The sequence below is a fragment of the Sorghum bicolor genome, chromosome 3 (assembly GCF_000003195.3).
Source record: "Sorghum bicolor cultivar BTx623 chromosome 3, Sorghum_bicolor_NCBIv3, whole genome shotgun sequence".
Lineage (NCBI taxonomy): Eukaryota > Viridiplantae > Streptophyta > Magnoliopsida > Poales > Poaceae > Sorghum > Sorghum bicolor.
In genome coordinates this window covers 58,623,798-58,692,952 of record NC_012872.2, presented here as the reverse complement: position 1 = coordinate 58,692,952, position 69,155 = coordinate 58,623,798, and the positions used below count along the sequence as shown (strand labels likewise).

The 69,155-nt window shown below is 46.4% G+C and overlaps 7 protein-coding genes across 17 annotated transcripts in view; 1 reads left to right on the top strand and 6 right to left on the bottom strand.

Annotated features, from left to right (window-relative positions):
- LOC110433795 (mitogen-activated protein kinase 8) overlaps nt 1–3,662 on the bottom strand; it is a 6,150-nt gene extending 2,488 nt beyond the window's left edge. The window contains exons 1-4 of one of the 5 annotated variants that reach the window (XM_021456396.1): nt 3,046–3,662; nt 1,122–1,530; nt 544–671; nt 375–434 (exon numbers count right to left, since the gene is read on the bottom strand). In XM_021456396.1, the coding sequence (XP_021312071.1) occupies nt 375–434; nt 544–671; nt 1,122–1,530; nt 3,046–3,096 (648 nt within the window). In that variant the 5' untranslated portion in view covers nt 3,097–3,662. Of the gene's footprint in view, nt 1–374; nt 435–543; nt 672–1,121; nt 1,531–1,953; nt 2,590–2,627; nt 2,792–2,821; nt 2,968–3,045 lie in introns of those variants that run through there. The other 4 variants (XM_021456399.1, XM_021456395.1, XM_021456397.1 and 1 more) reach the window with 4 other exon arrangements.
- On the bottom strand, nt 17,337–19,638 carry LOC8061824. Of its 4 annotated transcripts, none has more exons than XM_002456055.2 (3): nt 19,358–19,638; nt 18,869–19,287; nt 17,337–18,808 (listed from the first exon to the last, which is right to left on the bottom strand). In XM_002456055.2, exons 2-3 carry the CDS (start codon nt 19,141–19,143, stop codon nt 17,686–17,688), a joined length of 1,398 nt encoding a protein of 465 aa, XP_002456100.2. In that variant the 5' UTR covers nt 19,144–19,287; nt 19,358–19,638; the 3' UTR covers nt 17,337–17,685. The 4 variants fall into 4 exon arrangements, with proteins under 4 accessions (XP_002456100.2, XP_021311359.1, XP_021311360.1 ...); XM_021455684.1 differs by having other exon boundaries at nt 18,869–19,223; XM_021455685.1 differs by having other exon boundaries at nt 18,869–19,210.
- LOC8061823 (eukaryotic translation initiation factor 3 subunit D) lies at nt 26,046–28,199 on the bottom strand. The gene has a single exon (XM_002456054.2). The coding sequence runs from the start codon at nt 28,079–28,081 to the stop codon at nt 26,327–26,329; it is 1,755 nt and encodes a 584-aa protein (XP_002456099.1). The 5' UTR covers nt 28,082–28,199; the 3' UTR covers nt 26,046–26,326.
- LOC8061822 (cold-regulated 413 inner membrane protein 1, chloroplastic) lies at nt 29,806–31,679 on the bottom strand. 3 transcript variants are annotated; one of them, XM_021457220.1, is made up of 6 exons: nt 31,333–31,679; nt 30,980–31,075; nt 30,771–30,835; nt 30,482–30,554; nt 30,181–30,363; nt 29,806–30,018 (listed from the first exon to the last, which is right to left on the bottom strand). In XM_021457220.1, exons 1-5 carry the CDS (start codon nt 31,509–31,511, stop codon nt 30,198–30,200), a joined length of 579 nt encoding a protein of 192 aa, XP_021312895.1. In that variant the 5' UTR covers nt 31,512–31,679; the 3' UTR covers nt 29,806–30,018; nt 30,181–30,197. The 3 variants fall into 3 exon arrangements, with proteins under 3 accessions (XP_021312895.1, XP_021312894.1, XP_021312893.1); XM_021457219.1 differs by having other exon boundaries at nt 29,806–29,985; nt 31,333–31,678; XM_021457218.1 differs by having other exon boundaries at nt 29,806–30,363; nt 31,333–31,672.
- Nucleotides 32,994–35,057, bottom strand: LOC8060142 (cold-regulated 413 inner membrane protein 1, chloroplastic). The gene is made up of 5 exons (XM_021457221.1): nt 34,851–35,057; nt 34,642–34,737; nt 34,480–34,550; nt 33,844–33,919; nt 32,994–33,440 (listed from the first exon to the last, which is right to left on the bottom strand). The coding sequence occupies exons 1-5, from the start codon at nt 35,012–35,014 to the stop codon at nt 33,272–33,274; spliced, it is 576 nt and encodes a 191-aa protein (XP_021312896.1). The 5' UTR covers nt 35,015–35,057; the 3' UTR covers nt 32,994–33,271.
- On the top strand, nt 39,920–43,485 carry LOC8061821 (probable receptor-like protein kinase At2g42960). 2 transcript variants are annotated; one of them, XM_002458227.2, is made up of 8 exons: nt 39,925–40,267; nt 40,624–41,407; nt 41,478–41,582; nt 41,962–42,081; nt 42,163–42,333; nt 42,435–42,564; nt 42,646–42,855; nt 42,979–43,485. In XM_002458227.2, exons 2-8 carry the CDS (start codon nt 40,740–40,742, stop codon nt 43,063–43,065), a joined length of 1,491 nt encoding a protein of 496 aa, XP_002458272.1. In that variant the 5' UTR covers nt 39,925–40,267; nt 40,624–40,739; the 3' UTR covers nt 43,066–43,485. The 2 variants fall into 2 exon arrangements, with proteins under 2 accessions (XP_021312229.1, XP_002458272.1); XM_021456554.1 differs by having other exon boundaries at nt 39,920–40,267; nt 42,435–42,855.
- On the bottom strand, nt 44,507–49,923 carry LOC8061820. Its single transcript, XM_002456051.2, has 8 exons — nt 49,778–49,923; nt 48,559–49,261; nt 47,507–47,695; nt 47,348–47,439; nt 47,126–47,185; nt 46,911–46,980; nt 45,179–45,382; nt 44,507–45,082 (listed from the first exon to the last, which is right to left on the bottom strand). Exons 2-8 carry the CDS (start codon nt 49,237–49,239, stop codon nt 44,702–44,704), a joined length of 1,677 nt encoding a protein of 558 aa, XP_002456096.1. The 5' UTR covers nt 49,240–49,261; nt 49,778–49,923; the 3' UTR covers nt 44,507–44,701.

Genomic DNA, 69,155 nt, shown 5'->3' with positions numbered 1-69,155 from the left:
ACTGTAAATGCTAATTCCCACACCGAACCAAACACTGCTACAGTTAATCTGTGATTTTCTCTGAAGGCAATGCCTACTAAAAGGTAGAAATCCCATCTAGAAATATTAAGTTCTGAAGAAAAATGCAGCTTCTGAACAAACAATTTGGAAGGAATAATCCTTTAGTGTGCGGCCTGGTAATTAGCAAAATGGGAATCAGATGAGGTGAAACACAAAAATAACAGTCAGCTATGGAACACTGGGTGTTAAAGGCATGAAGCACGGAACAGCACAATATGAAACAGAGTACATCTTGCTCAATGCTGCCATAATGCATGCTCTGAAAGAAGTAGAACTGCTAAGTGACCCTATACTGGAATGTGAGGAATGTTTACCTTAGAAAAGAAAGATCCACACAGTTCAGGGGCCCTATACCATCTTGTAGCAACATAATCCTGAAAATTTTGCAAAACAGATTATTATAATTAAGTGGTGAAATAGAGTATGAATATATCCTGTTAAATAAATTGTAGCGTCAAATCTGTGAGGCAGTGTCTTACATACCGTCCAGAATACTGTTGTAGGAGTGTCATTGAACGCCACTCTTGCCAATCCAAAATCACATATTTTAAGTTTACAGTTAGCATTGGCCAATATGTTCTTTGGCTTCAAATCACGATGATAAACATTAGCTGCAATCACATAAAACGCATGTATCAGTTCTGTTTTTTTCTGGAAGATATAGCTAATGAGCATGCAGATAGAAACCAATGTAGTTGATATGGCTCAACCACTAAAAATGGATGGCACCTAGTAATTACAATAGCTTTGAAAGTATAGTGAGTGGATACAAGTAGTCTATGTATCAGATGAGTGTCCAAATATATTTATAATAAAAATCAAAATAGAAGAACAGAAACAATCAACAACAACAGTTTTATAGTTAATAGATTAATGCTAAAGTGATATTAATGTGTGAACACGCTACTCTGATCCTCCATGCAAATAGTACTTGTCCCCACTATTATTCAAGAGAAATGATTCCAAGACAGGTAAATTGTAGTATGAGGTATGACAATCATAAAGATAAAAAAACTGTACTCTAACTAAGACATCAATTTGCGAAAGAAAAAAAAGCATACCAGTATGAATGTATTTCAGTGCACGGAGCATCTGATAGAGAAAGAACTGATGATGCTCTCTGGTTAAATCATCATTTGCCTTGATGACTTGGTGGAGGTCTGTATCCATCAGCTCAAATACAACATAGATATCTTTGAAGTCCCTCCTTGATGGAGGCAGCATTATATGCTTGATCTCAACTATATCAGGATGGCGTAATAGCCGAAGTAGTTTGATCTCACGAAGGATCCGGGCAGCATCAGATAAGTGCTCGAAGATATTGTGTATTTTCTTGATTGCCACCTTGTCACCGGTATGTTGGTCAATAGCTGAGCAAACAACGCCATAACTTCCTTTGCCAATGACCTCTTGGATTTTGTATCTGTTAGCATCACCGTATTCACTGAAGAAGTCCATCTCTGACGAACCCTGAGCAAAGTTTAACATACTGAGTCAACTCTGTTCAGCAAAGCACTACTAATAAACAAAAACATATAGACTTATAGTGATTAAATTAGAAGGACCAAATCAACTGAGTAGAAATGTGGAATCTGCTCGAAGAACTAAACCCAATGTCAGATCCCAAGATTTCGATAGTGTGGACAGAAGGAATAGCATTAGAGAAAATTTGGATTGTTTATTGGATGATCCTAGGGTAGATAATACATGCTGTCCTTAGTAATTGCAAGAAACAACTTTCATGAGAATACCAGATTTCAAAAGTATAAATAGAATACTCAAGATAAAAGTGAACGAGAAAACCAGATTATGTGAAGCTTGGTACCCTTCCTAATTCCTACCCAAATGACCACTGAAACATATCTGTGTTCAACTAACTCAGGAAGACATTACCAGGAACTGGGCACTGATAGTTCTTGTTACACTACACCTACCCTCCAGCGCAAACCTTCCTTTGCCTCCAGCAATGAGCAGAGCAGGGCTGATCAAGTGTGAGAGACAAAAATAAGACTGGCAGAAGTCGAAGAATGACTCTTTAAGGGAGAGTTCCTGGGCATACAACCATCTCAATCGACATGCCTCCGGAGTGGGTATAGAATATATTGATAAGCTAATCCACTAGAACAAATTAAGTTATTTTCTTTCTTCAAAGGAAAAGAAAGTCGACAGAGGCCACAGAATGGATTAGGATAAACACAAACTACTCAGCGAATCTAATTCCTCATTTGCGATACTCTCCTCTATGACCCAACTGAATCAGCTTTTTCTGGCGTGCCATCACGGATTAACTGGGTGGGGGACAAGGCCTAACCAGTCCTTTAAGGAGCAATTTGTATTCGACCCAGTTGGAAAAGTCGCGAAGGATGCCACTTCCTTTGGAGGGTAGAAAAGAGGACGTCGCCCAACACCGGAAGAGAGTTCAGATAAAAGGGTTCAGATATTATCAAGAAAAAGCGTCCACGGGCAAATCCAACAGAGAACCTCCCTCTTGGGAAATTCAGAAAACTCCCGATCCAGGAAAACGACGAGACTCAAAAATTCTCTTTGGCAAACGCAAACGCACGAACCTGGACTGTGTGTGTGTGTGTGTGGCGACTCCACAACTGAAATCGAAGTTGAGCTCTAGGCGATCGTCTTTCCGCAACGAAGACGAGGAACAATTGCGGAGAAGGCAAAAACGGCACGAGTAATAATAATAAATAAATCCTTATGGTTCCGTGCACATCCATAGGACCAGGAGATTTTCAGGCAAAGAAGGCACCTTTTTTATTTCACATCATCGTCAACATAGGTGACGATTTCAGAGCTGCCGTCGTGTTGCAAGGTGCAACCCCGGCAGCGGCAGGCCAACGCCAACCGATCTGAAACGCCAACAACCCAACCCAGACGACCGCGCGTCCACCCGTACCCCAACCACCCCCCGCCCGCACGAGAAAGAAACCAAACTCCCACCGACGGCGAGACGAGAGCGGCTGCCCCCCTCACCTTCCTCCGCTGCTGGTGCTGGTGCTGGTGCTGCTGGTCCGGCGCCTGCATCGCTCCCCGGCCGGTCCCGCCGCGTCAGCGCTCCTCCGCCCGCGAGGCTACCCGCATTTGCCCCGGCGCGCCGCCGCATGCGACGCCCGCGCTCCCGCACGGACGCTAGAGTGGAGATCCCTGGCCCTCCCTCCCTCCCTCCCCTGGAACCTGGATCGAGCCCCCGCGACGCTGCCCAGCCGGGACGCTCGCCTCGCCCCGCGCTGTGGCCCCCGCCTCGCTCGCTACGACTGAGCAACTCGCGGCGAGGGTGGGGGTGGGAGAGTTGTGGTGGTGTGGCCCCTGTGTGGCGTCCGATTCCTGATGGTGTGGTGAATGGTGATGCTGCTGCCGCACCGTAGCGGTGGGGGTTGGGGTTGGGGTTGCGTCGCAAGCCAAGCGAGGTGGCGTTAAAACGGACGAGACGAGACGAGACCCAGGAGGCCCGAGACCCGAGGCCCGCTCCGCCTCCGCGCTCTCTCTCTCTCTCTCTCTATCGACCGACCTCGTGCCGTGCGAGCGATGCGATGCATGCGAGCGACCTGGCCCTGGCCTGGGGGCAGAGGAAGGAAGGAAGGAAGGACAGGGACGCAGGCTCTGGTCGGGTTCGTCTCGCCTCGCCGGGGGATTCCGTGATTCCGCCCGTGACTGCGGCTCTACACCGTTCCGTTTTTTTTGATTGATGGCAGCGGGGCTGTGGGGCTACGTTCCGTGGCCCGCCATGTGGGGACGGATGTCCCCACCTGTCTGTCTGGCTCTGGCCACCCGATTCTGCCGAGCCAGGACGAGCAGGCTGTGGCGTGAGTAAATGTTGAATAACAAGCAAGCTCGTGAGTTAGGGCCTTGTTTAGTTCATCCTCAAAACAAAAAAGTTTTCAATATTCTCGTCACATCGAATTTTGTGGCACATGCATTAAACGTTAAATATAGACGAAAACAAAAACTAATTACACAGTTTAGCTGTAAATCACAAGACGATTTTTTTATCCTAGTTAGTTCATGATTAGATAATATTTGTCACAAACAAACAAAAGTGCTACAGTACCGAAAACTTTTCACTTTTCGGAACTAAACAAGGCCTTAGGCCCTTAGTTATGTTATCTCGTTATAGCTAACAAGTTAAAACCTTAGCTCAACTCAGTTTGTTACTATAATAATAAGATGAGCCGAGCTGAGTCGAGCTGGTCATAAGGCCTTGTTTAGTTCGCGAAAATTCTTAGATTTAATTATTATAATATTTTTATTTGTATTTAATATTTATTTTTAAATATAGACTAATTAAATTTAAAATATTCGTCTACTAAATTATAGTCATACTGTATAATTAATTATTTTTATTTATATTTAATGCTTTATGTAGATTTTGAAAATTTTTAAAAACTAGACAAGGTCTAAATTAAGTGAGATAACGAGCTTTGAGTTTCCGTGCACCTTGTGCGCGTGAGGTACGGTACGTGCTGCGGTGCGCCGACGTGCTGATTCCTACCGCCTGGATGGGCAGCTTGCGCGAGTTTTCTTGGGTTTTCGTGTGGATTTTGCTGGTTTCCTTGGGTTTCCCCGTGGATTTTGCGTTCGAGTTTGACGTTTGTGGAGGTGCAGGACGGTTTGGTCGGTGCGGCGCGGCGGCGAGACCGGTAGCCCGGCACCGGCAGCCAGAGCAGATCAGACGCGCTTTTTTCCAGAGGCTGCCTCGTCTAGTCGCCTCGTCACTCCACCTTTTCCTGTGTCTGTTGTGCACATGGGGATGAGCCGTGAGCGAGTGTGCGTGGAGCGCAAGTTTTTTTTATTCCCCGATTAGAGATCTGGGCCTTGTTTAGTTCGGAGAAGTGAAAAGTTTTCGGTACTTTTTGTTTATTTGTGACAAATATTATCTAATCATCAACTAACTAGGATCAAAAGATTTGTCTCGTGATTTACAGTTAAACTGTGTAATTAGTTTTTGTTTTCGTCTATATTTAATGTTTCATGCATGTGCCACAAGATTCGATGTGACGAGGAATCTTGAAAACTTTTTGGTTTTCAGGGTGAACTAAACAAGCCCTGGATAATGGATATATATAGGCCTTGTTTACGTGCACCTAAAAACCCAAAACTTTTATAAAATTCTTCATCACATCGAATCTTGCGACACTTGCATGGAACATTAAATATAGGTAAAAAAAACTAACTAACTACACATTTACATGTAAATCACGATACGAATCTTTTAAGATTAGTTACTTCATGATTAGATAATGTTTGTTAAATAAAAACGAAAATGCTACGGTGTCAAAATTCAAAAAGTTTTTAGATCTAAACAAGTCCATACTACTCCTATTTTCTTCCACCTAGAAAATCGTTTTCTATATTGTCATCAGCTAGTAGGTTACACGGGGTACGTTACTAGGGTGAAACGACGACATGCAACCAAATTGTTCATCTGTAGGATAGGAAAGCTTCGGGTGCTTTGGGACTTGCTTGGGTGTACGTGGACGTGTCTGCCATGATAAGGTCACGCAATTATCGGTTGGTAGATCTGGATTGCAAGCTAGTACCTTTTCCACAGAATAATACGCTACTGTGGATCGGTAGGGTTCCGTGGGGAGCCCTTGCGTGCATGGCATGTGCGGCTCATCATACACGCATACTACTGTTTGAGTGAAAGACGAACGCGTATCATTGCATCGGTTCGCTTTGCTAAAATTTAGCTGATGCTGTTGTTTTATGCTATTTGTTCTCAAATGAAAAAAAAATTACGCTATATATCGTTTTGCTTTGGTTCTCTCTGCTTACACCTAGTTAATTCTTACCAAAAATACTACTGAAGTAGTACTGAAGACATAAGAGTTTGCGTAAACGAAAGGTGAGGCTGTTGATCCCACGCTGCAGACAAAATTTTTCGGTCTCACCATTGTCCTTCTCATCTGAATGTTATAATCATCCAACTTCAACTTGTGTCTGATAAAACTATAAATGCATTTTGTTCCCTCAGCCGCAATGCATGTTGGCATGGTTAGCTTGACCTTTTGTACTATTAAATGAGGCGCTGGTAACTCTACAGGACACAATGCTCTTTCGTGAAACTACGACCAACATGCTGATTTGAATGCTTGCTAACGTCGTTTGCCGCATTAGGTTGCGAGTGTGACCATCCTAATCCTAGCCATTTACCTTCCTTTTGCCACATGATTCTCGATGCTTGGTTCATGATTATTTCAGTCCATCCCTATCAACACGAATCTCAATGCAAAGTGAACCGCACGCCTAAGTCGCCCTTGAGATAACATATAGCATATATAGTTGTCGCATTCTTCGTTCTCTGTTTTCCCCTTCTTAATTAATTTTACATATAATATATATATATATATATATATATATATATATATATATATATATATATATACATAGATTATCTCCGACTATTAGTACTGTTTTGTAGATTGTACTATTTCTCTATTTAAATTAATACAGAATGACGATATCAGGTCGCAAATATGTGGCGATCTGATCCTTTTTCTTCTCAATGACGACTACTGTATTAATGAGAACTCAATAATGTTATACCCGGTCTTTTTCTCTTCTGGAAAGCTAGTTGTAAATGAGATCTCCTCCCAATAATGTCGCTGTACACTGTGAAAAAGCCAATAATTTAAACAATTATTGCACTTGCTTGATTGCTGAACTATTATTCCCACGATTGTTTTCATGACCTGTTCTTGTGGTTTGTCGTGGATCATATCCCCAAAATAATATGCTTACGCAAGAGTTCATTCTTCATGCAACAAATACCATAAATAGGAGCATCAAATGACCATCCAGTGACGTGGCTCGTCACCAGCCATTAGATCAGTACCGGAGGACTGAGCCACGTCGGATGTGCCCTATATGATCCACGTTCTCAAGTTTCTCCGTTTTCCATCCTGTCGGTCAGTCGGTCGGTGTCATCTGAGTCGATCGTGTTCATTTTGTTTAAGCACGCAACATATATATGTAACACGCCAACACGGTGTAGTCGTGTAGATGACAGCTAAAAGTATTAGGCCTCGTTTAGTTGATGAATTTTTTTGCAAAATGCGACTGTAACATTTTCGTTTGTATTTGATAATTGTCGTTCAATCATAGACTAAGGCCTTGTTTAGTTCCAAAAAATTTTGGGAAATCGACACTGTAGCATTTTTGTTTGTATTTGACAAATATTGTCTAATCATGGACTAACTAGGCTTAAAAGATTCGTCTCGTCAATTCCGACCAAACTGTGCAATTAGTTTTTATTTTTATCTATATTTAATACTTCATGCATACGTCTAAAGATTCGATGTGACGGGGAATATGAAAAATTTTGCAAAATTTTTTAGAAACTAAACAAGGCCTAACTAGGCTTAAAAGATTCGTCTCGTAAATTACAGACGAGTGTAATTAGTTATTTTTTATCTATATTTAATGCTTCATCCATGTGTCGTAAAATTTGATATGATGAGAAATGTTGGCTATTTTGCCAAATAGCTCAGGAAGTAAACACGGCCTTAGTTGTAACACGGCTTCGCACCTGACATTTGCACACAATTTGCACGGCGCAGTCTACCGTCAACTTATTATTACTAGACCTTGTTTAGTTCGTAAAGAAAAAATTTCACGACACTATAGCACTTTCGTTTGTTTATGATAATTATTGTCTAACCATGGACTATCTAGACTCAAAAGATTTGTCTCGTAAATTTCGACCAAACTGTGTAATTAGTTTTTATTTTCGTTTATATTTAATATTCCATGCATGTGTCTAAAAATTCGATATAACGGAGAATCTTAAAAAAATTTAGGTTTTTGAGTGGAAGTACGTAATATAGGTTTTGCGTGTGCTTCTCAGGAACGAAAAATGCACAGTAGCGGCCAATAGCGTCTGCTTGCTTTCCCTAAAAAAAAATAGCGTCTGCTTGCATGCCGTGGTTTCCATGGCACCGGCGAAAATGCAACAACTGTAGGTAGTTGAAGTGGAACCACTCGGAACGCCCCGCTCAGCACTTTAGCAGTAGAACAAAGCGTACGCTTTGGCTCTACCCGTCTACCGTGTGTGCATCTCCCGTTAGAGGATATCATCACACACATTGTTGCACCTATTTCGTATATATTTTTCATTTCGGTAAAACTTGGCACGTGATGGCCGGCTGGTCGGCTATCATGATTCACGAACAGTTTTTTTTTTTTATCCCTATTCCAGCTCCACTTCATCAGTGTCACATGCTGCAGCTAAGCGCCGGCCGGCCGGTAGCTGCGAAGCGGACAAACCTGTGCAGCTGTCGCTGTAATCGAAAAGTGGCGTCCCCAATCCCCATCTCGGCTTCTCAAACCCATCCGGACCGGCCGGGCGGGCGGGCGGCTCTCACAGTCCGGCCGTTGGTTTGCATTGCATTATGGGTTCATAGCAACAAGTCGGCCTTGTCCTCTCGTGCATTTGCAATCTTGTTTGTTTAATTAACGTTATAAGTACGCTGCATTCGCCGTTGATCCGAAGGCGATGTGACGCGATACGATGTGATCGAGTAGTAGTAGTAGTAGTACAGGCTTGAGCTCGCGTGCTGCCAGGCCCTGAAGAGGAAGCCGTACGTGAGGGCGCCGTTTTCCAGGTTGTTGCTTTCTAACCAGATACTGTACACATACTCTATACTACAACTGTACTACAGCAAGCAAGAAGACGCGGAATACTACCGTACGTCTTGCTGAAGTGGACAGGGCGCCGCCCGGCGGCAGAAGGGATACGGCAGCTTTGCTAGGCAAATTGCCGCAACCGGACGGCGGAAATCGAGCAAAACAATGAACCGCCCGCCTCCCGCCTCCATGGCTCCATGAGTCGATGTTTTTTTTTTTTCACGTTTTTCTTCCTGTCGAGCAGGGCTGCCCCAGGAGCGGCCAACTTGTCACCGTGCCGTGGCTACCGTGAAACGGGATAGGAAAGTGGTGACTTGTTGATATTCTTCCCCTGTCGATCGCTCGAGCTGCTTGCTGGTTACGGCTTGGACGTCGCTGAAATGATGATTAATTGCAACATCTGCAATGGTAGCGAACCCCGTCTCTCAGTGCCGTTGGCACCATTAAATATATTTTTGATTGTGCATTTGTTTGATAATTACAAGCAAACTCTGCTAAAATTAGATGAGTTTGACTTAAAGCAAAATTAAAACAATTTACTTCTTAATGATGCATTCAAAATTGGGCAGCACCCCTAGGTACAAGTAAAATATGACACGCCTTGACGGGTGTACTGCAAGCACCACCGTTGTAACTACACAATGCATAGGCAAATAAAGCCGAGGGAAGCAGTTCTTCTCGAGGAATGATAACTACACAATGCATAGCCAAATAGCACCCCTTGGATATGATCAGCCCACTCGCTGTGGCTTTTCTGGCTGCAGCTAGCTGCGACTTTTTTTTTTCTTTCAAAGTTATAGATATAGTAGATAGTAGTTGCATTGATTTTTTATAGTCATAACTGCATCTCCAGCGAGCAGAGTAACTTTGTTAAGACCTAGCTGGTGGCTCTAGGTAGATGGTTCATTTGGAATCTTGTGAAAATATGACTTTATTTAGATCCATTTTTTTTTTGAATTTTCACACTGTAGCACTTTCGTTTTTATTTGACAGATATTGTCCAATCATGGAGTAACTAGGCTTAAAAGATTCGTCTTGTAATTTATAGGCAAACTGTGTAATTAGTTTTTGTTTTCATCTATATTTAATGCTACATGCATATACCGTAAGATTTGATGTGACGAGAAATCTTGAAAAGTTTTTGATTTTTGGGTGAACTAAACAAGGCGTATGTATGATTCCACAACAAATATATAATGAAAGCAACAGGGGGGCAGGCACCAGGCTATGAGGTAATGACTTGAGCAAGCAATTGAGCATTACTACTCAGCAAGCAAGACGTGGACAGGCATAGCAACTCCACCCAAATAATTGAGAACGAAATTAATCTAAAGAGTTGCCCCACGCAAGCCTCTGTCGGTCAGTTTTTATGTATGATTGGCCGATATTTGCTGACATAAACGCAAGAGCTGCACCACTGAGCTACTGTGTGATCCAGAGTTCCTTTCATAGACACCATAATGCACGCCTTTTTCATTGCTCGTGCTGTGGACATGCGAGAAGAATAATGCTAGTAATTGACGAGATCGCAATTCCCTAATCACTAGAAGTCACATTGACTCTTTGAGAGCAACACTACAGAGTCCTGCATCGCTCTGGTATATGGTCCGCACGTACGCGGTACGCCCTTGGCAGCACGCTGGACTGGAATGGATGAGTGGCACGGTGGTGGCTCCCACTTGCCATGGCGGTGTTATCCACTTGACAGGCACGGGACAGGAATGAGGGCCGTGCTGTGCATGATTGGCTTCGGAAACCTCTCGCAGCGTGCATGCTCAGTGGAATTCCATGCTGTTTACCGTTGCAGGCCAACTTGTTAAGCTTAGGGGATGTTTAGTTGGGGCTGGTAAAGTTTAACAGATATTGTAGTATTTTTGTCTTATTTGAAAATTGTATTGTCTAATCATAGACTAATTAGGCTTAAAAGATTCGTCTTGCAAATTACTCTCTAGTTTTGTTTTTTTTGTTTCGTAAATAGTCTATATTTAGAATTTCATGCATGTGTCTAAACATTCGATGTGACGGACGGTAAAGTTTACCGGAAAAACCAAACACCCCCTTAAGCTAGAGCTAGGTCTTGTTTAGTTGCAAATTTTTTTGCAAAATAAACGCTGCATCACTTTCGTTTGTATTTGATAAATATTATCCACTTAGGATTAACTAGACTTAAAAGATTCGTCTGTAAATTATAGACAAACTATGTAATTAATTATTTTTAATCTATATTTAATACTTTATGTATGTATCGTAGGATTCGATGTGACTGAGGATCTAAATTTTTTTTGCAATATTTATTCATAAGAACAAAACAAAGGTAGCAGGCACCAGCATTTGGCAGACGAACTTTACTTCTACTTTATTGGTGCCCTGATTAGTTCCTCTCATAGTGGATTCAGAGGAGGGAAATTAAATAAAGCTTGGTACAGATTTGTAGCTAGTGCATGCAGCTGTAGCAGACGACGACGACGGGGCCGATCAAGTGGCCCGCCCATTCTTCCATGGACTCCATTTCTGGAAGCTCTAATCATCGCGCGCCGGGCGACTCAAGACAAGGTCACTGTCGTCCCTTTAAACTCAATTGATTGAAATCCAATCCAATGAATGGATGCGTGGACTCACTCCTCAACAATTATGCTGATCCCCACCCGGCCCACCTTCATCAATCAAAGTTATTATTTACTAGTACGACACAAAGCAATGCAACAGACCGACAAGACAAAAAGCACAGACCGGCCTAATTGTATAGTTACAGGCCGGAGTACATTGTTTTAACCTCATCTCCTTTCTCAGCAAAAAGGGAAGGGAGAAAACCAACAGAAAAGGACCTTGTATATGCATGCTTTCGGTGATTCCATAAAGCTCATATATAAAAAGCAACAATCTTGTGCTAATAATAAGGGCTATGGATCGGACCGGCTGGGTGCACAACAGCATGGCAACTCGATCTATCTATCTATCCTTTCTTCTGGGCTAAGTAATACTCTACCTGTAAAGTGAAGTAACTAACCTCTGAGTCCACCTCCAGGCACATGGGCCTTGTTTAGTTCCAAAATTTTTTGCAAAATAGGTACTGTAGCACTTTCGTTTGTTTATGACAAATATTGTCCAATCATGGACTAACTAGGCTCAAAAGATTCATCTCATCAATTCCGACCAAACTATGCAATTAGTTTTTATTTTCGTTTATATTTAATACTCCATGCATGCGTCTAAAGATTCGATGTGACGGGGAATCTGAAAAATTTTGCAAAATTTTTTGGGAACTAAACAAGGCTACCACATACTAGCTATGGTTGCAGCTACGTGCCCTGGCGGCAAGTGCAAACGAGAACAGCTTCAGTGGATGGAGTACAGTTCAAAGCTATACAACAGTGACCGTCTGACCGATGGTGTTGCTCTACAGCACACACACACATGAGGCCAAACTGGCAGATCGACCTCAGAGAGCTACCGTTACTAGAGTATTATTACCAGGGTCTTGTTTAGTTTACGCCAAAAACCAAAAAAATTTCAAGATTCTATGTGACATCAAATTTTGGAGCACATGTATAAAACATTAGATATAGACGAAAATAAAAACTAATTGTACAGTTTGTCTGTAAATTATAAAAGAAATCTTTTAAGCCTAGTTAGTCCACGATTGGATAATATTTGTCAAATAAAAATAAAAATACTATAGTGCCAAAATTTAATTTTTTTTTAAAACTAAACAAGGCCCAGAGCTAAACACCCAAACAGCAGCAGCAGCGGCAGCAGCTGATTATTGTTACAGTTCCCCGCTGCGCGCGCGCACGGACATGCACGGCAGCCGCGACAGCGACGGGGTCCGTCCGGCGGCGGCAGCAGCATGCGATGCGATCCGATCCACATCTACGTCGGCCGGCAAGCCTACCCTATCCATAAGCGGACTGCCTGTATGGACAGCATGCACTTAGGCCTTGTTTAGTTCACCCCAAAAAGCAAAAAGTTTTCAAGATTTCCCGTCATATCGAATCTTACGGCACATGCATGAAGCAATAAATATAAACGAAAGCAAAAACTAATTACACAGTTTAGCTGAAAATCGCGAGACAAATCTTTTGATCCTAGTTAGTCTATAATTAGATAATATTTGTCACAAACAAACGAAAGTGCTACGGTATCGAAATCCGAAATCTTTTCGGAACTAAACAAGGCCTTGGCTTGCCCGCTTGGGCGCCTGTTGGGCTTGTACTGTATGCAATGCTCGGCCTGCTTGCCAATGCCCCCTCCTCGGTTTCTTTACAGCCGAATTTGACAACTATCCAGCAGTCAGATAACAATACTGTTTGTCATGGCTCGAGGCACTGTTTGCCTAGCTAGAGCTAGCAGATCTCGGTTCTCAACTAGTGGCACTTGCAGTTGTGCCACTTGCTGTTCCTGTGCCAGTACTGTTTCGCTCTCCTGCCTAGCCTATCCTAGCCAAGAGGAGCGCTTGTTCCTTTGTTGAATGGATCATCTCCTGGGCACGTACGGCGGCGGCTACACTTGCCTCGTTGCCTTGCCTGGACGTCGTGTCTTGTGTGATCTTATGCCGAGGAACGCTAGCAATCGTGACGCTCTTGTGCTGCCTATCCGTCTCTCTGTCCATCGTGTTCATCTCCACTGAACGCGGCGGCAGTCTATATTTGCTTTCGCGCACTTCTTTCTTGGGCCTTGTTTAGTTCCAAATTTTTTTGGAAAAGCGACACCGTAACTATTTCGTTTATATTTGATAAATATTGTCCAATCATGGACTAATTAGGCTCAAAAGATTCGTCTCGTCAATTTCGTCTAAACTGTGCAATTAATTTTATTTCGTCTATATTTAATAGACCATGCATACGTCTAAAGATTCGATGTGACGGAAAATTTGAAAAATTTTGTAAAATTTTTTGGAACCAAACAAGGCCTTGATTAGCCAGCGCGGCACAAATGTTTGGTGGAGCCGAAGACATGTGCTCACGTTGCCTTTCTCCCTTTGATGCCATGCATCATGATTATATTCATGCCTGCGTGGACCTGCACTGCTTCTGGCCTTCTGGGGCTACCGCCCTCCCTTTCCTTTTCCGTAGACCCGCTTATTTTGTCCTACCTGCAACCTGCAACTGCAAGTGAAGTGAGCAAGGTGTTTAGTTCCTAAAATATTTTACAAAATTTTTCATATTCTCCATTATATCAAATCTTACGGCATATACATGGAACACTAATATAGATAAAAAAATAACTAATTATACAGTTTACATATAATTTACGAGATAAATATTTTGAGCCTAGTTAGTCCATGATTGAACAATATTGTTAAATACCAACAAAAGTGCTACTATTTCTATTTTATAAAAATTTTTGGAAGTAAAGAAGACCCAAGTCTCCCCCGCCGGGAGAGAGATTCTAGTATATACTACCTCCATCCTATAAAAAAATATATAATTGTGAGATTCTTATGGAGTTAACATATCTAAGGTTTGATTAAATTTATAGTTAATATTTATGTCTCAAAGTTTAGAATATTGGTGTTTAAATTGTCTGCCATTCGTTTTGGGATGGAGGGAGAGGGAGTACCCGCTTGTTGTTGTTTAGCCTCTTTTCCCTCTATCGGTACAGAAAACTAACGTTTTTTTGAACAGGGAACAAAGTTGTATCCACTCTTCGCTGGTGTCATGGCATTTTCCCTTTCCTATAGCTAGGCTGTAGCTTGGGAACCTCCGCCCATTTCTTCGTTCACTATTCATGTAGTATATATCCATTCGATCCATCCATGATTTGCATGATTACTCGTCTATTCGCCGCACATGGTTCGTATGATGGTTACACACATACTACCCGGAACGAAGCAGCTAGAAATTAACACGAACGATGTGATTTGCATTGTGAGAAGGCAATGCGCTGTACTAGAGGCTACGGCTACCATTACCACACCTGTCGTCGTCACTGCAATCTAACTGACAGTAACCCGCTGGAAAACCAGCAGCTCGGCGCAGGCAAAGCCATGCTTCGTTCTGACCGATCACGCACGCCATCGATCGACGTGTGCTCAGCCCCTAACAAAACATGCGTCGTGGCGATCCAACCAGCCGTCTTCGGCTCTCTGCGCGTCGCCTCGATCGCTCAATGATCGACAACGGGCAATAATGCGTCGTCGCCCAAAAGAGAGCGGATTTGGATATGCACGCCACGCAGCCAAATGTACACACACGCAGCAGAGCGTGTAATCGGCTGATCGCCTAGTAATAATGGACTAAATGGAGCGGCGACGTGGAGCCTTTGTCTGCCAATCGAAAATGGAAAGAAGCCGGCGAAAACAGTTCCTTTGTCAACGAGACAAGACACAGGAGTGCTTGTGCGATTGGTTTCCTCTCGCGGGCTGCCTTCCAAAGGAGAAGAAGGGCTTGCATTTGAAGAGTCCAAAATGGTTTACTACTTCTTATTCTTATCACATACTCCCTCCATCTCAAATTATAAGTCATTTCAAGAATTTTTTGGAGAGTCAAAGCATATAAAGTTTGACCAAATTTATATAGTACAATAATAACATTTATGATATCAACTAAGTATCATTAGATTATTCATTAGTTATATTTTCATAGTATATCTATTTGATGTCATAAAATTTTGTAATTTTTCTATAATTTTGGTCAAACTTGAGATTCTTTAACTTTCCAATATTCTTGGAATGACTTACAATTTGGGATGGAGGGAGTAGCACCCTTTCAAATTGAGGCCTTGTTTAGTTCCCAAAATTTTTTAGGTTGGAGTATCATAACACTTTCGTTTTTATTTGGCACACATTGTTCAATCATAGAGTAACTAGGTTTAAAAGATTCATCTCGCGATTTACAGGTAAACTGTGCAATTAGTTTTTTGTTTTTATCTATATTTAATGCTCCATACATGTGCCGCAAGATTCGATGTGACGGGAAATCTTGAAAAGTTTTTGGTTTTTGGGTCAACTAAACAAGACCTGAGCACAAAACATACGGCACGATTGTATAGGCAGTTTTGCACTTGCTGCGAAAAGACTATTTAGGATTTTAGGATTAAGAAAAAGTCCACTTTAGGTCCCTCAACTTTCACGAAAGTCTATTTTTCATCCCTGAACTCTAAAATCGGGTAAAATGTATCCCTCAACTTCTAAAACAGTGCACATTACATCCCTAATCTGGTTTTGAAAGTGGTTTTGTCCTTTTCTTTTTATTTATTTTGGCTGAACTTTTTAAAAAATCATAGTAAATCACATAAAAATCATAGAAATAGAAAATTCAATTTTGTTGGACTTTAGATGAGTAGATCTATACATTGAATATATAATATGGAACGCTTTAGTACAAAGTTTTTGCTACAGCTTTAGATTCTATAATTAATTAGAATAATTATAGCTACAAATTCTATGGTCTAATTGTGATGAAAGTTGTAGTAAAAATTTCATACTCATTGAATCATGTATTACTTAGTTATAGATTTATTTTGGTTTATGCTTGTTAAATTTTAATAAATCTTAATAAATATATAATTAAGTTATACATAATTTAATGAATATGAAATTTTTACCACTGTTTAAACATACAATAATTAGCTCAACATAAAAAATTTACCATAATTGGACTATAGAAATTGTAACTGTAAATTATTCTAATTAATTAAGAAAAACATAGATCTAAAGCTACAACAAAAACTTTGTACTAGAGCATACTATATTATATGTTCACTATATAGATCTACTTATCTGGAGTCCAACAAAATTAGATTTACTATTTTATGAATTTTATGTGATTTACCATGATTTTACAAAGATTCAACCGAAATAAAGAAAAAAGAAAAAGACAAAACTGCCTTCAAAACCGCTCATAGCCATGTTAGGACGTAATATGCACGATTTTAAAAACGGAGGGATGTATTTTATCCAATTTTAAAGTTTAGAAGTGAAAAGTAGACTTTCGTGAAAGTTGAGGAACCTAAAACGGACTTCTTTCTTAGGATTAACACAAAGTGAAGGCCACTGGGCTTAGCTGTGAGCACAATCTTTGATTCCGGATGGGCCTCCGCTCTCGAGACATTTAGCGGCCCAAACCCATAATAACTAGCTCTATCACTTTTCTTGGCGGAGCTACAGCGTGGGCCACGGACCACCTTATAGATTTGGCACAAAGTGTAGTAACCCTCAGTATTTGGCTGTGGGCTATGCTGGGCTAGCCAAAGGCCGAAGTGCTTCTACTGCCGATCAAGCCACAAAATGAACTAAGGGAAGTTCAAGCAACATTTGCGCGACCTGGATCTTGGACTTCTGGTCTTCTAGGGATGAAAACGGATCGATACGGACGGATATCACTGATATCATATTTTTTTCATATTTTTGGTCGGATTCGGATTCGAATACGGATAATATCAACCATGTCGGATAAGATATGATTGAATGTCGACATCACAAATATACGATTTAAGTATTCGGATACGGATACGGTATCGGATGTTGAATATTCGGACTCGGATACGGATAGATCTAATGGAACTAAACTATTTTAGCCTCTTTTAGTCAATGTGTTTGGAACTTTAGCTACTAAAGTGACTAAAGTTTAGCTAGCTAAAATTTAGTTGGTGGAACCAAACAGGGCCTGTATGTTGATCTTGATGTCCTTTCTTCTTTACTCAAGTTCTATCACGTTTGTCTCTCTCTGTATCAAGTGATTAAGCCCTAGATTACAAAAGTGCAAGCCTGATAAGTAGTGGACGCATTGTTCTTCAACTATTATGAGTACGCAATATTTAAATTCTATGTTAAGAAAGTGTAGACTCACTTTATGAACTCTATATGTCCTTTTTTTAATTATGCTTTGTAATTCATATACTTGTATATCGACATGTTAATTTTGTTTAGACAATGAACCACCATAGCTATAAATCCCGTCTCAGAACGAGAAATAGTAGAGTGAATTGTGTCAGAAACTAGCCGGTGAGTTTCGACAGTAGTGACAAGTGCCCAGCATTTTCAGCAGCCTATATGTCCTTGTCCTTGATGCAGTAGCAGATCAGACTTTGGACAATGGTATCTGGGGATACCGATCCATCATAGATCCTAGACCGACTGTATCTGCTTCCATCTGCAATATTGTACTCCTCAGTGTTTCTATCACATCCATATCCCAAATAGATGGTATCAGCACTGACATAGGGAAATGCCTCTACTGATACCGAAATGGTGCGCTGCATGCCCATGAACACGGCACGTCCATTGAGGCGCTTGACTGGGATCAAGATCCCAGCTTCGAAATCCAATCTATAAACATCATACTCCCTGCATTTGCCCTGGCCAATAGTTCGGTGCACCAGCATGAGTTCTCCACCATTGTCCACCAGGTGAAGGCTATGCATCATTCGGGAAAAATAAATAAATGACTTATTCAGGTCAGCAACCATTGTCAGCCGTGGTGGCTGCTGCTGCTGCTCTGAAGTGTTATTCAGCACCATGATACCTCTGTTGGTGGCACAGTAGAAACGCCCCGCAAAAGGCAAAGCTGAATCTATGTATCCTTCATTTACCACAGTCCAATTGTCGTCACCAGGCTTAGCAAAAGCAAGCTTCATGGGATAGCAGAAGGAGACTGCCACTGTAGAGTCCTCAGTGAGGCCAACGGTCTGCACAAAAGGACCCCGTTGTTGCCGCTCGTCACAGTCTCCACCTCGCACGAATGCGGTCAAAGGGGGTAGATCAATGAGCTGGCGCGTGAGCGGGTTAAGCAGGCGAGCAATCTTTGTGGATTTGTGGAAAAGCAGCAGGAGGCCCTCGGGGGTGACCTTGAGAAACCTGTGCTCCCCCTCCAGTAGCTCCGGGAGGCCCATCCGAATGCACTCGCCGGTAGACACGTTGAGGAAGCGATGGTGGGAGGACCCTGCGAGTGCTTTGTCAAGCATAATCCACCGGCGGGGTAGAAAGCGAGCGTCCAGGCCGCCACCGGCGCGCGGGTCTGGCGAGCACTGCCGCCACGGTTTGCACACGGCGCGGAAGCGGACATAGTCGGCTACATCGCTGGCAAGGGCAATCTCGGCGATCAGTCCAGCTGGCCCGTCCCCAAGGTTCGCCCAGTCCCTTCTTGTGCAGGTGCTGCTGCTGCTGCCGCCACTGGAACAACGAATCCGATGAGCTTTGAACAAACGAAAAGGAATGGAGTCAAGCACACACCTTTTATTAGAGCTGGAGCGGCCAGCGCCGAGAGCCGAGCGCGCGCGCTTGGCCCCCCAATAGCAGTTGGTTAGAGCCTCGAAGCATACGATCGAGTACTTTCGCTTCGCTTCCTGTGATCGAATCTGGGCGGAAGAGCCGTGGCGGCGCGGATGGCGAAGGGCGCTCGGTCGCTTTGCCGCCTGCCGGAAGGGGATTAGGACTCCGGTGGTCCCCGACAGCCACTTTTCCCGCCGGAAGGAGGGGGTTCCAGAGGCATCCGCCAGCTTATTCATCTGCTTCCACCGCCGTCACAAACCGGCGAGATCGGGACTAGCCTTGCGCGGGGACGAGATATAAGCCCTGTTTGCGACAACTTCTTCCACAGATATAAGCCCGGTGAGACCAAGCTTCGAATCAAAGTTGGCTTTCTCCCACAGCTGGCTTGGAAAAGAATCAGGATTGGAAAAGAATCAGAATTGGAAAAGAATCACGGGAAGAGAAGCTTACAGTTTGGCACATCACCGGCACCAAAGATCTTGGCCCAACTCGCCCGAATCTCGGCAGTAGCCTCTTCCCTCGGTCATCATCAGTCAGATGTCGCCCGCCGCCGCCTCCCTGCCCTCGCCTCACCGCCGGCACGTCAGTCGCCGGAGAGAGCCGCAGAGCGCCGCGGAGGAAGAACCTGACAGTGAGGCCAAACGCGGGAGAAGAGTGGCGGCACGAGGAGGAGGACCGCGGTGAACGAGCGCGGGGAGGAGGTCACTGGTGGCGGCGGGGAAGACGAGCGCTGCACGGGGGATTCAGACTTTACACCTTGTAACTTTGCCTCAATCTCCACCCTTCAACTGGCATCTAACGGCTGCACGAATTTCCAGTTTTATTGGCCCACACAAAGGCGAGCATACGCGATTTCAAGCACAAGCTTCAAAGAAAAAATGACTACACTAGTAGCATCTCATTCTCAGTAATAAAACTGAGAGCCAATAATGTAATATTATTTATACATTTTAGCGGACGAAAAAAAGAAAGACAAAAAAACCAAAGCAGAGCGAAAAAACAAATGAAAAAAAAATCTAAAAACCTATCAAGATCTAGAAACTCCTCTTAGTTTACAAATTTATTTTCACTCCGTTCTCAAAAGAATGCAAATCTTATTTTTCGAGAAGTCAAACAATATCAAGTTTGATCAAATATATAAAAAATTATGCTAATATTTATGATACACAATAAGTACCATTAGACTAAGTATAAAATATATTTTTATAATAAATAAATTTCAAAATATACATATTTATATATTTTCTATAAATTTAAAATTATTTGACTTTTTGGGAAACAAGATTTATATTATATTTAGGATAGAGATAGTACTACACATCAGGTTTTTATATAGGCGGTCAAAAGCCTTTCTAGAGTTGGCTACAATAGCCTTCTCCGTGCTTCCGTCAATACAAACGATGATTTATAGACGCGAATCGAAAAGGGGAAGAAAGAGGCTGGTGCACGCCCGCCCGCCTTGTGTGATTGGTGGTTTCCTCTCGCGGGCTACCTTCCGAGTTGTGTTCCGCGACGCGACTTGCCTGGAACCACACCACTTGGAAGATGTGCAAGAATTGGGTCTAAAGGAGAAGAAGGGCTCGTAGTTGTAGTTGTGGAGTCCAAAATGGTTTACTTCTTATCACACATACGGAGTACATACAAAGACAGAAAAGACGGTCCTTTTTTTTGGAATTGAGAAAAGACTGTCTTTTTTTTTTAATTGAGAAAAGACGGTCTTGACATGCAAACAATGGCGACTTGGCGAGGCCAAGGGAGGAGCACCAAACATACGGCACGGCACGATTGCATCTGCAGTTTTGCACTTATGGCCTTGTTTACTTCCCAAAATTTTGGGCCGAAATGCAAAAAAAATTGCAATTTGGCCTTTTGGAAGTAAACGGGCCCGAAATTTTTTGCTACCACTTTCACAGGCCGAAATCGGTGCCAGCCCAAACATCCACGCCCGGCCGCGAGCGGTGTTATACGCGGCCACCCGCACGAACCCTAACCCTATCCTCACTCTCGCCCACCCGCACCGCACACCGGCCGCCGCCCTGCTCTCCTCCCTCCAGTCCGTGCCCTCGGCCGCCGCCTTGCTCTCCTCCCTCGCGTCCGTGCTCCACCACTAGATCCACCCTTCTCATGTACTCTCCTCGCCTGTACCTTGCGAACCATGGCCGGGCATGGCAGTGGCGGCTTCAACGGCGACCAGGGCGCCTTCAACCGGAGCCACAACACTGGATCTGGGGCCGGCGGCGTGACGCGCGACTTCTGGGGCTCCTCCGGTCCAAGCCCCTTCGGCTCTGGCGCTGGTTCAAGCTCCTACCCGAATCCGCACCTAGGGTTCGACGGCCTCGACATCAACGCTGGCGAGCAATGGGCGCTAGACGACGTGGACCACTACGCCGACCATCTCCGCGGCAGCAGGGACCTCATGCCGCCTCCCGTTCGAGCTCCGTCGGTCGGCGGTTCGCGGTGTCCGTTGTTCCGCCCGCCTCGGCAAGCGGGTCCAACTAAGCCTTCAGCCGAGGACGGCTTCGGCGGCCCGCTGTTGCCTGACGGGGGCAGCAACCCCCGATCTGCACGCACGCCATCACGAGGCCGAGGACGCGGTCACCGCGCACACGCATCGGCCGGGAAGGTACAAAACACCCTGCCCCATCTTTATAAATGTTGCATGTTGTATTGTAGTATAAGTTCGATGCTTACAGTGCGTGGTTCAATGCTCTACTTTTCAATGATCTGCTCGTTCAATGCTCTGCATGTGTACCATATTCTTTAAGTTTCAATAAGATAGTTTTTGCATGATACACCACAACAAACACTAACAGAACCGCAAACCAACCCACCCACACTCCCACTGATCAGTTTAATAAGATAGCTGCTTGCTTTCAACATGTTTATGATAGCAGGAGATTTATGCCTTGATTCATAGTCTTCTCAAATTATCAGATTACGTTATTCATGTTATATATAATTTGTGCTCTCGGTTATCACGGTTTAGGTCCACAAGAGCAAAGCAAATTGGACAACCAATAACCTAATGAAGTACTGCGAGTGCTATGTTTTAGAGATGCACAATGGGAATTGCCCTGGAGGCCAAATGAACAAATATGGCTGGAAGGGGTTGAGCAGTAGGTACTATGCTGCAACAGGTTTGCTGCACGATAGGGAACAATTGCAGGGCAAGCAGAGGACCCTTAAGAAGCTGTGGAGGTTCTGTAACCTTGCACGTACTCACACTGGAGTTAACATAGATGCTGACGGGTTCATCCAAGCTACAGACAAGTGGTGGAACGACAACGCTACGGTATGTGTCTCATGGACTATACATTGCAATTCACTTGTACAGCTCCAACAATATGTAACTGTTTCACTGCCTGCAGGAATCCGAGTTCATGAAGATTAGGTCAAATGGACTGCCTCCGTACTTAGATCAGCTCGATCAGATGTTTGCCGGGAACACAGTTGATGGCTCCTCATCGTACGTTCCAGCTGCTGGTCCAACAACTCAAGTGCATGAAGTTACATCTGATGACGAAGGAGCAGATGACGAGGACACCCCTACCCCTATGAGCCTTGGGACCAAAAGGACAGGAAGCACTAGCACAACTGCAACGAGCCCCAACAAGAAGACCAAGAACACATACGCGAGGGTCATGAACCAGCACATGAACTCGCATTTAGAGCTTGCTAGAGAGAGGCTGGAGGTTCACAAGAATGCCCTTCAGAAAAAAGCACAGGACAAGGACGCCGCAAAGACAGCTGTGAACTGGAAAATAGCTGAGTGCTCTAGGATTGCTGAGCATGAGCTTGGCATTTCTCGAGACACGCCAGCCCTGTTGGACGGACTCCTTGCTCTGACTGAGAATGAAGCGCAGATGGATTTGTTCCTTTCGTCAAGTGAGACAGTGAGGATACGAATCATCCAGAAGCTCGCCAGCAACCCTCCGCCGGTGGACCCCTAGAACACCTTCCATCTAATGCATGTAGCAATGGCGCCGTAGTTCCACTGACAGTAGTTGCACTGACAGTGTAGAACCTTTTGCTGGAGATGAGGGCCGATGCTTTTGGTTGTGATGTATGTTGTAGTGCGTACGTGTGTGTGGTTTTATTTCTTTCTTTTTAAGAACTCTGAACTCTATGTTGTGATTGATTTGGAAAGACCTTTGAATGTACTAATTTGTTTGATCACCAATCTTTGTTGCATTATGAATTTGTATGTGGTACTATGGTACTTTTGGGGCATTCTGATAACCTTGATTGTGTTGTACCATATGCTGACTACTTTGTGGTGTAATTGTGGCAGGCTAAGAATTCTTGGTACGATGCACGAAGGGAGGAGTTGCTGCAGCAGTTGGAGAAGGAAGAAGATGAGTTGCTAGATGAGATGATGGAAGATGCTGAGGATGAGTTCATCTTCGGTATGTACCAATATGCAATGCACATTGACAAGTACATGTGTAGAGCTGACTATAGAGTTCCTAAAATGAGTGGCATTGAATGGGTTCATGCTAAGACGGCCAGTGAGAAGTCATGTTACAACATGTTTAGAATGACCCCTACAATGTTCTTTACCTTGCATGAGCTTTTATGTGATAAGTACGGTCTGAAATCGACTACCAAGTCGACTTCTTTTGAGGCTCTAGGCATGTTCTTATGGATGGTTGGGGCACCACAGTCTGTTAGGCAAGTTGAGGACAGATTTGAGAGGTCTTTGGGGACTGTGTCAAAAATGTTCAATAGAGTCTTGACTAGCCTTGTGCAACTAGCAGCAGACATCATTAAGCCAGTTGACCCAGAGTTTAGAACACTGCATCCAAGGCTTAGAAATCCTAGGTTTTATCCACATTTCAAGGACTGCATAGGGGATATAGATGGGACTCATGTCCAATGTGTAGTGCCAAATGACATGTTTGTTCAGCACTTGTGCCGCAAGGGGATCACTACACAAAATGTCATGGCTTGTTGTGACTTCGACATGAGATTCACCTTTGTGAATGCTGGTTGGCCTGGATCTGTTCATGGCATGAGAGTGTTCAATGACTCGACAACAACATATAGCGCTGTGTTCCCACATCCACCTCAAGGTACTGACTAATTGATACAGATGACTGATTGTAACAGTTGATGACATTGTGGCTAACTGCTTGTTTGTGGATGCAGGGAAATACTATCTCATGGACTCGGGCTATGCGAACAAGCAGGGGTACCTAGCTCCTTACAAAGGCAACAAGTACCATCTGCAGGAGTTCCGTGACGGGCCCGAGCCACAAGGTAAAGAGGAAATCTTCAATTATGCGCACTCTAGCCTTAGAAATGTTATTGAGCGGGCATTTGGAGTTTTGAAAATGAAGTGGCGCATGTTGCAAAAGATCTCTCCATACGCACCTCACAAGCAATCCAAAATCATTGTTGCATGTATGGCACTGCATAATTTTATGAGAAGCAGTGGCATAGCAGATAAGCACTTCCATAGGTGTGACAATAATGAGAACTATGTGCCGCGAGAAGCGTATGAGAATCAGCCACCTCCTGAGGTTGTGGAAGATGGTCCAAACCCGATGGCTGCATTCCGTGACTCGCTTGCTTATGCTATGGCAACTGGTTCGTAAAAGTGTTGTGATTCTTCACAGGTTTGTTTATTTGATTCCTGCGGTTTGTGAGTATTTTTTTACGATAGTTTTGAATTCATGCGAGTATCTGCGAATGTTTGAGGACATATATGAGCTGTGATGTTTACTGTAACATTGTTGAGCCCATTATGTGGTTGTAATAGGAAATAAATGTTGTAATAGGATGAATACAGTTTTGTTGTAATAAAGTGTGCATGAACAGTGCCTGTGATTTTGTGTATACTTGAATCTATGCATGTTGTGCATGGTGGGCATGACTTGCAGTTTTGCAAAATTTTTTGGTAAGTAAACAGCAAAAGCAAAATATAAAATGTTAGTATTTTGGTGTGCTGAACATTCTGTTTGGGATTTTGCAATTTTGCAAAATAGTTCAAGAACTAAACAAGGCCTATGACTGCGACGAAAGACTATTCAGGATTTTAGGCTTACCACAAAGTGAAGGCCACTGGGCTTAGCTGTTGTGAGCACAGCCTTTGATTCCGGATGGGCCTCCGCTCTCGGGACAGTTTGCGGCCCAAACATACTGCCATAATAACTACAGTAGCTCTAACGTCCCGTCAGATTTTTAAGTTATACTCGGGAATGTTCTGCGTGCTGTGCTCGAGTACATTGGTTGCGATTGTGTTGTTTTTATTCATGGAATCCCAGAATTCACTGAGAAAAACAAGAGTGCCCGAGCACAGCACGCAGAACATTCCCTCGATGAATTAACCTGAGCTCTTCGACCGGCGCCTCTTCGTCCGCCTTTCACGGTGGCTGTCATTTCTTGAAACCAAAGCACCAGAACAGAACATGGACGACCATATAGAAGATGCACCAGTACATACAGAAAAATTAAACATCACAGCTGAGTTCTCCTCGTCATTTCCTTCCCAAGCCCTCATCCCCTCTAAACCTCTTCGACTAGTAGTACATACAAAGGAAAATGGCTGCCTGCTCTGGCTCATCAGCCTACTACGTAACAATGTTTCCTGCGCACTAAGAGCATCCCCAAGCATCTGAGATTCTCTATATTCTTTCTAAATGATAGAAATAGAGATTTTGATAAAAAATTACTCTCCAACAGTTTTTCTAAATGGTCATCCAAATATAGCCATTGTCTATTTTGGATTTTTCACTAGCAAAATATAGAAGACAAAAATGACTCTCTCGAGTGTAAATGAGATTTAGCAAAACTGTTGAGAGTGAAAAGATATAGAAAACAATTTTTATGCAAATGACTCTCCAAATGATAATTTAGATAATTAGATTTAGAAAGGCTCTTGGAGATGCTCTAATTCAAGTCTAATGAGCAGCACACACGAGTCAGGCAACCAATCGCCCTGGTCCCGGGGGCCTGGGAGGGGAAGCCCCAGGGGGAAGGTACCAAGTTATCAACGTCCTATGCCACGAGAAGCCGTACATATTGGACAGATTCGAAACAATGGATTGCGCAAGCAACAACACTCACGTAGCATCATGTATTCATCCAACACAGTTAAAGCTACTAACAAACATGTGATCGCATATGGCCAAGTAAATGCAAATGCAATCACCAAAACTAAAATCATAGTGAAAACAGAAGCGACAATCCATATGGTAACATGTGAGCCCTGAAGTGCAATATAATTTGGGGGTTGCATTAAGTCGATACAGGCGCATGTGTTAATAAAGAGAAACAACTCAACTCAAGGTTCACCAAACGACAATAGCATAACCTTTGATGGTAGAAACATCAAACCTTGTCAAGATGCTCAGATAGCTAGCCAAGTTAACCTTATTCAAGGCCTGAAGAGACCTCTGTAGGTTGTAACCACTGCCTTCACACAGCAGCAACGTCACTGCTCTTCTCAGCGTCTCCCTCTGCACCTGCAGTTGTTCCAGTAGCCTCCGCTTCTGCAGCAGCATCCATTTCCTGCGCGGTGGCGTCGACGTCCTCAGAAAAAGGACGTACTTGCTCTTCCTCAGGAAGTGGTTCCTCAACATAGTCATTCTCAAACGCGTCATTTGGCACTTCATAAAGCCGGACCTGCGGCTTCACTGGATCCTTCACAAGCACATACTTTCCCTCACCAAGCTTCATGCATACATCCACAATAGACTTCACAATCCCCCACATATTTGCAGTGTTGAGATTGATCTGTGCAGCAAAATCCCTTGGCTTGTACCCAATCACACTGAGAATGGAATGGTTGTAGTGATCACGGGGGTGCAGACGTGACACATAACCCAACTTCATCATGTCTGCACCAGCGAGCAGTGCCTGGGCAGTCCAGCGTGCAAGCTTGTTGGCATTGTTCTTGAGCTCAGTGGCAAGCACAGCACCCCGCTGGGTCTCAAGCTTCTTCCTCCAGTCAACACCAGTGACCTTGGGATCAAACTCATTGAGGGCGTTGAGTGTAAGGAACTGGCGCTCACCGCGTGGATCAGTATTCACAGCATGAACCTCGCAGCGAGCAACCAAGCTTGTCTCATCATCAAGCTTCCAGCGGCGGTAGCGATAAGCAACGGAAGCAGCTTCCTCCCCTTCAGTGGCAAACGGGTTAGGCTCATCGAAAGTGACCTTCTCACCATTGCGGAGCAGCACCTGCTGAGAGAAGTTCTGATTGACGTATGTGGCCTCAACTGCTAGTGAATGCGCAGAGTTGATGTCTTCCTTGGCCTCAGGGAGTGGCTCCTGGGCGGTTTCATTGACAGTGAGAAGATCAAGCTGAGAACCATCACGCTTGTCGAAGAACAACTTGTTGCCAACACGCTGAATGACGATGTCCCAGGACTGGACGCTTCGAGGCGCACACATGAGTGCGGCCAGGATGGTGTCAGTGGCGAATACCGTGGCCGTGTCATTCTCGGCAAGGCGGCGGATGACGGGGTCGTCGGTGGTGGTGACCTTGAAGAAGTTCCGCGACTTGAAGCGCTCGAGGCGACGCTCCGCCCTGGGGGTGACGCGGTCGTAGGTCCGGTCGTAGAACTCAACTGCGCCACAGACGAGGAGGTCCTCGGGCTGGTCGGCGACGGCGAAGGAGAGCTTGGAGAAGGAGGAGAACGGGATCTGCTCCTTCACCGACCACTCGGGCTGGATGTCAACGGACGGCTTGGCGGACGAGGAGGAGGGCCCGCCGCGGTTGAACTGGTGGTGCGTGCGGCGGTTCTGCTGCCAGTGGCGGTCGCGGCGGGCGCGCTCCTTCTCGGCCTCGCGGCGCCGAGCCTCGACCTCCTCGTCGCGGCGCTGCGGGAGCTGGGGCCGCTGCTGGAAGCGCCAGCGGGGCCCGAACCGCGGGTGCCGCGGCGGCGGCTTACCGTCGACGAGGCGGAAGGACGAGTCGTCCGCGGACGCGAGACCGACGGAGTCCTCGAGCCCCGCGAAGTCGAAGACGGCGTCCCGAGCGGCGGCGAACGCCGCGGGGCCCGGCGGGTTGCGGGTCCAGTCGGCGATGCGGCCCAGCTTGTCGGAGCGGGAGAAGGGAGCGAAGGGGACAGACGAGGAGCCACCGCCGAGGGAGAGCGGCGCGGCCGCGGCCTCCGGTGGACCCCACCCGTCGGGGTTGTAGGGGACGAAGCCCACGTCGAAGCCCATCTTGGGCGGCGGCGGCGGCAGCGGCGGCGGTGGTGCTTAGGGCTCGGTCAGATCAGGTTGGGTGTAGGGAAATGCTAGGCGATTACGCGAGGGTTCGAGAAGGAAGAACTAGTGAAGTGTATGGTGTGCTGGATGAGGAGGATTGGGACTTCACGCACGGGCCAAGGCAACCATACTTAAGCCCGCAGTGCCAAATTCGGCCCAAAAAGATTACATCCATGTACTAGTACCTTCAACCCAAGATCAAAGATGAAATAAGTATTCCTTGTCACTGAATAAATCTCAGAAAATTAGTAGTATAGTCATCTTAGGTCTTGTTTAGTTCATCCTAAAAACCAAAAACTTTTTAATATTCCCCGTCATATCGTATCTTACGGTACATGTATGGAGCATTAAATATAAATGAAAACAAAAACTAATTGTATAGCAAATCGCGAGACGAACCTTTTAAGCCTAGTTGCTTTATGATTAGACAATGTTTATCAAATAAAAACGAAAGTACTATAATGTCAAAATAAAAAAAAATGGATCTAAACAAGGCCTTAAAAGGTTTTCTTTTTGACCGAAATTAGTCCCACGTAGGTTGATATGTTACACGAGCAGAGAAAAGAGTGCAAATGTAGTGAGAGGAAGAAAGCGCTATTCAAGATGTCAAACCGTACTTGATATACCAACACGAACCGGACGAGTGGAATACCGACTCGTGAGCTGATGAGAAATGTTAATACATCAAGGTGACTTCGTCACCTAAATTAAACACGATACAGTTTTAATACTGCATCTGCAAATGAGGTTCTAACCTCACTTGCAGATGCAATATTAAAACTGTCATCTGGACTTCAGTTCGGCGCAAGTGACATAGATTGCAGGACCCGGAGGACTGCACATTTTACGTGCAGGCTGCACAAACCACAGAACACCTATTTCTAGGTTGTGTGCTGGTACGCTAGCTTTGGTACACTCTGCTCTCACCACTGAGCATGGAAGCTCTCATACCCGACCAAGCTGAGGAGGCCGCTACGTGGTGGGCTGGTGGCTGCGCCAGCGGAAAAGACTAGACAAAGCCTCAAGGCCAACTGCGGACGCCATTTTCTTGTTGATTATCTGGAACCTCTGGAAGCACAGAAACACAATTGTTTTTCATCGTTGCCCTTCACCGGATCTCCTTAGGCTACGCGCTGACACTGTTCGTGAAGCTGAAGACCAGGTGGAGGCAGGGTACCTATTGCTCAGGCAGGTTTTCCAAGCTTGGTCGCATTCTGTGTCTTCTATGTGATCTTTTATATGTCTTTTTCTGTTTGTTGGCTACACGCCGATGTTGTTGCTTCAAACTTTGTAACATGTTGTTATGCTCCTCTTAATGAAACATGCGTTGACCACCGGATCGAGAGAAAAAAATGTTAACTGAATGTTTACTTTCAAAAAAATTTGCAAAATAGGAATACTAGCACTTTCGTTTGTATTTGACAAATATTATTCAATTATAGACTAACTAGGCTCAAAAGATTCGTCTCGTCAATTCCGACCAAACTGTGCAATTAGTTTTTATTTTCATCTATATTTAATACTCTATGTGTACGTCTAAAGATTCGATGTGACGGGGAATCTGAAAAATTTTGCAAAATTTTTGGGAACTAAACAAGGCCTAACTAAATGAATGTCCATCCTGGTTTCTTGTAACCGGGGAAAGATGAATTTCTGGATTTGACATATCTTGTGCGCTGTTTAAATTGCAGAAAGGTCCAATTGATTCTGTAGCACTCAAAATTTTTCTCATGTTCTATTCCAAATTGATCACACAAGAAACAGAGGAACACTGCAATAGCTAAGGGCAATCCTTTCTTCTCGGCAGACATTCCAATACGATCAAAAGTGATGCAGTTCAACCAAGACTTTCAGGAACACTGCCAAGATGCCAGTAGTTTAATCACAATTAACTGTGATCGAGGAAACAAAATTTACAAACCAATTAATGATTGCACTGTATTCAAACTTATGCCTACAAAAGAAATGATTGTTTTTTGTTTTTTGTTTTGTTTTTGCATTTTTTCAAGTGTTCTCTGCAGACTGAATTTTTCATGTTAGCTCCTGCAATGTACCTTCAGCTTGAGCTGGATCAGAACACCAATGTAAGGCTGGTAACTGTCATGCAGATGATGCTAGATGTGGCAATTATTGATTCACGGTCAAAGGCCTTCCTGAAGCATCTCATCCTGGTGAAATGTTGGAACATGAGATAACCCGCTGTTGCCGCGGCCAGTATTGCTGCACCTTGAGACTTTCTGTTCAAAGATAACAGATGCTCTGTAAGCGAGAGAGAAAAAAACTAGTATAGGTATTTAAATATGCAACTAGCTCTTATTATACTTTTATATATAATAGGCTGAGAACGTTTCGTACCTCAAGTTCATAATAAATTGGTAAGGAGCGCACGTAACAAGCAGCACTGTTGATAAAGGAAGTTCCAGTTCACCTGCAATATAAGTGGCAGGAACAGAGATGTAAACTTTCTGCATTTATTTAGCTAACCACTAACCAAAATTGACTTTAGATCAGTCCTTCTAATTTTCAAATACCACTGGGCCAGCTGAAGAGTGCAAATGGCAATGTCAGGAGAAAGTTGGCTTATGGAATTGTCTTGAGCAAAGTAAATCATTTATTCAGGAGAAAGGACACAGTATTGCTCTACCTGGAATGAAGTATAGCAAACGCAGAAGACCACCAAGAAAAGCAGTCCACCGACCGTAATCATCCCTAAAAATGGATGGTGATGTCAGAAGCTAAGTACACCTGGAGTTATAAGTGTCAATAGTGTGTTCTTTGTTTTTTTTTCCAAAAGTGGTTAAAAGAAAGTAAAAGTAAAAATATTTTCCTTTTTCCCAGATGCTGGCACCTTACCTCAACCATAAGACGACACTAGAAGGAGCTCGTAGAGCAAAGAGAGGCACAAGTAAAGGTTTCCGTATGCTTGTTCCTGTAGCAAGCATCAATGTTCTGTAGAGAAGACAGAGAACAAGCATTACACATTTGTTGATTTGAGGCTTCATAGTACCAGAACACGAAGTGGTGTACATAATTAGGGTATAGCATATCGCTGTGGACTGTGGTGGTTGATCTGAAGTACTTGAAGACTAATAACACCGCTAATAAGGAACGTCATACATGTTCTGAAATCCGAACCAAAGCAAGAACAAGAACAAGAAACTGGGAACCGGGAGCATGCATCTAAGTATGGCAAAGTGGCCACTCACGCGGCGGCCATGACGGAGATCAACTGCATCGTCTCGGCGGAGAGGTGCGCCGGCGTGCAGCATACGATCGCGTTGTCGCCCAGGCGCCTGCACCACGGCATGAGGGCGGCCGACGACGACCTCAGCGAAGCCATGGCGCATCTCTCGTCGCCCATCAGCACGGAGCAGTTCCCTCCCATCGATCAGAGGAAGCTAAAGCACCCAGGTACGTACGGTGTCGCAGGCAGATGCAGCCGAGGACCGTGTCCACAAGAACACCGCAAATTAAATTCCTTGTGTTTTTTTTAAAGCTCTCTCGTAGGCGTCGGTTTCCCCGCCGGCCGACTCGCAGCCGAAAACAACGTGCGCGCGGCCGGCGGCACCCAGAGACAGGCCTCGGCGTGAGCGGCCGTGACGCGACCTGGGGACGGGGCGCCATGCTGTTCGTTGCGTTGCTTCCACCGCCGGGACCGGGACCGGGACTTGGATTTGGCAGATGTGTTGCGGGGCGAGGGACTTTGCCACGGGTGCGCGGCTGCGGTCGCGCGGACCGCGGAGCAGGGACGGTCACGCTTCGTTCGCACGCTGGCTCACGGACAGGTATAGATAACACACGGCACGCCTGCGAGATAATTGCTATTGTAGGACTCTAAACATGTGGTTTCGTTATTATAAGATTTCTAACATCGACTTTGTTAAAATAGGACTCGAAACATTAACACTTTGTTATATATGATATTTTGTGCTTTTAATCATATTTCTCATCTCAAATACTTATATTTTAACATGACTTGACCCTTTTGCCCTTAAGACACGTGTACAGGGGCGGCTGCTGGCGCCACAGCCTGGCTGCCCGTGGCCTGGCTGGCCACCACCTGGACGCATGCATTGTTGCTGTCAGACACTCCATGAGACCATGATCAGACCAATCGACATGCAGTGTAGGTGTGAAAAGCAGTGATTCCTAGTACTGCTACATAACTGAATTTCGCCAAGAAACACTACAGACTTCGCAGCAAAAAATTGCAAATTCTGCACATTGCAATGGTAGCAGTCTGGCAGAGTTTGAAGGTTTATTTTGAGGCCATTGAAGGTAAATATCTCTTTAATTTATCTCATGATACAGAATTGATATTTTCAATTCGCTGTTCGTTTCGCTGAAATTTGGCTTATGCTTCTTCTTATGCTGATTTGTGTGAGAGTAAAACAGTGTTCGCTGAAAGATATTGCTCAAGTAGTGTTGAAAAATAAGGCGAATTGTCAATGTGGACTAGCAAAAAGCATATTTGTCTCGCCAAAATTTCAGCCCATAAGCGGTCACATACCAAAAAAAGAGTGATTAAATTCCACACATTGTCCTAACCATAAAATATGTTCCACTTTGTAGTTCTCGTCTCTACTCTTACTCTCATCTCCTGCCTCCCTATGAAATGTGGAACGTTGCACTATACAATTATGATATTTCAGCATGTTTATTGTAGTAGTTTGTTCAAATATTTGGAACAATAATTAAAAGCATTTTTTAAAAATATAAACAGACAAGAGAGCTGTCTGCTATACTGAAAAGAGAAATAGTTGCTAGATGTTTTGCTACAGCCGCTTTCCAATGCCTTGCTTTAAGCAAAGCAAAATATTTTCATACCCCAATTGCTTCTGTCTGTCAACGATCACAACTGTGACTGTGGAAGGAAACCTTGAGAGCAGTTAATGATAGGATCTCATGTCTACTGTTTTTTCTTTCACGAACGTGCCTGAATACTATTTCATTAAGAGAAGGAGATCTCATGTTTACTTAATGCCTCAGTGGCAGGATCTTGCATTAAAATGTTTTCTAACATCCTGTGCCCAAAGAGAAAGGTTTTGTTACTTTTGGCCCATCTCTGCAGACTGCATTGTGAGGTAGCCCTTCCGGTTGCAGCAAAAACAAAAGGCAGGACCTGGCAAACTTGATCTATCTAGATCAGAACACCAACATCAGGCTGATAGTTGTCATACATACGATGCACAGTGTCGCAAATATGGCCGCCACACTGCCAAAGGCCTTCCTCAGGCTTCCGGCCCCGGTGAAGTGCTGAAACGCGAGATAAACCGCTATTGCCGAGGACAGTACCGCACGGCCTTGAGACTCTCTGTACAAAGATTACACAAGGTATGTGAACAGACTAATTATTGGTACTCCTACATGGCTACATATAGATATAGTGTTGTAAGCTTCAGCTTATCCCTTGCAGAAATTGTAGGTCAATGAAACAGATGGCCAAATACTGAAAAAGCACAAAATTAAAGAGGCCATAGGTCTACAAATCATAAGTTCGATCTTTTTTTGACTGTCATAAGTTCGATCTTTCATTAATAAAAGAAGAAAAAAACTAGCATTTGATTATTTCATTGAACCAAAATGATACACTTGAGAGCACGAGCGTAGCACACTCTTGTACAAGTTTTTGAGGCAAACTGGCCATGCGGTTTACTCTTGTTCTTCCATTGAAGAAAAACTAGCATTAGTTCTTAGACAGGCAGACTGAAACTTACCTCAATTTCATAACTTGGGAAGGGACCATGGCGATGGCAACAAGGAACGTCGTTGATATAGCACGGCGCCATTCGCCTGTAATAGTAAGATGCAGGCACAGACATTTGTCATTTTGCATTTGTTTCTTCCACTAAATCTAGCCTACTGGGTTCTCGATGCTGGAGTTGAAGAAAGTGAACAGCAAAACTAGGAGAAAAGATACTTATTGAACTGTTCATCTCCAACAGTTTTCTAAATGAACTTGCTATTTCTTGTTTATTTGGCAAAAGTAGAAAATAATCACTCCAACAGTTTGGTAAATGGGTTGCCATCTTTTGGCAACTTGCCATTCAGCAGCACCATGCGTCCATATTTGTTAACTTGCTATCCAGCAGATTAGTTGATTTGGTTGTTGGTTGTGGGTCTTCTTTTTAAATTTATCAAGCCCAATTGGCAAACTGTTGGAGACGGAAGAAAATCTCACTTGTCATATGTTTTAGCAACTTGTCAAATCACAAAATTTGGCAAGTGAGTTTTACCAAACTATTGGAGATGCTCTATAGAACAGAAACCACATATAGTGGTACCAACTATTTATTTACTCAATAGGTGGAGACAGAACACGGCAGAGATCACCACCATTCACATTACTCTACCTGTAATGATGTACAGAAAGCGCATAATACCAATAAGAAGACCGATCCACATCAACCGACCATGATCTTCCCTAAAAAAATGCACACGATGTTAATGCCAGAAGCTATGTATGTTCTTTAATTTCCCAAGGCGGACATTTGCTTGTTGGCATCTTATCTTACTTGACGAAGAAGGTGACGCCAGAAGGTGCTTGCAGAGCCACGAACGGCACAAGGATAGATTTGTCCACGGTTGTTCCTGCAGCAACCATCAACATACTGCATGCGCCACAACATAAAAGCACCTGTCAAAATCCCGACGAGGCAGAGAAAAACGGGATATTCATCAGGGGGTGCGAATTAGGATATATATGCTAGCTGCTGACACTCACGCGGCGGCCGTGACGCAGTTCCACCGGAGCGCGTCGTTGCACTGCTGCGCCGTCGCGCAGCACAGGGCGACGCTCGCCAGGCGCCAGCACCGCAGGCCCCCGGACCACCGCGAGGGCGAGGCGCAGGCGCCCCTCAGCACGAAGAACCTCATCGCGGTGGCCATCTCGATCGGAGAAGGCAGCAGGCAGCCAACTGCACGAGGACGATGCGTGCAATGTCTGTCTGATTCGTCTTGTGGGCGTCAGACGAAAACAAAAGTGCTGCGCGGCCGGCAGCGGCAAGGCAGAGAGAGCGACAGGCGACACGGATCGGGGACGCTGAATCGTGCTGGGCTGGTTGTGTGGTGGACCGGTGTGAGCTCGAGCCATGAGCGGGCTCACATTTTGTGGTGGGCTTCATTAGAGTCCAGACTGGGCCGCCTAGTCAAAATAATTCAAGTTATCAAGAATCAAGAGCGAGTTCCCCCTCAAAAAAAGAAAAAGAAAAATCAAGAATCAAGTCTGAGTCAGAGAGGTGGCGCGTACGCGAGGGGTCAATGTCAATGTTGTAAATAAAAGCTTATTATGAGATCCAATCCAATAGCCAATAGGAGTAGCTAGTACACGGCTAGCTACCCTACCCCTCAATTAAGCTCTAGTATAGCTCAACTGGCACATGACAAATTCTACGCTAAACTAACGAAAAGTGCATGTGACGACGACGCAGCGACATCCATCCACATGCATCCGGGGGGATCGACGCTACCTGCAAAAATTCTGCCGCCACATGCATGCACACATCCATCCATCGATATCTCATCTGCGGTCGTCTGCCCCTCACCTACTCCAAGCTAACCTGACACTAGCGATCGACCAAATCAAACCAACCTGCGCGCGACCGGCACGATTTCGTGCACACGGAGAATGTATATATGTATACTCGTGTTTGATGTTTCTCGATCAATTTCCGGAGTTTCCACGACCCAAACATAATTCTATTCAATTTTTTTTTTGAAGAAAATAATTCTGTTCATCTTAAATTAGTTTCTAGCTGGAGCCAAAGCAAACTGCACGCTACGACCACGACTAAGACACTCAGACGTTTTTTTTTCTTTTTTTGGTTAACTCTAACACTCAGTCTCAAACGTTGTAAGTTGTAGCGTCAACATCAAGTTCTTCTAGTTCAACCGATCGAGCAATGTAGTAATGTTTTTCTTTGCCGAAAACGAAGGTTGGTTTGGAAGTTGTTGGATCGACGTGCTCGCCTTGTTAGACCATCATCGTATATAAAAACCACGGAGACCATGTTGACGTCAACGAACCCTGAAGCAGTTAGCGAAAACGACCGACACCTTTCAGGGTTCTGTGCAGGATGTATATTCAATCATCCCAACCGTTCGCTAAATGTAAATAAAAAATAACCAATTATATAATTTGTTTATAATTTACAAGATGAATCTTTTAAGTGTAATTAATTTATAGTTAGACAATAATTATTAAATACAAATAAAAATACTACATTAGCTAAATCTAAAAATTCACAAACAAAACAAGGCCTAATTCATATATACTACAATATACTTCGTGGAGGAAGTACTATATTTATTGCTCAGCTGCCAATTCATTATGGATTAGTATATGCTACGTACTCTCTTCGTCCTTAAATACTGTTATTTCTAGCAGATTTTAGACAGACTAGTATGGCAAACTCTGTGTTATACACTTATACTGTTGTCGCATTGTGTCGGCCGTCGCCTAAAAAACCAGGGGCGCGCGGGCAGGTGACCAAGATGGCCGCAATCGGTGGCCGCACATTTTCCACGGCGGAAACGCTGAAACACAACAATATATTATATGCTACAGTATATAGTAATATATATACTGTATACTAGGCCAGCTAGAAAAGACGCGTACAGGCCACCATGGAGACCTCATGGCTGTCATGTGGACGAATGGCCCACACAAATGATGATTAGTGGGCTAATAATACGGAGTATTTTACTAACAAATAAACGATATATATTTTTTTCGTTTGGCTACTGATGATGAACGAAGCAGCAGTTAGGATTTCTTCGTAAACTTCCAAGCCATGATGATTAGCCAAGCTAGAAAGGTGATGCCACCACGATCCCGTGTCCATGCGTGAACTGCTGCTGCTTGCTTTCTTGCTTGCTGATCACCTTTGTTCTCTTAATTAATTATTAATCGCGCTTAAAAAAGAAGTGTGGAGTGTGCGTGATGTGCTGTGCTTGTTGGTGTCTATGGCGATCATGATGATCAGCTAGGAAGGAAGGCGGCCGGGTACGTAGGATGATGACGATGGTTGGCATCAACAATCAACTAACTAATAACTAACTAACTTTTTTTTGGCAGAGAACAAACTAATTAATTACTTTAAGAAAGTTAGAATGACTTTATAATTTAAGGCGGATACAGTATCTTATTAGTTGAGCCAAACCAGCTAATAATAACAACAACCAATATTATTAACTATAAGCTAACTATATCTTTGCAGCTTGTTGCTGCAAAAATAAACTGAACACTATACTGTAAACATAACTACAAACAGCTGCAGTTGCAGCTAAATATATAATCACAGCCGATCAAGCTGAAAAATCTGTTGTGGGCTTGTAACAGCCGCGCTGGCTGCCCGGGGCAACTGATCGATGTGACAAGGGGACGTATTCAAGCGGCACCGAAAGAAAAAGGGATATCATGAGACCACAGTGCCCTACTCATCCACCAGACGTCGTCGTCTAGCAGCCTGATGGAAACTACTCGGAAGTCGTAACTATCAGTACACCTTGCATCATATAAAAGCGCATGCACGACCTAATTTGCCTTTTAAGAAATGGTCACCACTCATCAGTGGGCTGTTTTCCTTTTCTTTTTCTTTTTCAAAAGAAACGAAAACGAGAGGTTGATTTCATCGATCAGTAATAAACAGAGTACACATGACACGGGTATGTGTGTGTTCCATATTCTATATTTTTTATTAGTTTCATTCGGATTGCACAAAATATATATAATTCTATATCTTCGCCACGCCGTACGTACCTGACCGGTTCAGGAGGTTGACCATCTATCGCTGACTTGTTCTTTTATTTATATGCGCATTTGTTTTAGAACGAACGATTATTCTAAAAGCACATGCATGCACAACATGTGTGGCTTTATATAAACTTATTATTGGCTTCGGTCTATCGGCAAAATATGATGCAAAACAACGCAGGTGAGCTGCCGTTTTCATCGTGAGATCACTTGTGATCTGAGATAATTGTTGTCCTTCAACAGCAACTTATTTCATCTCCGGATGAAAAGTGAAAACAGATCGATACTGTAGAGGCGCGCAGAGTTTTCTAAAACACTAAAAAGACTTTTTTTACAATAGTATGGTTTTAGAAACTAGAAGGTTTGTTCCATCCAAACACCTACTAGAAGATTTGAAAACCAAAATATTTTGCAAAATCGAAGGCGTCATCTAATACTTCAAAAATGCTTCACAACCAAACAAGGTATGAATGTCGTACTTGTGACTAAATGGAGAACAACACACTGTTCATGCTCAAATACACATAAAAGTACATTGTACCAAGAGCCTATTTAAAATACAAGAATTCATAGGACAAATATGAGATTAAAAAAACACATTCTAAGCATTACACGTGGTGCATGCGACGAGGAAGCTTTGTGGTACACACGCACGGTGGTGTTGGGTATTGGCGAGGACGTCCGCATTTCATCATCGGCGCCTTTCTGCGGGACATGCCCTTTTGCGATGGGCAATGTGGAGCACGGGGGGTGGATGTGAGAGATCAAGCCGATCGACAATATATGTAGACATCATTCTTTTTCTCTTTGGAGGTGTTTTCTTTCTTCTCCTACTTTGCTTGGCTAGAATTCGTGGGCGCAAACTTTCCATAGTGGGCTTCCAATGTTAACGTCTTTGGTGTCGTTTCCTTCCTATAGGCATCGTGAGCCTTTTTTTCTTGCTTTGCTTTGCCATTCTGCTCTTGTCTTCTATCCACGGTGGTGCTCCAAGTTATTTTGTTGGTGGTGCTTGGCATTGTGTCAAGTTTGTTTTAATTTGTGTGCTCTGGTTGGTTGCTAGAACTAGTTGATTTTAGAGATGTGATGCCATAAGTTGTTTTAGTTGTTTGGTTAGTTGGGTCATTTTTTCAACCAAGTTGCTTAGTATGAGCAAGTGTGGCCAAGTCGGCACCGAAGTCGTCAAAGTTATTTGAGACTAGTGATGCATTCTTATTGACTATGTGGCTTTTAGGCTTCGTTTCCACTCAAAAAATTGGATTGACACTTGCATTTTTGTTCTTGGTCTAGGGAAAACTTATGTGGTCCCTGTCAAGTAGCTTACCTATCTTATCAATTTGTGAACTGCTCGAAACAATAACCATCCAAATATTTTTTGAAAACCCCCTAAAGGATCACAACCATAAACAAAACTAGCAAAAGAAAAAACAGCTAAAGCAACTAAGACAATAATAGTTGGATTGGAACCTCAACAAGCACCATGTCTATAAGATAAGGTAGATCTGACTAAACTGTGTAGACTTCCGCCTCACCATACACATACTGTTATACTATTCACTGGAAAAACTACGCTATGTGTTTGCCTACGCTTATGTCGAGCTTGAACACCTTATTAGCAACTAATCACATACGTAGAACGACCTTATGTTTTTGTCTGAAAAAAAAACTTCATCGAAAAGTCCCCTCTATCTAAATACTACGCACTATAGCTAGTCTTAAACATGACTATCACGCTGCCGGTGCCGGGGAGCTAAATGTCAAAACTACTAGTAATCGCAGTGTGATCTCGGCGATAGCTGTGGCATTCCCTGTCGCTGTTTTCCATGAGGCAACCGCCGGTCGCCAGCGAAGCAGCGCAAAGCCAAAGCCCCCCTGGACTGGACTGGACATTTGACTTCCCCGGCTCACCCGCCACATGCAGATGCAGGCAGAGGCAACGGGCAGTCCATCCTCAACCGATCCCCACCATTAATCCATCCCTCTTCTACTCTTAATTTTTCTTAATTATTAATTAAATCCACCCTCCTCTTCATGGCCTCCCTCTTTTTCGTCGCCCACCTTTAATTCCAAACACTGCAACCCCTTCTCCTTCCCCTCCCCTCCCCTCCCTTTGCTTCCCCTTTACTCCCTCCCTCTCTCTCTCTTCATGTGAGCAGGTGCGCGCCGTGCTCGGCTTTCCGGCTTCTCCTCTTTCGGCAAGGACCAAAGGCCGCTCGCCCTTGTCCAGGCTCCGCATTCCGGCGTCACTGCGCGCAAGCAAGAACAACAGTAATAAGGCGCCTGCCTGGCTTCTCCGGTGTGTTCTGACTTCTGACTGAGGGGGCGCGCGGAGGGGGAGCTCGTGATGGAGTCCTCGTTCAATGGGGTTTGACGCGAGGTGCTGTGCCAAGGTAATTTCCTCTCGCCGTGCTCCGTCCCTCGTTTAGGCGTCGACGACTTGTCCTGTGCCCTCAGAATTCTGCCGAGTCTTGTTATGGTGTCTTCTGATGTCGACAGGGCCCCTAATTCCTGCACATTGTCGGGATTTTGTTCTTTCGAATTCCCTGTATTTTGTGGCATCTTTGCGTTCGATGTTCTCCGCTATGTGATTAGTTTCCTTGCTTGCCTGTTTCCTCCCCAGCACATGGAAGTGGAACTGTGCGCCGCTACAGCTTTCTTCTGGAGAGACAAAATTGCCCTTTCCTCGCTCATGTGCAACTTTAGGTTCCTGAGTTGGCTAATGTACCTTTTCCCCTTTCTTGTGCAGATAAAGCGGTTGGGATAAGTTTGTAAATTGCTTTGTCAAATCAGGACAAGATTCTGAATTAGGGGGGTGAACCTATCGCATAGTTTGTTCATCAGAGATCAGACACGCCGAAGGATATGTCATCACCTAACAATTCTGTCAGCACGGCGCTGTCAGAGACGACCCCCGTGTTTCAGTTGAGAGTATGGCAGTTGATTGCCATTGCCGTTGGGATAGTCATGGCGATCCTGCTCGTCATTGCGCTGTGCCTTTCGTTCCGGAGGAAAAAGAAGACGCTGAAAGGGTTTGACAACACTTCGCTGGCTGAGATCCCCATCGTTTCTAAGGAGATCAACGTTGACAGAGTTGATGCGCAGACGCAGAGTCTACGTGACAGTGAAGCGCCCTTCGTGCCGGTGCAGGATAAATATGCGCAGACCAAAGGCGCGGGGCAGCTGGGAGAGAGTAGATCCGTCGATGTCGATACGTTCAGCCAGTGCAGCTCAGTGTACAACGTAGAGAAGGCTGGGAGCAGCTCAGTGTACTCTGAAGATTACAGTTACAGCAGCTCTGGTCCAGCTAGGAAAGGTAGCTCACCGTATGCATATTCGGCATCACCGCTGGTTGGCCTGCCTGAGTTATCACATTTGGGCTGGGGCCACTGGTTTACCTTGAGGGACCTGGAGTGCGCAACGAATCGGTTTGCAAAGAGTAATGTTCTTGGGGAGGGTGGATATGGAGTTGTCTACAAGGGCCGTCTGGTGAATGGGACTGAGATTGCCGTGAAGAAGATCCTTAATAATGTGTAAGTTTACAGTCTTGCTGAGTTTACCTTGTATTAACTTAGAGATAAGATCTGATATCTGATTTTGCAGGGGGCAGGCAGAGAAGGAATTTAGAGTTGAAGTTGAAGCCATCGGTCATGTTCGGCATAAGAATCTGGTCCGCCTTCTAGGATACTGCGTGGAAGGGATACATAGGTTAGCATTTCGTCCTTTTGGTTCCTTCTTTCTGCTTAGTTTATTACATTGATGATGAAAGATCATCAAAGCTGCTAGGACCAACATATATAGTTCAACTTCTACGAGTTCATCATGATATATTGATATATGTAGTTCTGTACTAGACTTTATGTCCTGAAGATTCACAGTGGAGTAAGCAGTCAATACCATAAAAAGAAGTTATTTTTCTGTGTTGTATCCAATGCTAGTTTGAGCATTCCCCCTTTTAATTGTTTCATGTTTATTAGTATTTCTGGCCAAAAAAAGCCATTTCAAGGTTCGAACTATAGTAATAAAATAGTTGTGTTTACAAAAGCTTTTCATTGCATATGTTATTGTTCTGAGTATTTACCTGCAGGATGCTTGTCTACGAGTATGTCAATAATGGCAACCTAGAACAATGGCTTCATGGCATGAATCAACATGGTGTCCTTAGTTGGGAAAACCGTATGAAGATTCTCCTTGGCACTGCAAAAGCGTAAGTTTGGAATTTGGATATGTTTCACTTTATTTCCTGAAATCTTGTTTAACATGGACTGCCGGTGTTCATGATTTGCAGTCTCGCGTACCTTCATGAGGCCATAGACCCCAAAGTTGTACACAGAGATATCAAGTCAAGCAATATCTTAATCGACGATGAATTCAACAGCAAGGTTTCTGATTTTGGGTTGGCTAAACTTCTGAATTCTGACAAAAGTCATATCAATACAAGAGTGATGGGAACATATGGGTATAGCTCTGTTTTTATGATGTTCCTTTTCTTATTGTTAGCTCTTCTATTCATCTGGAAAACTGGAGAGAAGTTTCCTAATGTTCTTAATCTGATGCCAGGTATGTAGCACCTGAATATGCGAACAGCGGGATGCTAAATGAAAAGAGTGATATTTACAGTTTTGGAGTGGTGTTGTTAGAATGTGTGACAGCTAGGGATCCAGTTGATTACACTAAGCCTGCAGATGAGGTACGAGTTTTCCCTGTTTCAGAGAATTGGTGTGATTGCATTTCCATTTACTTCTTAAACCTCATCTATTGTTTGTTTCAGGCGAATCTCATAGAGTGGCTTAAAATGATGGTTACCAGTAAGAGGGCAGAGGAGGTCGTGGATCCAAACCTCGAGGTTAAGCCACCAAAACGTGCCCTTAAGCGGGCAATCTTGGTTGGCTTCAAGTGTGTTGATCCTGATGCTGACAAGAGGCCAAAGATGAGTCACGTTGTCCAGATGCTTGAAGCAGTTCAGAATGCATATCATCAAGTACTCATCTTATCCTAATATCTTTCGTTCTCAGTACTATTGGTTTTTTTTATTAACGCAGATCTGTATCATTCTTGGTCCATCTTTTAACATCAGTGCATTTTTTCTCTCTTATCAATGCAGGATCAAAGAAAGCTCAGCCAGGTAGGAAGCATGGATATTGAGTCACAGCAGTCACAAGAGGAGACTTCAAACAGTGCTGATGCCTGAACCTCCGATTCTGAACAATCACAGCAAATAGGACCCTGAAGTCATCTGATAACAACATTGATTTGATCATTGCTCAGTACTTAATAGAGTGAGTGGATCAGGTTTACAGTTTGCGTATACTGGAGGCGGTGGTTAAAATCAACTAGGAGAAAGTTGCTCATTCTTTGTTTTTTTTGTTGTTTTTTGTTTACCCCTGTTTCTGGGTGTGCTTCTATGCTCCCCTAAAGGTTCCATCTCTTTTGCCCTAGGATATGTATAGTTTTCCTTTAGGGGAGCATAGAAGCACCTTATTCATCTTTATTTATCGTCTGAGTTACCAGGAGGGACTAACCTCAGGCATATGAGTTATGACTGTGTAGTGGCTTTATGGAAACTCATTATTACCCTATATGAAAACATAAAACTGCTGCTGTCAATGAAGTGCTAACATCTGGATCCTTATTTTTCTCACAATTTTCACCCTCATCGAAGGTGTCTGTACAAGTAGATGACCGTCCTCGGAAACAAGATGGCACACTACTCTGTCGTCATATTAGTTGATGTCCAGTGGCTACCGAACTAATCATTTGAACGACTGAATATTGTATTCTTGACTGCCGAAATCCGGGGGCAGATGTTTGGTCCTGACACCTGGAAACCGATTGGTTTCTTGTTCCTGCACATGAATGATTACAGGATCCCAATGATTGGTGCCTGCTTGTTTTACAAGTTTTGACACCTTCGATGTGCCCTTTATGAAGGACTCGAATCTATTAATGATTGGCACCTTTGCAGCTGGCTCTGTTACTGAACCCGCACTCCTTGCACTTTCTTTTTGTTCGGCACATCATTCGGTTAGCCTTGTGTTATAAGCATACGAAAACTAACATTTGCTCACTTGATGGATGGTGCTTTAGAGTCCCTGCTTCCATGAGCGTGCTTCACCAAAGCATCTGACTGACTTGCAGTCTTAGGGCTTTTTTTCACTTGTATCTACCTTTATATATAATGAAGTAAATTAGAGTGAAAATGAACTAATTTTCATCCCAATTCATACCAATACACGTGAATTGATCCAAACAAACCTCTTATTGGGTTTTGATCCCTGATCACCAGCTTTCTCTAACCAACTAATCATGCCGTGTCTATTGTCTGGAACAAGTATCCCCCCTTGTTTTCCAGTCCGGCAAGACGAACAGGCAACCTGAAAGACGTGGACGATGGCAACACAACCGCCCGAAGACAGAAACCAACAGAGCTCGGAGCTCCCAGTGGCGAGGGCTTTGGGCTTTCCCAATCGACAACTACCATCAGAATCTTCAGAAACATCTGATCTACCACTGGCGTTTGACGGTCACTGGCACAGCGCTGAACGCTATGCTCTAGACCGTGGGGATGCTTAAATGCAACGCCGCTTACTCCATTGCTCCTACTTAAAATTCAATAACTACTATAGCCGAGATCTCAAGCAACAGATTTGAAATCATGAAAACCGACCTGGTACTACAGTTATATCCAACGTTTTGATGTCAAATTCCTCGATTACAATTCTTACTTAGACCCGTGTCAGTATACCATGTACCCGACTTCTCTTCAGTTCCGGTCTTTGAAACAAGACCTTGCACATTAGCAAATATAAAATGTCCCATCTCACATCTCAGGAGATAAGAATGTACCCTTCATCAGAGGCCGCAGATGAGCTTGGTGAGGAGCCATGCCGGCTAAGGCCTTCCCTGACCTTGCCGTGCTGCTCTGCTTCATGCTGGAACATTGAAACCAGCTGCTGGAGCTCCAGCTTCCTCACCTTCATCTTCTCGCTGTTAACTGGATTTTGTAACCCAAGATACAGCATCCCCACGCCGATTAGGACGATCCCAATAAAGAAGAGAAGTCCTGCAAACAAACCAAAAGCATAGGGAGTATTCTGCGCTCCAGGTATGCCATCGACGTTGATTCCAAAAAGGCCAGTGATTATGGACAAAACCATGCCACAACCACCAAAAATTGCCAGATTATGTGTAACTCGGAGGCTTCTATCCTGCAAAAAGGCAGATGTCGGTGATCCAGCCAATTTACAAATCAACATTGCCACAAGAAATGCAAAAAAGCTTACTTGAGTTCAAGTGAGTCGTACCTGTAACCACGCACGAACAGTGCTCTGCATAACATCCTGAATAGTGAACAAGCGCCCGCGCACAGCTTCTTGCTCTTCCAACATGTCCCTTGTACACTTTCTAATACTCTCTAAAATAGCTCTTGTGGCATTACCCCTCAAATGTCTGAGAAGCTCAAGTAATATCTCTTCCCTTGCATGAAGTGACCATTTAACCCTGATTACCTACAGCAGTGATGTCTATGTTCTTATACATTCCAGCTCGTCAAATATAATAACATGCAAATAAGCTGTGTGCAAAAACCTTAGACCTTCATCGTGGTCTACAGAAGGATATGTATGCTTAATCTGTGAATTATACATTCAGATTGTTATGGCTGGGCCTTGTGCAATCCAGTGACAGGCAGCAATTTACTTGTGTTGCAATTAGTTTGTTAGCTTGTTAGCATCATCCACTGGTTAGCTAGCTAGTTAATTATTCATTAGTTAACCTTATCTCGTAGCTGTTTCTAGTTTGTTAGGTTCAATGGTTCAGTTGGTAACACTTGAAGGATGAGCTATACCCTGTAATTGGCAAACAAGAATCAGAAGATACCCTAAAAGCAGTCGGAGCCTCTAGACAGATGACGACGAGTGGATTTCTTTCTGCTATCCCATCCATTCCTAGTCAATCCATATCACTAATAGTGACAAAACACCCACAAAAGAAAACAAAAGGACTGACAACACAGGCAGAGACAAGGAACAGGTAATGAAATGCATAATTTCAACAGAGCAACCAGGATTTGGCTATTGACTCGATATTAGGACACTTTCAGATTTGATACCAATGTTATGACTGGGATCAATCAGTCTGATGCAACTAAGCCACGCCATGATAGATATCAGAACCTTTGAGCCACTCTCCGAAACTGTCATAGAGTGAGTATTTTTATGGTCAATGAAATGATGAAATACATCTGGTGCTGCCAATAAAGAAAATAATACTAATGGACTAGTACTTCCTTTAATCCTAAATATGCCATTTTTAACTTTGACTATCAATATCTAAAAATTTATATATAATTTTTTACTGAGGAACTCCTGTAATCTTACGCTGATCTGAACATTAATCGAGAAGGTTTAAGCATACATTATTTTGTGAAGCAAAAGAAGAAAAGAAAACTACATCCATCTTAGGCTGTTACAGATCCTAGCTTCACTCCAGAGATGCAGGCTGTGCTAGAAATTGGATGATCAGTAGAGCCCTGTAGACCAGATACAGCCCTGAAAAATCTTGGCATTTATATAGATTGATAACACCAGGTCGACATTCTAGATTCATAGATACTGCTCACCTCTTAATGAAAAATCTTGGCATTTATAATATATAACTCATTTCAAATAAGAAAGTATATGTATGTTTGGGTCACTGCCCACCTCTTAATGAAATAAACGCAAAGCGCATTCTCGAGAAAATATAAGAAAGCATATTTTTCATAGATACTGCTAGTCAAATTTAGTAAAGTTTGACTTAGGATAGACCTAGATGGCCTTATATTGTTTTATCATAGGAAGTAGTCAATTACTGTTAATGTGCAATTCCATAGGAGCAGCCCAATGTATCAAATCCAATTTTTTTAATATTGTTTAAAAATAGTAGTCACATCACGTCAACCACTCTAGTAAACTTTTGGAAATGAGAAAATTTTCAATATGATTTATTGGTAGAAACAAATATTGGACAAAAAGGGGGTCAATATTGCATGCTTACCTGTGTTGCTAACCTTCTGATTTCCTGATTTAGTATGATGCTGATAAGATTAAGATCTTCACGATTTCTCCTGTAAATTTGATATTTTAAACATGTAATACACATTCAATAGAAGCTTGCTAACTTAAAATGTGATGAAAATCAGTTCATTTAGAACATTAGCTAAAAGCCTAAAACAAAATGTTCCGTCAGTTGAGATTGCACAGTCCTCTTACCTATTCACAAATTTCAATTCAATTTCATCTGCTTCCCCAAATACATATTTCCGGAATAATCTGGAATAACAATGTAACAGCAATTTTTAGTAATTTTGTTGCAAGACACAAGTATTTAGCTACAATAAGATATAGGAATAGAGTTTTGCTACCTATTGTTACAAGACCAATGAAAAAATCAATGGCGAAAGATGAAAGGGAAACAGAGATTCAAACTCTCACCTGTCATCCCAACGTGAAAGACGGCTGACCAAATGTGCAATTACTTCATGCACTGATCTAGGTGTTTGGCTTCCACCAGCAAGAAGCAACTCCTGGACAGATTTTCGTAAGCATGTATTAACTAACAAGCTTAAAAACTAAACAATCCAAGTTTGGTACCTGCACTTCAGTCACTCCTAACACATTTAAATTGGATGAAGGGCCTTTGACATGCAGTGTTGTAACAAGAAAATTTTGTGCTTGCCAAGACCTAAGCACAATAGGTATATCTTCCTCTTCATGATTTGGATCTCCGATTGACTGACCAAGAAGCTCAAATAACAGCCCTCCTGCAACTCTAACTGGGACCTGAAAAGCTAACAGAAAATTATATAATAAATATGATATGACAACACATTAATATAGAGTCAGCTAATACATTAAGCTGTTAGAATATTTTCTTCTAACACTGACATATGACGCAAGAGATAAATATACTACAAAATGGTCAGCATCATTGTGGATTCACGGTTCAACAACTAATAATATGGGTATCTGGGAAAATATAGAAATAAGAATATTGGACTAAAACTGCCTTTTTCAGTTAATCTACACTAAGTATCAAGTGTAGAGATACATAAAAAGTAGAAAACTACTTAGTGATGTTTTTACAAATATATACTACACAGCAGATGCAATACCTGGAGAGTATATTATGTTGTTAAGTCAAAGCTGATTTAAACACTCAATTAGGGTGTATGTGATGCTTATGTCACCACAAACTCCACAGTGAAAAGGTCAATCACACAGTTAGCATATGAAAAATATGGTGACACAGAATATTAACAGAGGACATGAACAGTTAGTGATATGTACATCAAGAGTAGTTATTGCAGTTTACAATATGAATACACAGTCTATTCCTTATTTGTTCATTCAACAGATATATAACCATATAGGGGGACTATGATAAAAAAAACTCAGTAGCTACTGTTATGGGAACCTTCAGACACAGAGCTAAAATCATACTGAAGGACATTGACTAATTTGCATAAAAGCAATGTGAAGTTGAAGAGCACATGTACTTACATCAAGTAGAAATTACAAGGAGAGATGATTGTATGCACTCTAGATTCACTGATTCAGGGTATCGAATTGCGAAACAGCAAAGAGCTGATGAATGGTTTTATAGGTATCTTAATTATTAAACAGATGAGAAACAGAGAGAGAACCTCGTAGAGAAGGTACTTCATCCGGTCGCTTATCAGTTTGCTCTCATCTCTCAGTGCAGTTCTGATGGCAGGATGCATCCAGTGAGCACTATTCAACCATGCATCGATTGAAGGATGGCCTGCAGCGACATGACACCACCAAGTAGGCCCCACCGGACGCTGCCAGTATGGAGCAGCAAGATCAGCCACGGTGTAATCATCCTCACTATCACTGATCTCTGTCAATTCATTCTCCCAGCTGGAGTCTGATTGAACCCTGAGGACCAACTCAGCGATCCTACTCCATCCAATGGGCACCCATTTATGATCCAAAATCTCCCCAGCATACAGTGGCCTATCTTTGAGCACTGAAGGATCATTACTGAAATCAGTCTGATGGGGGTTTTCTAACACAATGCTCTCATCCGCTTTCGGCACAGTGATCTGGTGGCCATTCCTTCTTGAGTGCTTCCTCGTGTACATAGTGGGGCCTTTCTCCTGCATCTGCTCCATTGCTGGCCATGATTTGTGCTGAACAGGCTTCCTGTGACTCTTGACCAGCTCGAAAGCACAGATGAGCCCATCCGTCCAGAGCTCGCTCCCTGGAATAGGCTCTTTCCCCAGACTAGGCTTGGTAACACCATCTAACGTCTTGGACATGCTGCTGACCTGAGGCGGCTGCTGCTCCTCTACACCATTCATCTTCCCATCAGATTCTATCTACCTGTGAATGGATAAAAGATGTTTTTAAACTGGTTACAAAATTTAGTGGGTACTGAATAATGAATATCAGTCATCTCTTCAAACATGGGGCAATTATTGAGGAACTGGATTCAAAGGTCCAAACAACTGTTCCAGGGAATTTAAGACGACATGGAAGCAACAGGGTCGTATAATCGTATTATTTATTGTATACTAAACATTAAAACCACAATTCTACCATCACCTAACGACCATTATGATGACAAACATAGCACTAGCAGGATGTATTTTCCTAGATGAGCTGAATACGAATTAGAATTTAGAAGAGGAATAACGAGAATCCAAGCAAATCAAGGCTATAGCCTACAGCTACATGCGGAATTCAGAAAACAGCGCCGGGGGCAGACCCCAGCCACCGCACGCTACGTTTTCTGAGCACGCAAGAGTACAGCGAACTAGCTTCGCAGACGAGAGCAGCAAAAGGAACTTTCGAGGAGACGAAGGCGGAGGGGTCAGGTGTGGGGGCGGTGGTGGTTACCGGAGCGGAAGAGACGACGGCGAGGGAACCGGGTCTGGGACCGTGGGACGTGAGGCGGTGGCGCCGCGGAGTGGAGCGGGCGCTTCCAGAATGGAAATCAGATGCAGCTCTCTTTCGTCTTCCCAACGCCGGAAGAAAATTGAGGCTTGTTTAGTTTTAAACAAATGCAAAATTTTTTAGATTTTTATTAAATCGAATGTTTAGAAGTACTAAATATAAATAAAAATAAAAACTAATATATAGTTTATCTGTAATTTATGAGACGAATCTTTTAAATCTAGTTAGTCTATAATTAGCTTTTTCTAATATTTATTAAATACAAACGAAAATGCTACTGTATCCATTTAAAAAAAAATTTGAAACCAAACAAGGCCTCATTAAAATTTGGTGGATCCGGTATCAAAACTCCCTCCCGTGCGTACTAGAGGCCTTGTTTAGTTCAACCAAAAATATTTTTTTTTTCAAAATTCCTCATTACATCAAATCTTACCAAACATGCATGAAATATTAAATATAGACGAAAAGAAAAACTAATTGCACAGTTTGTCTGTAAATTACGGGAAGAATTTTTTAAGTCTAATTACTCTATAATTGAACAATGTTTGTCAAATAAAAACAAAAATAAATAAGTATTAAAATTCAAAAACTTTTGGTAACTAAAAAAAGGCTTAGATTCCCGACGAGTGGACTTAGGGCTTGTTTGGCACAGCTCAACTTCACTAGTAAAGCTGTTTTTTTAGAAAATAGCTTCATGAGTGACTTTCTTGACGAAGCTGAGCTGTTTTGGAGAAAGTGTTTGGCAAAATACCTTCACCAACTACTTTATGCATAGTTGAGAGAGAAATGAGGGAGAAGCTGCAATCATCTACTTTTTTCAACTTCATCACAACTTATGTCTTTGTGAGAGGGGAGGAAAAACAGCTTCATCCATGAAGCTGTTTTAGAAATAAGTGTTTGGCAAAAAAAAAACAGCTCACAACAGCTCATAAAGTGAGCTGTACCAAACAGACCCTTATTCTTGATCCGACGCCCGTTTGCTATCACGCCCAGGTCGAGGCGACTAGCGGAGAGAGTACTAGGAATCGCGTTTTGCGTGCGGATAGACGCCAAGTGCGGTTTCTCCTCTCCCCTCCCAGCAGCCCCCTTCCCCCCCCACCCCCGCCGCCGGCCCCTGTCCTCCTCGGCGTCCTCGCCAGCGGCAGGACAGGTGAGCCGGCCTCTCCTTTCATCTCCTTTCCCCTCTTCTTCTCCTTGTAAGATCCTTTAGCCAAATAAGTTCTATATAGTATAAGCTTTGGAGAAAGAGAAGAAGAAGCCGGACGACCCTATCTTCGCCGCCTCCGACGGAAGCGCCGCCAACCACCGCCGCGTCCCCGCCCGTGCCGTCCTCCATCTCGATGGTCGAGAGGGAGGGCTTCCTCCATGGGCGAGATCTGGGAGCGCTGCGGGAACTTGCGCGGAGGGTCAAGGCCGGGGCCCTAGATCTCGCCTCCCTACGTTGCCTGCTCTTCAACCTGTGCAGAGCGGGGGCAGCTGGCTCCGGCTCCCGATGCCGCCGGTGCGCCAAGTGAATCCCGACGTCTTCCACAGCGACCGCCACCCCGTCGCCGCCATCGGTCTCTCTGTCTCCACCATCGACGCCTGCAAGCTCCATTCCAAGACGGTGGTCTCCTTCTCGTCATCTAGATCTCGTCCGCCGTCCTCAGCTTGCTGCAGGGCCCACGTTCGTCGTAGTGGGGCCCTCTACCTGTGAGAAGGGAACCCCGCCCGCATGCTTATTTGTGCTTCTCCATCTTTTATCCTTCCTAGTTTATTTTCTTGTTTTTCTTTATTTATTACTTTCGTTCCACTCTTGCATGGCTACAGGTGAGACGCCCGGCTCTTTTGTTCTCTTCCTTTTAGTGCCTGCAAAGTGTCTGTGGTCCTTGTTTCCTTTGTTTCTTGTAGACAGCTACTTCTTCGGCGTTCGTTCGACGATGCTGCCTTCATCTGGGATATCGGTTCAAGCTTCTTCTATCTCTGGCAACGTCTTCAACATCATCCTTCGGTTGCCGGAATATGTCTTCTTCGATGGCTTATTCGACTCCCCTTCAGTGTTCGCCTAAACGGCCTAAACGGCCGATTAAACGGTCATTAAACGGTAAACGGTGGCAAACTGTTTTGTTTAGGGGGTAAACGGGAAATTAAACGGTTGACCGTTTAAACGGTCAAAAAACGGGGAAAACGGTCTAAACGGCCTACACGGAACGGTTGTAAACGGTGTTAAACGGCTGTTTAAACGGCCGTTTAGGCAAACACCAGGTGAATCTAGTTGAATTTTATATTAACAATTTGTATACTTAAATTTATTATATTTATAAATATATAAAATTGATTTGTTATATGCATAAATATGTATATTTAATTATTCTAACATGCATAAACATATATACATAATAAAATAAATGGATTTTAGTTGCATAAATATGTATAAATGATAGAATGATTGATTTTACATTAAAAAATATGAACATTTTTGTAATATTGTGTAAAACCGTTTAGACCGTTTTAATCCGTTTAAACACCGTCTAAACAGTTTAAACGCTAAACGAAGGGTGACCGACTGTTTCCCGTTTAGCGTTTAGGATAACATTGCCCCTTCAACCGTCGCTGTGCGTGGTCATTCCATCTGGGTGCAAGCGTCCTGGACGCCTCTGTGTATTCCCCTCGCTGGCATGCTAGTTTCCCTCGACGCCTTAGTCGACGCTGCTGTTTTTCTTTCTGGTCACAGGACCTCGTTGTATCAAGGTTTCCTTTTGGGAACCTCCTTGTATTACGTTTGTTTTAATATATATATATGTTATGTGGTTGTAAAAAAAAAAGAGGCGACTAGCTTCAGCCTTCAGCTAGTCAAAAAAAGAAAAAAAAACTTCAGCCTTCAGCTCGTTTCGCGACGAACGGCTCCAGGCATTCGGCTCACGCTCGCTAACATCCTCCGAGCCGTCACCAGTGGCGGCTTCAAGCGCCGGGCCGATGCCACTCGACCACAAGAAGGGAAGAACCTGAGATTTTTTTTATAATGAAACATAAGAACATTTTACAAATATAGAAGAGTTATTTCTCCCAATTTACGGACAAGACATAAAGTTTATATGTGTGTTTGGTTCCTAGTCAAACTGAGCCATGCAATGTGTAGTGGCGTCACATCTATAACTCTTATAAAGTTAAAACACTAGATGAATTCTCTCTTCATGCAAAGTGTCCACATCATTCTCTACTAAGTGACCCACTAAATATTGTATCTCTTCATGCAAGGTGTCCACATCATTCCCCATTAAGTCCATATCATCTCATATTAATTACAAAAAATGACCATGTCATCTATATCATGTGAAATAGTTTAAATCTTTAATCTATTAACATACAAGTCATGTACATACACTATTTGTTTCATCACCAATTAATTCTTTTATAATGCTTAGAAATTTTTTACTAGATCTAATACAATAAAAATACATGCAAGTCAAATTTATATGTATACATATATAATATATTAAATATCATATAGTAATGCTATTGTCGAGGGTATCAGTAAGGGGTACCCTCACCAATGCGCATTACGAGATTGCCCGTACGCAGGCCGAGGCCCTCGATTCGACGCTCTGGTCTTACGTGTGCGCTGCCATCGACGGCCGCAACCTCGAAGACGGAAATAGCGTCGAGCGAATCGATCAGGCGTCGAGCGCTAGTTACCGTCGAATACGGAACAGGCTCACGCGAACCGGGAGGCGTCGAGCGCAAGGACGCCGCCCGCCGCCTGACGCGCGCACGCGAGCCGGGGCATTAAATGCGCCTGACGCTTCCCCACCTAACACACAGGTCACGGGAGGCGTGATAGGGAACAGGCATCCGTCCCATCGATCTTTTTGCAGCCTTCCCACCGAACGACCCAGGGCATGTCAGGACGCGGGAAACAAGGATGGGACGTCTAATCGGGACCCCCTCGAGACATTCAAGGTCAGCGCTCCGGATATCGTCACGGTACACGGCGTCCGACCCTCGACCGAACAGGGTTCCTTCCTAGGGACGTGTGGAACGTCGACTGATAACACCATAACCACCCCGCCGGATCTGCCGCTCTGCCGTACGAGCATGCGACCGTTGAACCAGCACAAGACGGCGCACAGAGCAGAATGCAGGGGCACGCGTAATCATCACCAGGCTATTAAGACGGGACGGCTCGGAGTCACGCCGGTACGGAAGCCTCGAGTAGGTCAGCGCTCCATGCTGCTATCGACCCCTACTCTGACATCTACGCATGTACCCTTAGTCACTTCTTGGAACTATAAAAGGAGAGACTCAGAAATAGAACGACAAGGACACTACGCCCATACGCAGTAGAACACACACACCATACCACGCCTGTATTGACCCCTGTACAAGTACTTAGGTGCAAGATAATACAAATCTCCCTCCCCCGCTGGACGTAGGGCCTTCTCTTGCCCGAACCAGGATAAATCTCTGTGTCTTCTTGCATCACCATCTGGAAAAGGGAGCACGCATACAAATTTACTCGTTGGTGTGACCCCCCGTGGGGAAAACACCGACAGTTGGCGCGCCAGGTAGGGGTCCTGCGTGTTTTTCATCGGTTTCCCACTCCTTTCCAGATGGCAGCTCTTGCCTCGCCGATTCCGCGCTCCACGGTGATTTGGTTTGGGAGTCTCGAGTTCATGTCTACGGGCTCCGGCTACGACATGATCTTGCTCTCAGTCAAAGGACCGGGAGGAGCCCGCGTTGCACCAGCTCGGTCGAGGGCCCCAAGACGCCCTCGCCACCACGCCTCCCCGCCCAAGAAGAGGCGCGGACAGCACCACCGCCGCCCCTCTGCCTCATCACGACCGGCAACTCGTGCGAGGCAGGAGGTGGGCCGCGAGCCGGCAACACCATGCGCCGGAACCGCAGGCACGACAGCTCAACATCGCACGACGACGGGAGGGGACGCGTCTCGCGCGCCCTCCCCCACCGCTACTAAGCTACTTCCACACGGGTTGTTCACTCCAAGAAGGGCACTCCCATTCGGATTGGACAACGCTGCGGTGTCGCTCGCCAGAGCAATATGCCCAAATGCTCAGACGAACGTGGAGAGACCAATGGTCCTCCCACGTGACTCCGAGACATTACGACCGACGTCCGAACTGCCGGATTTCTCCTAGGTGCGAGGCCTCCGCCGCCTAGGCCCTAGGCGATACACAATCACCTCACTTAGGCAACGGCTGCTGGAGGAGGGATGTGGATGCATCTACGCCACCGAGCCGGACTCCGACTCCGAGGCTGATAGCTACGACCCTACGAGGGAATGCTATCACGTCGACGGGGCAGTAGAAACTACCGACGAGACGCAGGACGCTGCTGCAGGCGGTCGAGCCCCTGCAGCACGGGAAGACCCCAGGACGCCTGGGAACGACGGACAGGTCGACCCCTCTCCACAAGAAGACAGGGCTGCACAGCTAGCGCAGCTGCGAGAGCTCAAGATGAAGCTCGACGAAGACCGAGAGCGCCTCGTCCTGCTTGAGCAATCCTTGAGTAAGACTTGCCATACCCGCCAGGTGGAAGTGTTCGCAGACGTGCTCGAGAGGTACATCGACAAATCGTCGGAGACGCAGAGCCAGAGCAGCCCGTCAGCCGCTTCTCTCGAGCAGGCCAAAACGTAGTGGCAGCGACGATGCTGCTGCGCAACATGCCAGAGCCATCGAACTCCCAGGCTCGACGCATTCGAGACGAGGTACAGACCCTGCTCCAGGTGGCGACAGTTCAACAAGCCGAAAGCTCAGCTTCTCGACGACGAGGAGTCGCCACTGAAAAGCACGACGAGCCGCTTCAAAACAAAAAGGAGGTGTCAGTCCATCAACAGCCTCCACCTCGAGGTAGAAAGACCGCTCTCGTTCTCCCTGTCGACAATCAGCGTCGACACGATGCGCGGCATGACATCGAAGAAAATCGACGCCGCCGCCACGAAGACGCGGAAGAGCGAGGTTACAGCGCACATCATGGTGGAAGGTACGACAGCGACGAGGACCGGGTGGCCCCCGAGCCACCGGGCCCACGGGTGTTCAGCAGAGCGATCCGCAGCACGCCCCTGCCCAGTCCATTCCGACCCTGAAGGGTCGAGATGGCGGACTAGAGGGGGGGTGAATAGTCCTTTCTAAAACTTAACACACCGGCTAACCGAAATAAATGCGGAATTAAAACTATCGGTCTAGCCAAGACTACACCCCTCTATCTAAGTTCTCTAGCACCTTGAAAAGATCCTAAACAAGCAAGCAAGGTGCTACCTTAGCAAGAGCTCACTTAAACAATTCTAGGAGCAAGGTCACACAAACCTATGCAACTAGTACTTTGCAAACCGGGGGAGCTCCTACACAAACTAGTGAGGCAAAGCGCACCAAGCCTAAGCTCACTAGCAAGCTCAAAAACAAGGCAACCAATGTCAAATTAGAGAGCGCAAATTACTTAGCTACACAAACTAAGCAATGTGACTAACAAGGTTACACAAACCAAATTAGTCACGCAAGGGAACTACTTCTAGCTACACAAGCAAGAAGGTAACTAGCAAGCTACACAAGCTAACTAATTACAAGAGCAACTACACAAGCACAAGTATATGAATGTAAGAACAAGCTTGTGTTAGGGACTTGCAAACCAACGGGAAGAACAAAGTTGACACGATGATTTTCTCCCGAGGTTCACTTGGTTGCCACCAAGCTACGTCCCCATTGAGACAAGCTCCAAGGTTGCCGCCGGTCCTCTTGCTAGTGGTGACCCGCAAGTCACGCTCTCCCACGTGGAGTGCTTACCACAAGCTCTAGCACTTGACCCGGCTGGACCACTTGTCACTCTTCACGTCTCGCTCAACTAGAGTTGCTCTTCGCGATCCCCGCGGGGTGAGCACCGTACCCCTCACAATCTCTTCTCCGGAGCACCGCACAATCTCCTTGCGTGCTTCGACGGAGTCACAAGCCACCAAGCCGTCTAGGAGGTGGCAACCTCCAAGAGTAACAAGCACCACCGGCTTGCAACACGAACACCTAGTGCCACTCGATGCAATCTCTCAATGCAACGCACTAGAATCGCTCACTCACACAATCGGATGAACACTATCAAGCATATGTGAGTTAGAGGCTTCACTAGCACACCCCAAGCATGGACACTAAGTCCCAAGGGTGCTCAGCACCGGCCAAGGCCGGCCACCACTTCTATTTATAGCCCCAAGGGCTAAACTAGCCGTTGCCCCTTCACTGGGCAAAACACGTGGGCACCGGACGCTCACAGGGAGCCACCGGACGCTCAGCGCCCAGCGTCCGGTGCTCAGGTGTCGGCCACGTGTCACTAGCCGTTTGAAAACGACCGTTGCCGCCAACGGCTACCTCACGCTCGCGCCTGACACAGCACCACCGGACGCTCAACAAGTCCACACCAGATCGTGCGCAGAGAGCTCCGCAAACTCGCACGGTCACCGGACGCAAGCCACCGGACGCACCCTGAGCGTCCGGTGCTCACCGGACTCATGCGCAGTGAGGGTCGCCAAACCGCCCGCACACCGGACGCTGAGCACCGGACTCTCTCCGGTGCGTCCGGTGCACTCTGCTGCACCCGACAGCACACCGGACGCTAAAGGCCAGCGTCCGGTGCCTCCGCGCAGAGCGTCCGGTGAGTGTTTCTCAGTGAGAAACACTCCCGTGACTTCTCCAAATTTCCCACCGGCGCAATAGAAAATATGCAGTTATTTTTCTCAAAAGCGCCGAATCCCGCCTCGCAAGCTCGGCGGGAGGGAGAGAGGAACCCACACCCCTCTCAACCCTAGGAACTCCACCTCCTTTGCAAAAGTGCTAACACCAACAAGTGTACGCCACCATGTGCATGTGTGTTAGCTTTTCACAAACATTTTACCAAAGGAGTTAGCCTCTCAACTTGCCACGCCACTCGATCCTAACACGTATGCAAAGTTAGATCGCTCAAGTGGCACTAGATGACCGATATGCAAACAAGTTTGCCCCTCTTGATAGTACGGCCATCTATCCTAAATCCGGTCATAAACTTCTCTACACACCTATGACCGGTGAAATGGAAATGCCCTAGGTTATACCTTTGCCTTGCGCATTCCATTCCATCTCCTCCAATGTTGATGCAACACATGCACCAACCAATCACCAAATGATATGATCCACTTCATATCATCACGTGACCGTATTGGTTCATCGATCTTGACCTCACTTGCTCTTCACCGTTGCCTCGGTCCATCGGCGCCAAGTCTTGCTCAAGCTTCACCGTCACACGCGGTCCCTCGCTTTAAAGCCTCCGACTTGCCCTTCACTCTTGCAACCGGTCCATCAAACCAAGCCTCATCTTGATCTTCTCCACCTTGGTCACATGACTCCATGTCATGTCTCATATGCAATGAGCTCCTTCATCATCATATCATCACCTGTGGACTAATCTCCTGTGTATCTCACATAAACACTATTAGTCCACCTAAGTTGTCACTCAATTACCAAAACCAAACAAGGACCTTTCAGACCCCCGACCAGCATCGCGAAATACAATGGAGAGACCAAACCAGAGTTATGGCTGGCTGATTTTAGGCTGGCCTGCCAGCTAGGTGGCGCTCGAGGGGATGATCGAGCCATCATCACATAGCTACCACTCTTCCTCTCCGACACCGCCCGTCGATGGCTCGAGGAACTTCCAGCAAATCAAATCCACGACTGGGTCGATTTGGTTAATGTCTTCGAGGGAAATTTCAAAGGGACCTACATACGGCCCGGAAATTCGTGGGACCTCAGCAAATGCAAGCAGAAATCAGGAGAAACTCTTCGAGAGTATGCTCGACGCTTCTCGAAGCAGCGCACTGAGCTGCCACACATCCCTGACCATGACGTTATCTTGGCTTTTGTCTCTGGTACCACCAATCGAGACTTAGTGCGGGAACTGGGCCGAAATCGCCCTCAGACCGTCGATGAGCTGATGGACGTAGTGGCAAACTACGCAGCAGGAGAGGAGGCAGTCGGCGCCTTCTTTAGCTGTGAAGGAGGGAAAGGCAAGCGGCCTGTCAATGAAGATGGAACCCCCAGTCGAGGGCTCAAGAAGAACAAGAAAAAGCAGAAAGTGCGGCAGTACAAGCAGGAGAACTTCGACGACGATCTCGTCGCTGCCATGGAGCGGAAGAAGCCTCGAGGCCCCCCAGATGGGGGTATTTTCGATAAGATGCTCGAAGAGCCATGCCCTTACCATAAGGGAGGCGCCAACCACAAGCTCAAGGATTGTCGTATGCTGAAAAGGCATTTCGACGGTCTAGGGTTCAAAAGGGATGAGCGTGGCAACTCGAAGAAGGAGAAGGGCGGCGACAAAGAGGGCAACAAAGACGACGACGGCTTCCCCGCCGTCCACGACTGCTACATGATCTATGGAGGGCCTTCGACATAGTTGACCACGAGGCAGCGCAAAAGGGAACGCCGTGAGGTCTTCACGGCAAGAATGGCGGTACCCCAGTACCTCAGCTGGTCAAGCACCCCATCACCTTCGACCGAGAGGACCACCCCGACAAGGTAGTCGCTCCAGGCGTCTACCCGCTCGTCGTCGACCCTATAATCGTCAACACTCAGCTCTCCAAGGTGCTAATGGACGGAGGCAGCAGCCTCAACATCATCTATCTCGAGACCCTTGACCTCCTCGGCATCGATAGGGGACGGCTCCAGCCAAGCGCCGGTGGGTTCCATGGCGTCGTGCCAGGGAAAAAGGCGCTGCCAGTAGGTCGAATCGACCTACCGGTCTGCTTTGGCTCGGCGGCCAACTTCAGGAAGGAGACCCTCACCTTTGAGGTGGTCGGGTTCCGGGGCACGTACCACGCCATCATCGGGCGCCCGGGCTACGCCAAGTTCATGGCCATTCCCAACTACACCTACTTGAAGCTGAAGATGCCTGGACCCAAAGGCGTCATCACCGTCAGCTCCTCCTTCGAGCACGCTTACGAGTGTGACGTCGAGTGCGTCGAGTACGGGGAGGCGGTCGAGAACTCCACCGAGCTCGTCGCAAAGCTCGAGGCCCTGGCCGCTGAGGCTCCAGAGCCCAAGCGCCACGCGGGCAACTTCGAGCCAGCGAAAGGAACCAAGAAGATCCCGCTCGACCCCAACGACTCCGATGGCAAGGTGCTGACGATCAGCACCGACCTCGACCCCAAATAGGAAGCTGTGCTCGTCGACTTTCTTCGTGCGAACGCCGACATGTTTGCATGGAGTCCCTCGGACATGCCAGGCATACCGAGGGAAGTCGCCGAGCACTCCTTGGAGATTCGAGCCGGTTCCAAGCCAGTGAAGCAACGGTTGCGCCGATTCGACGAGGAGAAGCGCAAGATCATTGGCGAGGAGGTCCACAAGCTTTTGATGGCCGGATTCATCAAGGAGGTTCATCATCCCGACTGGTTAGCAAACCCTGTATTAGTTAAGAAAAAGAATAGGAAAATGAGGATGTGCGTCGATTATACAAGTCTAAATAAAGCATGTCCGAAAGTTCCTTTTCCATTACCACGTATTGACCAGATTGTCGATTCTACTGCGGGATGTGAAACCCTTTCTTTCCTCGATGCATATTCTGGTTACCATCAAATAAAAATGAAAGAGTCCGACCAGCTCGCGACCTCTTTCATCACGCCTTTTGGGATGTATTGCTATGTAACCATGCCGTTTGGGCTTCGAAACGCGGGAGCCACGTACCAACGTTGCATGCTCCACGTATTTGGCGAACACATAGGGCCGACGGTCGAGGCCTACGTCGATGACATTGTCGTCAAATCAAAGCAGCGAGGGGACCTGATCCAGGACCTCGAGATCGCTTTTAGCTGCTTACGCACCAACCAGATCAAGCTCAATCCCGAGAAATGCGTCTTCGGCATGCCTCGAGGCATGCTCTTGGGGTACATTGTATCCCAGCGCGGTATCGAGGCCAACCCCGAGAAAGTCTCGGCCATCACGAGAATGGGGCCGATCCGGGACATTAAGGGTGTACAAAGAGTCACGGGATGCCTGGCGGCCCTGAGCCGTTTCATTTCGAGACTAGGGGAAAAGGCGTTACCGCTCTACCGACTTCTGAAGAAGGTCGAGCGCTTTTCTTGGACCCCTGAGGCCAAGGAAGCTCTAGAAAAACTGAGGAAAACACTGACCTCAGCACCAGTCTTGGTCCCGCCTCAACCTGCAGAACCACTGCTCCTTTACGTTGCGTCGACGGCCCAGGTCGTCAGTGCAGCGGTGGTGGTCGAGAGGCCGGAGGAGGGGCATGCGCTGCCAGTTCAGAGGCCAGTCTATTTCGTCAGCGAAGTGCTTTCGGAGACCAAGGTACGTTACCCCCAAATCCAGAAGATGATCTATGCCGTAATCCTCGCCCGCCGCAAGCTGCAGCACTACTTTCTCGGCCACCCCATCACGGTGGTCTCATCTTTCCCTTTGGGCGAGATAATCCAGAGCAAGGAGGCCACGGGAAGAATAGCTAAATGGTCGGTCGAACTCATGAGTGAGACTCTCACTTACGCGCCTCACAAGGCCATCAAATCGCAAGCCCTGGTGGACTTTATCGCGGAATGGACAGACTCCCAGCTCCCCCCGACCCAGGTCCAGGCGGAACTGTGGACGATGTATTTCGACGGGTCACTCATGAAAACGGGGGCCGGGGCTGGCCTGTTGTTCATCTCACCCTTGGGCGTCCATATGAGGTACATCATCAGGATTCATTTTGCCGCATCCAACAACGTCGCGGAATACGAGGCCCTCGTCAACGGTCTCAAAATCGCCATCGAGCTAGGAGTCCGACGCCTCGACGTCCGAGGTGACTCCCAACTCGTCATCGACCAGGTGATGAAGACTTCGAGCTGCCACGACCCGAAAATGGAGGCGTACTGCAAAGAAGTCCGTCGACTCGAGGACAAGTTCCATGGCCTCGAGCTCGTCCACATCGCCCGACGCTACAACGAAGCAGCTGACGAACTCGCCAAAATCGCGTCGACCCGAGGCACGGTACCGCCTGACGCGCTCTCGAGAGATCTCCACGAGCCATCCGTCGACTTGGGCTCGGGGGCTGGCGTCGATGCCGCTCCCGCCCAGCCAACCGACACCGTCGACACGCTGCTGATGGCAGCAGAGGTGATGGAGGCGGAACAGCGACCCGGTCGACCGTTCGACTGGCGCACACCGTTCCTCGACTGCCTAATCCGCTGCGAGCTGCCAGAAGATCGATCTGAGGCCCACCGTATCGCTCGACGAGCCAAGTCATACGTGATTTACGACGAAGGCAATGAGCTATACCGACGAAGCCCGACGGGGGTCTTGCAGCGTTGCATCACTGTGGAAGAAGGCCGGAAACTACTCAAGGACCTACACTCGGGGGCTTGTGGCCACCATGCTGCTCCACGGACCCTCGTAGAGAACGCTTTCCGACAAGGTTTCTACTGGCCGACGGCCGTAGCAGATGCCATCGAGCTCGTACGCTCATGTCATGGATACCAGTTTTACGCCAAACAGACGCATCTTCCCGCCCACGCTCTTCACATGATCCCCATCACGTGGCCGTTTGCGGTGTGGGGACTCGACTTAGTGGGGCCCCTGCAAAAAGCGAAAGGAGGGTACACCCACTTGCTGGTGGCCATCGACAAATTCTCCAAATGGATCGAGGCTCGACCCATCACCAACATCCGCTCCGAGCAAGCCGTCCTTTTCTTCACCGACATCATACACCGATTCGGAATCCCTAACGTGATCTTCACCGACAACGGCACCCAGTTCACCGGTAGAAAGTTCTTGGACTTCTGCGATCAGCATCACATCCGTGTGAACTGGTCCGCGGTGGCTCACCCTCGAACTAACGGCCAGGTTGAGCGTGTGAAAGGTCCTAATATGGCAAGAGGGGGGGTGAATAGCCTATTTAAAATCTACAAACTCACTAGAGCAAGAGGTTAGTAAACAACAAAGCGAAGCTTTTTGCTCTAGCTCTAAAGGGGTGTTTGCAAGCCACCTATCCAACAATTCTAGTTGTTAAGATCACTAGGCACACGAGAGCTATGTCACTACTTACACTAGAGAGCTATCTAAAGTTTCTATACAAGTAAGTAAGCTACTCTAGTTTGCGGGAATGTAAGAGAGATGGTTTGAACTTTATACCGCCGCGTAGAGGGGATGAACCAATCAATAATATGAAGTCCAATCACCGGGAGAAATCTAATGAATAAACACAATGGAGACAAACAATTTTTCTCCCGAGGTTCACGTGCTTGCCGGCACGCTACGTCCCCGTTGTTTCGACCAACACTTGGTGGTTCGGGGGCTAAGAGGTGTAGCACGAACCTCGTCCTCACTAGGACACCACAAGAACCTACCCACAAGTGAGGTAACTCAATGACACGAGCAATCCACTAGAGTTACCTTTCGGCTCTCCGCCGGGGAAGGTACAAGACCCCTCACAATCACGGGAGATGGCCACGAACAATCACCAACTTGTGCCAATGCTCCTCCGCTGCTCCAAGCCGTCTAGGTGGCGGCAACCACCAAGAGTAACAAGAAAACCGCAGCTAGAACGATCCCCAAGTGCCACTAGATGCAATCACTCAAGCAAATGCACTTGGAATCACTCCCAATCTCACAAAGATGTATAATCTATGAAGGAGATGAGTGGGAGGTGTTTGCTTAGGCTCACAAGGATGTTATGTAGTCAAGAATGCCAAGAGTGTGAGCCCCAAGCCGGCCAAACACGTATTTATAGCCCCTCAAACAAATAGAGCCATTGGCTCTTTCACTGGGCAAAACACGGGGTCACCGGACGCTCTTAAAGGGGCACCGGACGCTCAGACTTAGCGTCCGGTGCTCCAACATCAGCCGCGTGTCAGAGTCTAACGGTAACCTGCAGAGCACCGGACGCTGAGCAAGTTAGCACCGGACGCGTCCGGTGCACACCGGACTCATGCGCAGAGAGCTCCGCAAACTCGCAGGGTCACCGGACGCAAGCCACCGGACGCACCCTGAGCGTCCGGTGCTCACCGGACTCACACCCAGAGAGGGTTGCAAAACGCGCGGACACCGGACTCAGACCACCGGACGCTCCAGCTTGCGTCCGGTGCCTGGCGTCCGGTGCCTAACCATAGCTGAGCCAGGCAGCCTGCACACCGGACGCTCAGACACAGCGTCCGGTGCCTCTGAGCCAGCGTCCGGTGAGTGTTTTCTCAGCGAGAAACACTCCCGCGACTTCACCAATTTTCCCACCGGCGCAATAGAAAATATGTACTTCATTTTCTCGAAAAGCGTGCCAACACCACAACGTGTGTACCAACAAGTGCACGTGTGTTAGCATTGTCACAATCATTTTCTTCAAAGGAGTTAAGTCAGCTCACTAGGTTCTAAAAGCATGCACATGAATAATGACACCTAGTGGCACTTGATAACCGCTTAGCCAAAGAATTCCCCTCTTTATAGTATGACTATCTATCCTAAATGTGATCACACCCTCTATGGTGTCTTGATCACCAAAACCAAAACCCTAAGCAATACCTTTGCCTTGATCTCCATAGGGTTTTGTTTTTCTCTTTCTTCTTTTCCAAGTTGAGCACTTGATCATCTTGTGGTCATCACCATCATCACCATGATCATCACTTGCTCCATCACTTGGCATGTACCAACCTCATTAAGTCTACACACACTTAGTATAGAGGTTAGTACTAGGGTTTCATCAATTATCCAAAACCAAACTAGGGCTTTCAGCGTGCCAACGGCATGATCTTGCAGGGGCTCAAACCGAGGATCTACAATCACCTGAAGAAATTCGGCAAGAAGTGGGTCGAGGAGCTTTCCTCGGTCTTATGGAGTTTGAGGACGACGCCAGGCCGGGCCACCAAATACACCCCGTTCTTCATGGTCTACGGTTCTGAGGCCGTGCTCCCAACGGACCTCGAGTATGGATCCCCTCGACTCAAAGCATACAACGAGCAGTCGAATAAGGAAGCTCAAGAGAACGCGGTCGACCAGCTTGAGGAGGCTCGAGACATGGCCCTCCTCAACTCTGCCAGATACCAGCAGAAGCTTCGACGCTACCACGACAAACACGTACGCAAGAGGGACTTAAACGTGGGCGACCTTGTCCTACGACGACGGCAGAACAATCAAGGACGCCACAAGCTGACCCCGCCATGGGAAGGCCCATACGTGGTGGCCGAGGTCTTGAAGCCAGGAACGTACAAGCTGGCGGACGAGAAGGGGGCGGTCTTCACCAACGCATGGAACATCGAACAGCTACGTCGATTCTACCCCTAGAAGTTCAAAACTTACGTTCCAACGTACACTTTGTACCAAGACTCTGTAAACGAATGCATGAATAAATGAAGTCTTTCCCTCGAGCAACTTCTTTTTGTACCAAGGATTTACAAGTCATAATCTTGACGTTAGAAGGGGGCGCCAACTATGACCCATCAAAGTCAACACCCCCTCGGGGGCTACCAGGGGGACGACCCCCCCAAGCGTCGAAAAAACCAAGAAATTTCCTCTTCTTACTTAGTAAACCTTGCACGATTCGAGTAGCTAAGGCGCCTCGAGCCCCTCAAAGGCCGAGGGACAACGAGCCTGAGAACTCCTACGCCCCCGGGCTACGGAAACTCTACTCACTTCCTTACCCTTGAGGTGATCGAGGTTGTTTTTGACGAAAGATCGAACAGGGAATACAAACGTAGGCGCAAAGAGAAATAAAAGAACCTCGAGCGGAAAGACAAATAAACACTCAGCAATTACAAAAAGATACTATGTCATTTAAAAAGCATATTGACAAAGTATTATACAAGGGGCCCCAGGCACCCTGCGCAGGCTCGCAGGCCTCAGTCCATGGCACGATCCTCACCATCCCCGCCTGCGCCCGAGCCAGTCTCAGGAGGAAGCACCTCAGGCTCAAAAAGCTTAGCCAGCCTTTCCCCAGGAGCCTCCGCGTCGTCGATCAAGGCGTGGAGCCTCTCTTCGTTCCCCGCGTCGGTTTTGGAGATGTCGGTGACGAAGCCGTGGGACACCACCTCCATGTCATAGGAGAAGCCCGAGCAGACAACTGCCATCGCCCGCTTCACCCCGATGTGGAGGGCGTCCCGCACTCGGTCTCTCAGCGTCGCGCCTAAGTAGCACAGCTGGTCGACCAGTGCGTCGCCTCGAGCTCCCTCCCTCGACTCGTCCATAGGCTCGACCTCCCAAGAGGTCGAGAGGTCGCTTATCGCCGTCCACACATGACGGTTCAAAGCAACCTCCGCCTCGAGCTGGGCCTTAGCATTACGGGCCTCGACTTGGGCGGCTAGGAGTTCGTCCTTAAGCCCTGCGAACGCCAACACAAGAAACTTTAGGAAAAACCGAGCACACCTCGAAAAAGAAATCCGACAAAGGAAACGTACCGCGGACGCTCTCCTCCAGGGCCGTGTTTTCGCTGACTAATCTGGTGTTGGCCCTCTCGATCTCTCTGTTGGAACGAGCCAGCTCGGTGTTGGCGACGCGGAGATCCTCGATCACCTTGCCAGCCTAAGCAATGGCCCCACTCTTCTCCAACAGTTCTCCCTTCAGACGTTCGACGTTGTCAGAAAGCCTGCGGGATTGAGCCCGCTCCACCTCGAGATCTTCGAGGGCCTTCCTCTTGGCTTCCTCCGCGGCGCTCCTGGCGATCTCGCCGTTCACGTGCTCCACCTTCATCTTCTGGAAGGACTCTCGGAGGGAGTCCAGGTCGGTCTTGAGAAGGCCCTTCTCCTTGTCCAGGTCCGCAATAACGCTCTTGTAGGACAGGGCCTCCTCCCGGGCTCTGGATGCAGCCTCCTCGACCGTCAGAGCCCCCTCCCGCAGCAGCGTCGTCTCCTCCTCCGCCTTCTTTGAGGCCTCTCGAGCCTCCACCAAGGCAGCCTCCCTCGCCTTCTTCTCCTCCTCGATCGCTATGAGGTCTTTATAAGCCTTGAGGAGTTTCTCCTGCGACTCGAGGAGCTGATCCTTGAGGACGGGGAGCTGCTCCCAACCGCCTCGCGTGGCGTGGATGAAGCTCGACTTGATGCGGGAGGTCTCTTTCATATCCTGCGAGCCGGCGGACGAACAGTCAGAGCACAAAACCAAAAGGCTCCATGGAGATCAAAGACCGAAAGACACTTACAAAATAAGCAGGCCCGAGTCTGTTGTTGATGATGTCCGACAGGAGCCCCACCACGTGCTTCATCCAAAGGCGGAGCTCCTCGACATGCTCCCACTTCTCGGCCTCCTTCTTGTCATCGAGGAAGATGTTGGGCTCGGACGGATCGGTGGAAGCCCGGATACGAATCCGATCGGGCCACCAGTTCTCCATCTCCCGATCAGCCCGTGCCTTGACACCACGGATAAGGTTCTCGACGGTTTCGAGGGAGCCCCCGTGGCGCAAGAACAGGTCGACGAGGCATGGGAACCGCCCGTCGTCATCCACCGTCTTCCAGGTACCGTCCTTGCTTCCCGACGACCCGATCTCATCCTCCTCGGAGGGAAAACGGTCCTCCCACGCCCGACGCTCCCGGAGGAACCCTGGCGCGATCCCGTCCATGCCGTAGATCGTCCTCTTGATCTCGGACTCGGGGTCGGTGGGGGTGCGCATCATACAGGCGAGCGCCACCACTCCGTCCGCTCGCCCCGACTCTGCCCGGATCGCGGCAGGGGCTCCCCGGAGGAGCCACGCTGGGGTGGGAGGGCCGTACACCGGCAAATTTTCCCCCTGATCGTCGGGCTCTTGCGGCGCCGGCGGTACCGGTTGGGCTGGACCTTGAGGCAGGGGCTCGAGCGGCCTTTCCTCTTGGCCCCCTTGCTCCTGCTGCTGTTGCTGTTGCTGTTGCTGCCCCTCGGGCATTTGCTGCTCCTGCTACTGCTGCTCCTCCTGCTGACGTTGCTGCTGCTGCCGCAGCTCCTGTGGCGGCCGCGTCGCCTCGAGCTCCCGCTCCTCCCCCTCTTTCTCTTTCTCCTTCTGCTCCTCGAGGGCTCGAAGGCTAGCAGGCCAGGGAGTCCGTCCCGGGATGAGAGAGGTCGACGCCTCCTCCTCCATAGGTTGGGCGTCCCCAGAGGCCTCGTTACCACCCGACGTGTCGCTGATGGTGATGGGGTCCGCCTCGACCCCCAGTCGGGGGGGCTCGGGGGCTCCTTCCTGCCCCTGAGTTTGGGGCGCCTCGTCACGCGTCGACACCGTCGGAGTAGGCTCGGGACGAGACGGAGCACTCCCAGCGTCGGCCGGAGGTTGAGAGTCGAAGGAGCCTGCGAAATAAAGAGTAAAGGTCGGTCACTGTAATAACCGACGCAAGAACGTCACGAGACCCAGAAACAAACAACAAACCTGGCTCCTTGGAGGCTGCTCCCGCCTTGAGCCTCTTCGCCATCGAGGGCTGGGCCTGCTCGAGCGTCCGCTTTAGCCTAGAAAGAAGGGAACGAGCATGAAAAGACCAGAATACAAGGAAACGCAAGGGAATAGGAGAACAAAAGTCACGACGATGAAGAGCTTACCCACGGGAAGAACAGCTCGCCTCCCAGCGCCCCGACCGGTGGGCCTCGAGCCACCTCGCGCCAAGGCTCCAGGCCCCTCGAGGGCAGGTACTGGCCTTGGCGCAACAGCTCCCGCTTGACGAGCACCGGGGCTGGCGCTCCTGCGGTCGGCCTCTCCCTTCTCGGAGGCCGCGGCCCGACCGCGAGTCAGAGGCCCCGTCGCCTGGAGCCTAGCATGGCCACTCCCCCTGGGCGCAAGGGGAGGGCGCGGCGCGACCTGACCGGCCGTAGGCGCAGGGGGCGTGACGGCCCGCGGGCGGTGGGATCCGCTCGGGCCCTCCGTTGGAGTCTCTGTCCGGGGGACATCGACGTCACCTCGAGGCGGGCCCTCGAGGATCCGGTCAAGACGTGACGCCATCCCCTCGGAATCGTCGCTGTCCTCGTCGTCATCGTCTTAGTCGCTGGGGGATTCTTCCTCAGGCTCCCCCCTCTGCCTGGATTTGGCTCGACGCGCCTCCAATGCTTGGCTATCGAGGTTCTTTTTCTTCTCCCCTTTCTTTGCGGAGTCCTTGGCGGACTTCAGCTTCTCGGCGGACTGGCGCCGCCTGTCACGATCGACCTCGTCCTCCCTCACAAGGGGCCTCGAGGACCGGACATCAATACGTCCCTACCAGAATAAAGGAAAGTTAAAAAAAATGGGGGGGAATCGAGGAAAATCCAGAATCGGAGCTATGTGCGAGAAGAGGACATACCAAGTCGATCGAGCCCTCGTCGGGCCTCATGGGGAAGCCGTTGACGTGCTTCGATTTGAAGTCGCCAGCGATGGCCGCCCTAACTCGAGCGGCGGTCTCCTCGTCTGCCAGAGCCTCGTTGGA

Excerpts from the sequence above, each read along its gene's own strand:
- LOC8061824 (XM_002456055.2), bottom strand. The coding sequence starts at position 19,143 with ATGAATAAGCTGGCGGATGCCTCTGGAACCCCCTCCTTCCGGCGGGAA. Across the intron at positions 18,809-18,868 it reads CGCTCCAGCTCTAATAAAAG|TGGCGGCAGCAGCAGCAGCA; the intron begins GTGTGTGCTTGA and ends TCGTTGTTCCAG.
- LOC8061823 (XM_002456054.2), bottom strand. The coding sequence starts at position 28,081 with ATGGGCTTCGACGTGGGCTTCGTCCCCTACAACCCCGACGGGTGGGGT.
- LOC8061822 (XM_021457220.1), bottom strand. The coding sequence starts at position 31,511 with ATGGGAGGGAACTGCTCCGTGCTGATGGGCGACGAGAGATGCGCCATG. Across the intron at positions 31,076-31,332 it reads ATCTCCGTCATGGCCGCCGC|AACATTGATGCTTGCTACAG; the intron begins GTGAGTGGCCAC and ends TCTTCTCTACAG. Across the intron at positions 30,836-30,979 it reads AGTGTCGTCTTATGGTTGAG|GGATGATTACGGTCGGTGGA; the intron begins GTAAGGTGCCAG and ends ATCCATTTTTAG.
- LOC8060142 (XM_021457221.1), bottom strand. The coding sequence starts at position 35,014 with ATGGCCACCGCGATGAGGTTCTTCGTGCTGAGGGGCGCCTGCGCCTCG. Across the intron at positions 34,551-34,641 it reads GGCGTCACCTTCTTCGTCAA|GGAAGATCATGGTCGGTTGA; the intron begins GTAAGATAAGAT and ends GCATTTTTTTAG. Across the intron at positions 33,441-33,843 it reads TCCCAAGTTATGAAATTGAG|AGAGTCTCAAGGCCGTGCGG; the intron begins GTAAGTTTCAGT and ends ATCTTTGTACAG.
- LOC8061821 (XM_021456554.1), top strand. The coding sequence starts at position 40,740 with ATGTCATCACCTAACAATTCTGTCAGCACGGCGCTGTCAGAGACGACC. Across the intron at positions 41,583-41,961 it reads TGCGTGGAAGGGATACATAG|GATGCTTGTCTACGAGTATG; the intron begins GTTAGCATTTCG and ends ATTTACCTGCAG. Across the intron at positions 42,856-42,978 it reads TTCAGAATGCATATCATCAA|GATCAAAGAAAGCTCAGCCA; the intron begins GTACTCATCTTA and ends TTATCAATGCAG.
- LOC8061820 (XM_002456051.2), bottom strand. The coding sequence starts at position 49,239 with ATGAATGGTGTAGAGGAGCAGCAGCCGCCTCAGGTCAGCAGCATGTCC. Across the intron at positions 47,186-47,347 it reads CTTTCACGTTGGGATGACAG|ATTATTCCGGAAATATGTAT; the intron begins GTGAGAGTTTGA and ends TTGTTATTCCAG. Across the intron at positions 45,383-46,910 it reads TCAGAAGGTTAGCAACACAG|GTAATCAGGGTTAAATGGTC; the intron begins GTAAGCATGCAA and ends TCACTGCTGTAG.